We start from the raw sequence: 68,787 nt of genomic DNA, 5'->3' as shown, positions 1-68,787 counted from the left end.
TGGGTAAATAGCTGATGTCTAAATATAGACCTAGGAGTGATAGAAATTGTGTTTGAAATATATGTTGAGCTGCTGAAAAATGAGATCCTCCTATGTAACAACACTGAGTTAACCTATCAGGCGTAGCGGAGACAGACCCGTGATGATACGGGAGCTCGGCTCATGTGGATGTAATTATTGTAAAGTATACGGGAGACAGATACAATTAGGTAGATGTGGATCACCCAGATGAAGTGATACAAAGGTACGTGAGGGAGGGGTGGCATCACCAGCGTGGAGGAGCCTCGGCTGAGTGAGACACGGAGTCTGTCAGACAGGCTTATCGCAACCGCTGCTCTTGTCTGGGTCGAGCTGCTTTCCTGGGGAGACACAACTGAAGGATAAAGCTCGGGCTTCCCTCCCACCCCCCCACCCCCCAAAAAAAAAAAAAAAATTGTTATTCTGTCAAGCTGTTACTGTTTTACAGAAATATCTCACTTCCAGGGCCAGGGTTGCAAGAAAGATTTCTGGAGGCCGGGTTGGGGTTGATTGAGGAAGAAGACCCAGCCTGCAGCATGCTTTGCGGAGCAGAATATCCCAGGTTACAATTTAAAAAAAAGCATCATTTTAGCCTGGATCAGATGCGCCCACATCCCATGCAGATATCCCTCCTCGCCAGCTCCCCTCCTGCGTGTCCCACGGCGTCTGTCAGAGCCTCCCTGGGGAGCTGAGGAATTGCTCCTCAGCTAGGTGAAAGAAAACCATGGGGAAAAACCTATTCTGCCATATTTCAGCTTCATCTTTGAGGTTACATCTGGTAAAACCTGGCGCAGCTCCACTGGCTTGAGAGGAAATGCATCACTTTAAACAGCTAGTGATGGAGACTTCTATCTGCCAAGGTCCTAACCGCTTCCTCGCGCTGCCTCAGGTTGGGAGAGAAACACAGAAATTAAAATTCCTCAGCTGATGAGTCACGGCTTAAAAGACACCTTGGGGGAGTGCTGGGCCACATCACCGCTGGGACCGGCCCTCCTGACGGACATTTAATCTGATTTCAGTCCTCCTGACCTGCTCCTTCCAAGGGAGGACTCTTCTCCTCCTGGATTTTTCCACCTCCCTATGAGTCGCTGTCGACATGGATCTCTGCAGCGCCCGGTTCAGCAGCACCGGTGCGTTTTGCAGCGAGTTCTGGCACCGGGAAAAGGGAACACATCACCTGAAACCAGCCCTGGAGAAAAACACACTTTGTCGGGCTGTTGGAAGCTCCCCCCAGGCCCAGGCTCGATTAAGAGTGCTCTGCCTGCGCTTATATATATGTGTATGAATAATTAAGGTGCCAGATGGCCCTTGAGCCCCCGGCCTAGATATAAACATCTAATTACATTTGGTGTCCATGGGAGTTGGGTATCCAGGTCCCTCTGCGGAGCTGGGCTCATCCCGGAGGATACTTGGGTGTTGCAAAACCGAAAGAAACTTGCTGTTTTCCTGCAAAACCCTTTCTCTAGGGGTTTAACTGTGCATCGTCTTTTCAAAACCTGGCTGGAGATGACCGCAGAGAAACAGCTCAGTCTGGTGGAGGAGGAGAAGCAAAGAGGGCTCCCTGGCAGGATCCCAAAGCCCCCGCTCTGAGCCCCGCTGATCGACACGGGCAGAAGACTCGTGAGCATCTCGACTGGGGAGGCGGTTTGCTTGTTTGCAGTTTTGCATTCAGATGAGCTGCCTTTCTTCCTGGAGATGCGCTTGTATCCCAGCTGGCCATTAGAGACGTCGAAATACATTAGCTTCACTTAGGCCAGGCCACAAGAGCCCTCCTGGGACCGGAGCTGCCAGCCCAGAAGTGAGCTGTCGCGCGCTTTGACCCGGAGAGGAGGCGAAAGCTTCCCCTGAACGGTCGCTGCAGTTCTCGCGACGATCTCCGCAGCGGCCCAGACCTTGCCTTCGCCAGCAGAAAAAAAAAAACCCAAAACACAAACTGGAGAATATCCACCCTGCGGGATGTCGGTGAGGTTTGGCAGCGAACCACAAGGCAGCTCCCAAGTACCTTGAGGAAAGCCGGGAGAGAGCGGATTTCTTCCTGCAGCCGGGAAAGCGGTGTCCGGCACTTGCGGGGAGGCAGCGTGGGGACGGGGTCAAACTCAAGACCCCTCACCCTGCCCTGGAGTTATCCACTGCCTAAAGCCCGGCTGCCTTCACCCCGCTTCAGCCCTGCTCAGCACCATCCCCGAGGGCTTTGGGGATGGATTTTGCAGCATCAGGCTGGTCCCCGCGCCCCGTCCAGCCCGTCGACCTCCTCGGAGCATCCTCGCTCTCCACCAGCAGCCCCGGGCACCCCGCTGCCCCCCAGCCCCGGGCCCCCCGGGCCCCCCAGGCAGCCCCTGCCCGTCCCGCTGCCGGCAGAGGGCAACGGCAGCCCAGGAATTGCCGGGGCCTGATCCGGTCCCGCTGCCGCAGCCCTGCCCGGGGCTGGGCCCTCTGCCCTAGCACAGCCCCCACTCCCTTTTCATCTCCATTTCATCTCTTTTCCTCCGTTGCGCAGGGAGTGCTGGAGTTTAATAAGTAATGAAGGAATTTATGGAGCCATTAGCGCTGTAATTGTTCGCTTTCCACCTAATATTCGGAGATTAATGGAGAGGGGAAAAACAACCCCCCAAAGTACAGAGAGGATTAAGGCAGGATTGGGGATCCAGGATCACATTGCAGGGTCACATCCTTCACCAAAGCCCTGTGTCCCGAGGATGGCTGGTGCATGGACATGAATCTATAATTACAAAGATTTGAGCACCCAGGGACCCTCCGTGCTCCCGGCCTCCTGCCCTTTCCAGTCCCCAGCTGCTCTCCCCGAGGACGGCCCCGCTCAGGACAGCGATGTCCGTACAGGATGGAGGCACCCGATTTCGGGTGCCCACCCCTGGTGCACTCTTGGCAGGGCCCCGCGGCTCCTCCTGCGGGGAGCAGCCCGAGGAAGCCAAGCAGCACCCTGGGAAGCTGCGTACATCCACAGGCTTCAGGTGGTTTGGCTCACGTCCGTCTCCGGTCCATCTGCCCCCTGCAAGCTGGTGCCTTTGCCTTCCAATCACTACCTGTGCTCAGAGGAGCCCAATTTTACATCCTGCTCCGCTCAGAGACCCTTCCACCGAGAGGCAGCAATCTGGTCCATCATCCCTTTGTGCTTCGGGTCCTCTCTCTGAGAGCAGGGAGGAAAACGAAGCCGTCCTCCTGGGGAGGAGCAGCACAGCCCAGAACGACTCGCGCCGAGCGGAGACGAGACTCGCCGTGATCCCAGCAGGCAGGCGCCTTTAAACGCTGGAGCCTCCGCTCGAGCCATTGCCATGTCCCCGCACGGTGACATGCTGCCATGGCCAGGACATGACGAGCGAGTGCCGCAGCAGCCTCACATGAGCTGAGTCTTGCCGGGCAGACGGCAAACAGGTGGCAGCTCCAGAGGAGGGGACCTCACATAACCACGGGGCCCCAAAACAACCCAAACACCTGAGATGTGCCTTGGTCTCAGCCAGGGCTCTTGGGTGCCTTTGATGGAGGAGGATTCTTCTTGGATAGGGATAGAGGGGGAATATGGGGGGAGACCCCCCCCATCCCTGCTCTGAGCTATAACGTCACCGCTCAGTGTGACGTGTTTGCAGGATGAGTGGCACTTGCTCCGGGAGGGATAGGCAGTGCTGAGGGATGCTGTGAAGAGACAGCCGGTGGCACCAGTGCCCGGCTCCCAGCAGCTGAGACCTGCAGCTGGGAAGGGAGAAGCTGGGCAGGAGCTCGCTGGGAGCCCAGCGCTCACACGGGGGGATCAAGGAGATGGCCCCATGCACCAACCGGCTCCCAGGCACCTTGCGCCTCTCTTCCATCCCCCTGAGGATAGGTACCTCGCTCTGGCTGTGCCAAAGGCTGTCACAAAAATGCAAAAGGCCCCCACCTCCCTTTAGTCTTCAAGGTGGCGTTTGTCACGTCTCGCAGCTCTTCCCTGTGACATGCTCCAGCCGCGGTGGGAGCAGAGAGCATCATGCCGAGCAGCACGTCCTCTCCTGTCCCATCAGGGCATCTTTGCCTGCAGCCCTAGAGGAGAAAAGACAGAGACTTCACATCTTATCTCCCTTCTGACACTTTCCCAAGCAAAAAAGGTGTTGTGCTGATATGCATCACCCCGTGTGGCAGGCAAGGAGCCCAGAAGCAGCCAGGGACCCCTCTGCTCCGAGGACACACATGCTTGACCACAAAACTCTGGGGTTTTTTTCCTAGTTATCCCCCTTCCCCACCCTACCTCTCCCTGCCACGCACGGGCAGCCTGATGCTGGTTTCTCTTCCCTGTCACCCGTGCAGAAATTCCCACATCCTCCTAACCAGCTCCAGTGCCTCAGTTTCCCCATGCCATGGGTTTTCAGAGAGGGGTTTTTCTGTGCCAGGCAGGTGGGGATGAACGATGCCCCCACCAAGCACCAAATGGCCCCCAGCATCTCCCAGCTCAGGTACTCCATCACACCTTCGTCATGTCTTCGTCACTAGCGGGAGGGAAAGATGGCAATTAAAATAAATCAGAGGCTGGCAGCTCCGTTTGTCATCTGGAGGGCAGCAGTTACAATCTGGGTGGGGTGGGAACTCGGGCAGGAGACAATCAATTAAGCCCACAGGTCTGTAAGGAGACACCCACCAACCTTCAGTCGAGGCCCCAAAGTCAAAACCCCGCCTGACTTTGCTGTCAGAGCAACTCTGGGCTGGAGGAAGCAACGTGCAAGTGAAATTCCCCAGAGCTCTTGGGTTTCCAAACCGACAGCCCTGGGCAAGGCTTTGCTGCTCAAGGAGACCCTTCTCTGTGGCGTAACGGGATCCTCTGCACCACAGAGGAACGGTGAATAATTCATGGGCTCTGGCTGATCACGCAGCTCCTGGGGCAGACCTGGGAGCTGGGCAGCGAGGGCTGCTCTCCAGACGGGGTCTTTAAGCCCAGGATGCTCCTAGGAACAAGTGGATCTTCTTACTCCTAAAGGACCGGGAGCTGGAAAACACTTTGGGATCTCAATCCCAATGGGCCAGCTGGGGTGTGGTGCCACACTTGGCCATCCCGGTGCTTCACACCCACCAACCATCATCGCCATGGTGGCTTCATACTCTTCCTCCCATGGGACTGTACCTACCACTCGTGTCTCCTCATGGGCGTTGCATTATGGGTTTAACACCATGCCTTTCCATCCCTCTAGCTGGTCCATCAGCAGTTCACTTCCAGAAGGGCTGGGCTCAGTCCAACACCTCCTCGTCCGCTCCCAGCCTTCATGGGGACAAGGACGCAAGCTGTCCTCACTCAGGCGGGTTACTCCCGAGGGAGTAAAAGCACGATAGATGGGATGGTGGCACCACAAACCTGCCACATCCAGGTTTGGTGAGAGCCCACGGGGTCTCCAAGGGTTGTGTCGCCAGCGCTACCCCATCAGTGGGAGCACTGGATTTGGCCTGCTGGCAGACTTTGGTGGAAAAGGACCTTTTTTAGAGACCCAAAAGGCTCGACATGTGGCTTTATGCAGCATGGGGGCAGTCCACGGGCACGGGATGGTGGCTGAGAGCAACCCTGCAGCCTCCTGCCCTGGGCACGGTGTGGGATCTCCCCCATCACCATCCCACAAACCTCCTTCCCCTCTAAGCTGTGCTAGATCCCATGGGTCTTTTATCAAAAACCACTCTGTACATTTGGTGCCTGGAGCTCCCTCAGCCATGGACTATGAATTCTTGCTAAATATATATTTAAGGGAGTCATGGGGATATTTTTAAATGACCCCTGAAGCTATTTCTGCTTAATTTCCCTCACTTTTTCTCCATGTCTCTCCCTGATCTTCTCCACAGAGGACGAGAGCTCATTTTCATCTCTCCTGTCTGGGAGATGGGGTGCCTGGCTGGATGAAGACAAAACACAGTCCAAAAAAGAGCAGACATGACTGAGCAAGAATAGCAGCCGGGGCTGGCCCAGGGCAGAGCACGGCAGGGTCCATCCCCCCTCCTGCTTCAGGGTGCTGCTAATCACCAGCCAAGAGCAACCAGGGTGAAATATTCCCCTCTGCAGCCATGCCCAGGCACCCGAAAGGGCTTTTAGCCCTTCTGTAGTCTTAAATAAGATTAAACCTACGTGATCAGGACAAGATCTGCTCACAGTCCTGATGCTTTGGGCCAGTCTTTAGTCCAGGCTCAAAAGCAAAGGCACATCCCCACTGAACTCAGCTTGCTGCAAGAAAACAGCAGGTCCATCCATAGCACCTAAAAACCATCTTACTTTCCACCCCGGACCAAGCCATTTCACTGCTTTACATCTCAATTTTCCCATCTGACACCTGTGGATAATCACCCATCCCTGGAGCTAATAAGGCTCCGGTGCCTCCTGGCCACAAGCCACGCACAGACCCTGCAGATGGAAGAGGTTATTTTCCAAGGCAGCCCTCAGGGGAAGGGCAACATGTATGTGTACACACATGTGGGTTTATTGCACCTAAACACTGCCAGGAGAGAACTACAAACCAGTGGAAAACCCAAGTCTTTGCTGCTGATGAGAAAGCAGTTTGTTAGGTTAACCCTTTCATCTCCGCCATGGTCTCCTGCCCCATCCTCTTCCCGCTGGTGCCCTTGAGAAGTCAGCATCATTCATCTTGGGCAATCGGCTCATCCGTCTCATCCGTCTTCCCTGCAGGTGTGATTTGCCCTTCAGGCTCTGCCCCTCGCCCTTACCATCCGTCCCTTTCACAGACAATTAACTTCCCAGCACTGAGCTCCATCCCGCCTGCCAGCAGCCGTCTCCCCCCGCAGCAGACTCCCCCTCATCCTGACTGCTTCGGTTTGGGCATTTCTTAGGTGGTCACAGGGATTTTGTCCGGCTCCTTTGGGTGGGCTGATGAGTGGGAAGCAGCAGGATTGCCTGCTGGCTTCCAGCAGAAAAGGGGGGAATGCTCCTTGCTTATCCTCCATGGCTTTCCATCCCTGCCTTCCCTCTCAAATTTCCTCACCTGCAACCCACCTTTAGCTTTTTCTTTTTTTTTTTTGGGCACTTCCCCAGCTGCTCAGACACCTCCAACCCTTGTGAAGTGCTGGCTCACCAGGATCCCTCAGAAAATACAGATAAGAACCTGTAGTACACCAGAAAATGGGGATCCCAGGGAGAGAATGGATCCCTGCCGAGGTCCTGCCTCCTGGGGAGCTCCCCCAGCCCCTCTGCCCCAGGGCAGGATTTTTACCTGTGTCTGCACCGTCCTGGGTGGGCAGCCCCAGGATTTCACCGGTGAGATTTAACCATCAGGGTCCAGCCTGGATTTCCCACCCAGGCTCCTCCAAACTGTCCCAAAGGCAGGTTGAGGAGCACAGGTACAGGAGCAAACACAGCTCAGAGCCTGAGGACACTTAGAGCTTCAGTTTTGGTCCAAATCTCTCCAGAAAAAGCTTTAAGAGACTCCAGTTGCTTTTTCCTGGTGCTTAATGACCCCAAGGTAAAGGCTGCCAGTAATCAGGTTACCATCGCTCCGCTGAGATGCAATAAGCGCCGCTGACACTCTCGGTGCATTCACAACAAATTAAATTGTGTGAACTGGTGCAGCCCATTCCTCCCTGGGTGCTTGCTACACATTTGGGGTTTGGCACCGAGATAGTTTCTCACACCTCCATCAAATGCAGGCTGGAGCTGCTGTGAATATTTGTCTGCTTGTTGGAAAAAATCTCCCCAAGTTCTGGCTGGGAGATGGGACAAAGGAGCTGAGGACAGGGGAAACTGGGTGGCTTACTGTAAAACTCCTTCGCAGCCAAGGTCCTTTGAAAGTCCTGTTGCACATTCAGTCCTGAAGATGCTCCATCAACTCCTGCATCCATAATTCAGCACAGGACGGATCTGGGATCCCTCTTTCTTAGTAGCTCAGCAGCACCCACATGCTACAACCTGATAAACACAATGAGACCAAGCACAGATCACAGAATCATTAAGGTTAGAAAAGACCTGTAAGATCATCAAGTCCAACCATCAATGGGGCGAGATGCCCTGAAATGCCTCTAAGAGGGGGAACCTGACCCCAGGAGACCACCCAGACTTGAAGGGGAGACCCTACAGCTTCAGAAAACATTACACCAAGGGAGAAAAGTTGAGTGCTGCAACCCGCACACTGGATCTAACCACCTTCCTCACCACCCCCAAGAGCTTTTGTTAGCCACAAAGCCCCCAGTGCTCCTTCTGTGGCCGGGACAGCCCTGGACTGTGCCCTCGGACCAGCCGGGCCGGCTGCCAAGAGCTTCTGCAAAGGCGAATTATTTGCAGATGCTCTTGGTGCATGTCCAGGACACCCCGAGCTGCTGCAAGCCAGACTCGGGCACGCAGCACAGAGCAGACCCACACTGCCCGCTCCTGGCTCCCGCTGTGCTTAAAGCAACGCGGCTGCAGGAGGGATGTGAGAGGCCAATGAACAGAGAGGCAGAGAGAGAAAAATGGCCAGAGAAATGGTCTCATTCACTGTTTACTCAGTTTTAACCGAGGGACAGCAGTCGTCCTTTGCATTTCAGTGGATCTGGAGTGGTCAGAGCTGGTGGCTACCATTGCACAGCAGGACAGATGTGGTCTGCGAGGGCAGACTCGGGGAGCTGGAGACACAGACTCAGCTGGGACAATGTGGAGCTGGGAGGTTCTTCCCTTGAGTACCAGCACCCACCCCGCTCCTGGGTCCCCAGGGGAGCCCAAGTGCATGGGTTGGGGTTTTGCCAGTGACAAGACAACACAGTGCTTTGAGCCCCTAATGCCCCCTCTACCTCCTGTTGCTTTTTCTTCTCACAAGCTTCTCTCACCCCAATCCTTTCCCCCAGCACCGATGGTCTCCCACCACTTCCCCTAGCAAACCATGGCCTCCCAGCCCTTCCCTTTCAGTGCTCCCCACTCCTGCAAAGGGCCCCTAAAGGGTGCTGGTGGCAGAGGGTGGCTTACAATGAACTGTGTCCAGCCACCCAGCATGTCCCTGGTGCAACCCTGGGGACCCACCCAAATAGAGACCGCACAACTCATTGCAGCGATGACAAGAGCCAGGTCTCAGCAAGCAGCTGGCAATGAGCACCAAGAACCCGTGACCAACAGCTATATAGAGAGGGGGGCTATTTTTGGGGTGCTGGCACAGCATCGGGCACTGCATGGATGGTAAGGTGGCAGTTGTGTGTGTTGCTAAGTGGTGACACTGCCACAGGAGACCAACCAGCATGGCAGGAGTGGAGGGGACCAAGTAAAGCTGAATCCACTGCCAGAGCCCAGCAGCCCACGATGGGGGTCCCCAGCTGGGACCCCACAGCGGGGTTTGAGACTGGCTCCGAGCTGCCCAAAGGGAAGAGGGTCCCCCTGCCTCGATTGTGGGAGCTCACCCAGAGCAGGCTCCACCTCTGAAGACATCCTTGGGAGACCAGGAAGGTGTTTCAAGCTAAACAACATGGGGAAAAGGTCCTCCCCTCAGCCACCAGATCAGTACGCATCTCCCCTCTTTGCAGGCGCCACTTGCAAAGGCAGAAATCAAGCAAAATCCCACCCCAGGCTAATCCAGGTCCCGCTTCAGCCCCGGGCTGCTGTTCCCCATGGCAGCTCCAGACCCTCCGTTGCGGTGCACAGCATCCCTTCCTTTCTCTGACCCGCAGCATCATGGCAAGAGCTCTTATCACTCGAGCAGGCGCTGCTGCCCGGAAAAGGATTCCCAAGGACACGAGCCGAGGAAGGTCACGCCACGCTTGGCTTGATTAGATGGATTAGAGATTAGTTCCTAACCCTCCTCCAAGGTCAGTGGAGCAGGGCTGGGATCTTCCCAGGTGACCTGCTCCGGTTTGCCTGGGGCTGATCTCTGGGATGCAGAAAGGAAGATGACACCCACCTCTGTGGGAGCCACATTTTCCCCAGGTCCAAGGCCAGGGGTGCAGCCCTGCAGCACTCACCCTCTCCCCCTGCTCCTCTAGCCACTGTCCCCACAGGGAGACAGGCAGCAGCTGAGATAACTTACCATTTAATGTGGGCAGATGGCTTAATATAAGCAAAATCAGAGAGGAGGGAAGCCAGGCTGTGAATGTCTTGATGAGTTCAGCCTGTTCTCCTGTCTCTCCCCGTCCCTGCACTGCCCTTCTCCAACAGCAGGTAAGGTCCTCACGCTGCCCAGGGCACAGCAGCACCCTGCTGAATCTGGCCCCAAAGGCTCCTCAGGTCCTTCCATCCTTTCTTCTCCCTAAGCTTCACGGTGCGGGAGGCAGAAAATAATATCCAGGTGCAGTGAAAATGCCAGCCTCCCCCAAGCCCCTTTGCAGCTCAGTTTGGTCTACAGAAGCTCTTGAGGTCTTCACCTGGGCAGGCTGGGTTGACCGATGCCAGGTATTGGCATGGTTAGAGGTGGTGGCATGGTCACCCAGCAGTGCTGTGCCCCCAGGACTGAAGGGGCAGAGGCTGTCCTGCCAGCGATGCAGAGAAGGGGGCTGAGGTGGGCAGAGTTAAGGGGAAACCTGCTGGGATGGGAGCTGGGGGTGGGGAAGCTGCTGAGCAGAAGGAGGGAGGGATAAAGACCAAAGGGATTGCAGCTTCTATGCTGTACCAGGCTAAATCCCTTCCTCCTCCTGTCCTGCTCCTTGGGGATGTCCCAGCTATCATGGTGCCCATTAATCCCTTCCTAAACTCCCCTCCGAGCTGTGCTCCCCAGACTCTGTGCCTCCACCCAAGACTTCATCATGCTTCCAGCTCTTCCCCATCTCAAGGTCTTCCTCCAATCTCAGGGCACCTCCTGGCTCTTGCCTTTCACCCAAAACCAAAGTCTGCTCAGGCTTTAGCCACCCAGGAGCCATTTTATGCCCATCAAGCCCCTCGCACAGCGAGGTCCTGCCCAGGCTGGAGCTTCCAGTGCCAGAAAACACCAGTGCCCTCTTGGCCATGCTGCTTAGCAGGGGTGGAGGAGGCAGATCTGAGCCGAAACTATCACCAGTGCCTGGTGGTGAACGCAGAGTATGATCAGGCAAAGGTACGATCAAGCATTCAGCACTGCTGTTTCTTACCAGGAATTAACCCAGCACGGCTCCCTGTGCTCACAAGGAGAGCCAGGCAGCCAGCCCTGGTCCGGGCAGGCATCGCAGAAGCAAACACAGCGCCTTGGGTTGACAACCACCACCATCGCTGCCTGCATGAGCAAAGCAACCCTGAGATGGGGGGGAAAAGCACCTACAACAACTGCTCCGACCCCCCTAATTTCCAGAACAAACACGGCAGGGGCTCATCTGTCAAGAGACAGTGATTTTCCTCTAATTACCCACATCCCCTATGCACGTAACAAATCCATCGTGGTTATGCAGAGAGTTTTCATAACAGGTTGCATGGCCGTAGGTGATTGCTTTAAAAAGCTCCCCACCCATGGAGCTGCACTTTCCGTGCCTGTTCCCTCCGCAGTAATAAACGCTAATAATAAGGCTTAATACCACGCAGCATTTTATGGCCTGTCTAATGCAGGAAGTCAAAGTTACTGAACACAATGGTCTCTTCTAGACACAAAAATAAGCATAATCCAAGGAAAAAGACAAAGCAGCCTTTTGGAAGCGACGGAGCACGCTGGCAGCCTTGATTTGGGATATCAAAGCTGAGTCTGGGAGTTAAGCGATGTGCCCAAGGCTAAAAAGTGCATCGGTGGCAAAACCCACAGCTGGCAATTTGCTCCTCTCCCACCCGTGTCCATGAGCCTGCCTTGGATGCAATGGGCTTGTGCCAAATGCAGCTGGATTATTCCCATCTCCCAGCAGCAATTTTCTGCCCCATTAGACCCCACCCCACCCCAGCGGGTTGCCCTCCTTCCCAGCCTGATTTCGTGGCTCTGCCAAGGCTGGGGGGTTTTGGGGAGCTGCTCGGTGCTGCGCATCAGCGCAAAGCAGCTGCTTTGCTGCTGCTGGGGGCAGTGATTAGCAGGGCTGATCACCAGCCAGGAGACACTGATCCGAATTTCAATCAGGCCAGGCAAAACCCATCCACCTGCATCCTCCACAGGGGAAATTTCAGGGGAGAAACCCGGAAAATGCTTCTTCCTGTGTGTTGGGAAGACACTGATCCCATGGAAATGCAGGCAGCAATGGGGTGTTGAGGTGGGACACGGGGTGGGTGCCTGCTGGGGTGGCAGGGTGGAGGGCAGCTGAGGAGGGAATGGTTTTGTCCTGCAGGCTGGAAACCCGGAGGGTAAAAGCAGCAAGGAAACATGGGGAGAGGAGCCAGGAGCAAAGGTGATGGGGCTCACTAAGAAACCTCTTTTTGTCCTTTCTCCTGGTAAGGTTTTGAGAAGGATGGGCACAGACCGTGGCCACGAGAGGCAGGTGACCTTCCCTCAGCAGCACAGGCAGCTCCTTGCCCACTGTGGAACTTGGGGATCGCCCATTGCACCTCTTTTAGGATCACCCAGCAGCAATAAGGGACCCAAGCGCCTCGGGGACACATGAGCCATCCTGATTTACACCTGCACCCCAGACCCCCCCTGCATGCCCTTCGCTCCTGCCCAGCCCATCACCCTCAGCCTGCCGGGGCGGTGCCGTCTCTGCAGCAGAGACAACGGGATTAGCATCGATTTGCCAAGAGCAGCATCCTCGGCGCGGGCTCCGCACACTTCCTTGAGTAGCCGAGAGCACCCACCACCCCCGTGGCTCCCTCCAGCCTCCATATCCACACCTCTTCCCCTCCCAGCAGATCCTTTCGCAGAGCGTCTCAGCCCAATATTGCCCCAAACACCACCCATCAGAGGGTGGAAAAGTGGGTTCTGACTCAAATATACTGTGCAGCTTTGAGAGCTGAGCTCCGATGTGTGCCTCGCCTCACCTCCCTGCCGCTGGCGTGGATTTCTGGGTAAGGCTGTTGTAGGACAAAGCTGTTTTCTTATACAAGAGGGAGAGAAAAGCATCCCCAGGACAAAAGCAGGCTGTTTTATCCCCAAACAGCTCGCTGGCTCCGGTAACATCTGTGCAACTCCAGAGAGAAATGGGGAGAGGGGATGAACGTGCAAGCAAGACAATCCCTGGTGCATGTGCTGCATTTTGGGATGGGGAGATGCCTGCAGCCTGGAGAGCTGCTGCATTTAAATTGCTTTTCACTGAAGCCCGGTCCCCGTTGCGGTACCTGGGGGCTGGCGTGGAGGGGAAACGGCAGCACGGCCGCTGGGAGCGGAACGAGGCGGCTCTGCCGTGCAGCCACCGGCTCCCCCCTGCCATGCCAAGGCCGTGCAATCGCCAGCGATTTCAAAGAAGTGCTGGGGAACGGAGGCACTTGAACGTTTTTAATGATGCTTGTTCCCCGTCAGCTCTGCACTGAATGGGAAGCCTTTAAAGTCAGGCTCCCTTTGATTAGACAATGGACATGGAGAGAGAAATGCTTCCCCTCCTCCTTCTCCCCCATCCACCTTCCTCCATACCCCTCCTGCCCCAAAAAGGCTAAATTTAGAAGAAAAAACCTAATGAATTACAAGTATGGGACGGTGGATGCTGCCCGAGAGCGGAGCAGCAGCCCCACAACCAGGCACATTTAGGCCACGGTGTCTCCTGATGGGTTGTAGCAAAGGATGGAGGACACCAAGGGGGCTTTCTCACCATCCACCCCCAGTTTATACCCATCATTTTCTGGCATACAGGACCTCTCGTTCTGCCACACAGAGCCAACACGTTTCCCCCCATCACAGCCACAACCAAGATCCAAGAGGAGAATCCGCACCTCTCCCAGCTTCTCCCTAATCGCCTCCCAAGTGCTGCTCTGGAGGGGTTGTTTCAGTTCAGCCCCAGCCTCCTAAAAGGCCATTTCTCACCACAAAACCCAGCCCTGCCAAGCTCGTCAGCTCACACTGGCTTTCAACGCGCCAGTCAGCACCAGGGACACGTTTAAACTAGTTACAGGACTGTGACGTCCTTCTCCGAGAGGGACAAGAGCTCGGGAAGCACGAAGAACCCCCAGCTCCAGCTGACTCCCAATTATTCCGCTTAGAAATTACTCTGTGGTATTTTTTTTTGAGTCATTAACATCCCATTAAAAGTGTCCTGTTAAGCAGAGCTGGCTGGCAGGGAGCTGGGCAGATGCAAGGCTGGAAGGAATCACAGCTCTCCCCTTATGGTAAGTTTTCCAAAACCCACTAGTTATGTCCCTAAATAGTTTCCTTCCACAAACAGCAAGATGGTGTCAGCTGCTTTTTTTAAATGAACAGCAGAAAATAACAAAAGAGCTGGAAACGGCAGCTATAAATGCAAAGCAGAGGCTGGAGTGTGGGGGTCCAACAGAGAGGGACCGGGGGGTTTGCAGGGAGAAGGGGAACACGTTCCAAGGGGATGATACCGCTGCAGCCTGGCAAAGCTGCTCGGACACGGCTGACCTTCCCATTGCTTGCAAACCAGAGGGAAATGGTATTTACTCCAGCTGGAAGCAACCAGAGCATCCTTACTGCAAGCTGCTCTTGGGGCTTCTCCCTTTTTTCCCCGGCCAAGCCTCCCGCGGTCTCCATGCACGAGGGAGGGCACGATGCTCTGCTGCAAACAGGGCAACGTTTCCCTCCAGGGCTTAAATGCAACAGGTTTATAATATACGTCCCCCGCTCTCCATGCACTGCCCACCCCTGCTTCCCATCGGTGCTGGGAACGAAGCTGCACAAGTCATCCTCGCCCAAAGGAGGGCCACAGGGTCCCACGGAGAATTTAACCAGGTTACTGACATGAAGTCAATAGATAATCTGGAGTGCTGCAATTTGGTTTGGGTTTTTTGGGTTCTTTGTTTGGTTTTGCTTTGTTTTTTTCTGCAGGCTGTTCCACAAATATTATTTTCTGTGAGCAGAAAGCAAAGATGAAGACTAGCTCACCCGGGGAAGAAACAAAAGGCTGATGATGGAGCAGCCCGGGCAGCCGGCAGCGATAAGAGGCAATTCATTTGCATGTGTTTCATGCAGCCTCCAATACACACGTGAAAAAAGCCCCTTGTTACCAACAGACATCTGGCAGGATTAAGAGTCTGGCCTCAGCACATGGTCCCCAAGCCCAGGGACACAGGGGACTCCCTGGGACACTCCTGCCGTGGTGTAACGCCGTACCCAGGTAACCCACCGGGTTGCATCTTGCATCCCAGCTGAATGGGTGCCCCCAAATCCAGCAGCATCGTGGGTGCTGGGGTGTTAGTCCTCTACTAATGCAGGCCAAACATTGGCCAAAGCCAAGATCCAAGAGCCAAACCATGAACCTCAGACACAAAAGTCCCTCTAGCAGCACCCCCTTGACTCCATGGGGAGAGAGACAATTTCCAAGACTCCACGAAAACAAGGAGCTGGGCTGAAATATGACTTTTTCCCCTTTTATTACCCAGAACAGAGAAAATAGACCATTTTCTGAATGCAGCCTGAATAGGAACAGGTCTGCCTAAATTCACCATGAACACAGATAAAAGCCCATCGTGTCGGCTGTTTCCAATCCTGGAAAATAAGCCGTTGGATAGGAGCCTTTCAGGCACACTGAGTGCAGGCTAGGGATGAGAGAACAGCTATTGATGAAAGTGGAAGTGGTTTTCAATTAAAAAAAGCCAATGACAACATTTTTTAGATCAAAAGAAGTCTTTTCACAGAAAGTATTCTGCTTGGGCAAAAATATTCATCAATCAGGCTGAAAAATGCTGCAGTAAAAAAATCGTTTTGTTTGGTACAAGTTCTCAACTTGGGTTTTGCTTGGAGGACATGGGGTTTTAAACATCCCTTTCTCTTTTAATGAAAATGCTTTTGAGAAACCAAAGAAGTTTTTCTGCTGATGGGATTTCATTTTTTTTCCCCTCTTAGGTGAAGGATGGGAAAGCACAAACCCTGCTTTGAAAACTGAGTAGATTTGTTCAACTGTGGCTGTTCTTGACTGGTTTGAAAAAAATCAAAATACCACAGCACATTGCAGAGAATGTGACCTCAAGGTATCTGATTGCATCAGGGGGTCGGTGGCTCATGTCTGTCTGTGGTCTTCTTGCAAAATCTCCGCTCCACCTCTCCACAAAGCCCACCTGCCCTCAGATCCTGCTGTAGGACGAGATCTCACCAGGAGCTCTGGATGTAGGGAGCCCTTCTGCTCCCAGAAGCAGCTCATCCCTCCGGAAATGATCCATCCCAGCCCCACCCAGACATTGCACCATGTTACACATCACCCATGGATCTGTCCCTGCAGATCCAGCAGCCCCATGCCAGGAGGCGGTGATGGGGCTGGCCGCTCCAAGAGCTGGCCTTTGCTTTGTGCTTTATATCATCGTGCTTCACTGCTTGGTTTCAGCCTCCGTTGGGGCAGCTACAAGCGGTGCCAGGCTGGGTTTTCTAGGTTTCTACATGCTGGATCACCACGTGGAAAAGTCCCATCATAGTAAAGGGAAAGCAACCAGGAGGAAATGCCTTGGCTCCAGCTTGGACCTCAGTGGGTTCAAGGATGGGGCTTGCTTGGAAAACTCATGACCAAGGCAGGACCCCACTGCCAGGGGCCATATGAACAGAGACCAGCTCCTGGGGTTCAACACACCACCCATGTCCACATCCCCATCAAAACAGTATCTGCAAGGGTGCCACCGAACGAGTCCACAGACCAACCATCTTGCAGTTATTGGGACAAGCAAATGATCGTCTCATTGCTGCAGACCAGCCAGCCCCGGGTCTCTCTTGCTAAATCTTCTCCAGTGCCAAACTGGGAGCACTGAGTTTTCAGCACACTGATCCACTTTGCCACCTAACACTGTCACCACACCAACTGAGATGAGTCCTAAGCACAGCACTGGGGACAGGCAGGAGAAATTATATAAATGTCTAGCAAGAACTAATATTTTTCTTTTTTTCCTCCAAATTTCCAAGATAGATGCAGCAGGAGGGGGAGAAGGGGAGATTTGCTGAGCTAGAAAATAAAAGAGAACAGTAATGTTTCAGTCTCTTCTCCATGGGAGACTCTTGTAGCTGACATCTCTACGTTGGCCAACAGGCAAACAAAGACAGGATGGTTCTGCAGTGTGATCCTAAGCAATTATCTTTATCCTCATGTCCTTATCTTCATCCTCATAGCCTCTTAGAGTGTTTCTGCTCCCATGCTCTGGGCTGGAGACAACCTGCCCCTGGCAAGGCCCCTTCAGAGGTGCCTCAAGGCAGAAGAGGACACAGCCCCAACATGGGCAAGAGGATCTGCTGATTTAACTCATTTAATTCCTGGAGATGGGGGGCAAATTCCTGGTTCCACCATTCCAGGAGAGAAAACCATCTTCTCCTCAGCACCACGTCACTCCTTTTCACCGCAGCAAGGCACCAAGACCTCCCACCAGCCTCCACCACTACCCAGAAAGCACATCCAACCCCAAAAAAACCCACCAAAGGAGTATGGGATGGGACGAGCAACCCAGCTTGCACCCAACCACCTTTTAACGGCCTTTCAAAACCTAACGTCCACATCTCTGCTTCCACGCCTGCATCCCGGGTGAGGAAGGACCGGGATTTATAGCCACCATTCTCCTTCTGGAGCTTGGCCATCCCTTGCACCCGCTCCCTACCTGCTGCTTTTTATTTTTTTTTGCAAGGAAAACGGGTTGCCCTGGAGCTGGGTCTCCATGGAAACTTGGGTTTTTCAGACACTCAATGGAAAATGCTGGCACGGAGAGGCTTGTGCAGGAATACTGATTCAGCCCCAGCGTCTGTAACACTGACTGCATTTTAATCCCGCTCCGCTACCCAGCGAGCTAAAAATACTCCACGCGCTGTCGCCTCCTGAACTCGCGTAAACAGCTTAAAGCAACACAGCGATGCCGGAGCAGAAATTTCATGAATCAGCTAAAAAAATAAAGGGATGGGGGAGGTAATGGTGGGGTCTCAGCCCCTGTCACAGCGCGGGGAGCACCAGCTTGGTGGGGAAGGGTACATCCCTCCTCCAGGGATGGAGGAGAAGGAGCAACTGGAGATGTGCACCGCACGAGTCCTTGGGTTTTTTGTTTCACCTCTCCAAGATTCCCTTTTCCAGGTGTAAAAGCAAGAAAACAAGATTTGTCTCGGTCCCCAGCCAGCTGGGAGGAGCGGTGTGTTCATTGGCATGCCAAGTTCAACACGTAGCATTAACGTGGGCTGGGGGAAGGAGCCAACTGTCTCCAGCAAGGAGTTTGGGGACAATCTGGGGATGGGGTGACCTTGGCTGCCCGCCGGCAAGCCGTGACCTGGCACGGTGCTTTCCCTCCCCACTCATATCATCTCTTTGAGAAAAAGACATCAGGGTCCAGCAAATGGTTACCTCCAGGACACTGGACATCGGGGCTGTCTGTGCTGCCAGCCCTCGCTGTGCTCACAGCCGTGTGTCAGCCCGGCGTTACTGGGACCGTAATAGGCAAATAAGATCATGCTCTCCTCTCTCCAATTAGCCAGGACTGTCCTCAGCTGACTCCCAGAGCTTCCTTTTACAGAATACATAAACACCTCCTTTTTTTAAAGGCTTTCTCCCAGCAGCACACCCTTCCCTGGGAAGGAACACCCAGATAGGGAAACTGAGGCACAAGCCTGCTTGCTCAAGACCGGTCTACATGCTGGGAGCGAATCCAGGTTTCCCAGCTCCCCCAGCCGTGCCAGGAGCTGCAGTCAGGCATTGCCTTCACCTCCAAAGCACTGCAGCCTGCATACCCCTGCACCCCTCACAGAAGCTCTCCTATCCCCAATTAGCACTGCCTCCTAATTAAAAGACTCTCAAAAGCCCAGGGCAGGGGGATGAGCCCACATCCAAGTAGTTTTGAGGAGGCTTATCCAACCCAGCAGCTGGCTGGAGAGTTGGGGTTGATTTTTCCAGGGAAATTCTGCATTTGCACATTTGCTTTCATCCCAGCTCTGGAGGGAATAGCCAGCATTCCCGGGATGCTGCTTTAAACCTTTACTTCCACTGGGAACTGGAGAAATGCCATTCCCAGCTCACAACAGGAGGATTCAGGGTGGGTCATAAACAGGGGTTTGCAGTGGAAAAGTCCCCCCTGCCCAAAGCAGAAAAAGTTGATTTCCCAGTAAAAACCATTTCAGGTGAATTTTTTTCTAGGCTGAGGACAGGAGAACTTGTTACAGGGTCTCTCACTGTTGACTCAGGCAGAGGAATGTGCACCCTGGAGCCCCTCTGCCATCCCCAGCACCCCAGGGATCCCCTCCCAAGCATCTCCCCTGCCAACCTGGCTTTCTCAGCACATTACAATATTGCAAAGTAGGGAGATGGAAAAAAAAGAATATTTTGGGTCACTTTTTATGGGCTTTAAGAGCTTCCTCCAGCAATGGTAGGATTAAGGCCATTGGTTCTGAATAGCCAGAGCGGTAAAATAAATCCATGCAAGGCTCGCGTGGCCCAGCCAAAAATGGGCTGCAAGTCTCATTCCTTGATGGTAAAGAAGCGCCATTCTAAGCTCGAGTTATTTATTAGATTTCATCACATTAAATGAGGAACTGGACATAATCGACGCCACCATCCCCAGCCCTCTGTGCCAAAATCCTCAGCACCAGTCTATTAAACTAAGAGCTGAACCGTCACCGATGGGGAGGGGACGTGCAGAGATGCGGCAGCCGGGCACCACTGCCCAGCTCAGCGGCTCTAGATCTCCATGGGGGTGGGAAGAGGGGGGGTTCATCCATCCCAGCCCCACGTTTGGCTCAGCACCCTGTGCGTACAGCAGTGGTTTGCCGGGCAGAGCCATGCCGGGGTGCTGGAACAGACCCTGGTGAGCTCACTGGGCACTGAAACACCTCTTGGGAGAAGTCCTGAACCCCTCTTCCCAGCAGCAAACTGGTTCCAGTTGCTTTGGAGCGGAGCAATGCTCTGGTAGAAATAGGGATGGGGGAAATAAAGCTGTCAGGAAGCTGGAGAGAGACTGGGCTGCAAAGGGTTTCTCGAGTGATTGCACCGAGCTTGGGGAGAAGGTTTCCACCCGAGGAGGCTGGGGCTCTGCCGTGCTGCAGCGGGGCTCGGCAGGACGAAGGGGCTTCATAGGGTCCCACCGGTCCCAAACAGAGCGAGGTAGCCCCTTGCATCGCTTGTCTTACCTTCACCATCCCCACTCCAAGGCCATGACCAGCAACATCAACTGTAGCAGAGACACAGGTATCCTCCAGAGCTGCTCTGGGGTGGGTTTATAACCTCCCCAGTTCTCCCAGCTCCACCTCCCGCAGCCCACAGGCTCCTCAGGCAGTGGCAAGCACAGGTATCCTCAATTAAGAGCCAGGATTAGGGCAGGGAAGGAACCGCCTCATCTTTCCACAGGTATTCAGTAGGAAGGAGGAGGTACACCTGGCTCCCAGGGAGCCTCCCTCTTCCAAAATACCCCCAGGTGATGCCACAACCTCCTACCACAGCCCCAAAGATGAGCGTGGTATGAGGCCACAACGACGGGAAGGGAAGGGAAGGGACGGGACCCACTGCTTGTGGGTGTTTAAGAGGGGGAATACAGCAAGCATCACTGTCGGGCTCGTATGCACCTGATGGGGACATGAGCTGGTCCCAGTGTTTTGGGGTTTCACAAAATCATTAAGGTTGGAAAAGACCTGTAAGATCATCAGGTCCAACCACCAACCCAACCCCACCATGCCCACTAAACCATGTCCCGCAGTGCCACGTCCACACGTTCCTTGAACACCTCCAGGGATGGTGACTCCACCACCTCCCTGGGCAGCCTCTGCCAGTGCTTCACCACTCTCAGTAAAGACATTTTTCCTAATATCCAGTCTAAACCTCCCCTGGTGCAACTTGAGGCCGTTTCCTCTTGTCCTGTCGCTTGTCAGTTGGGAGAAGAGACCAACACTCACCTCACCACAACCCCCTTTCAGGTAGTTGGAGAGAGCGATGAGGTCTCCCCTCAGCCTCCTCTTCTCCAGACTGAACAACCCCAGCTCCCTCAGCCGCTCCTCATCAGACTTGTGCTCCAGACCCCTCACCAGCTCTGTCGCCCTTCTCTGGACACGCTCCAGCACCTCGATGTCCTTTTGTTTCCCGAATCTCAGTGCCTGCGTAGCGATCAGAGAGCTGCCACCCTGCTCTGGTCACTGCAAGAGAAACACGGGGGCAGTGGGGAGAGCTCTTCCCCCCTGGGCTCAGGGTAACGCTGATTTTAGCAGGCGACTTCCAGCCGGCTGAGAAGCACACACGGGTCTGCTCACGTCGAGCTGTCTCCCCGCTCGAAATCCCTTAAAGAAGAGCTGCCTGCTGCTGGATTACAGCGATTGCCTGGTTCGGACGGGCCTGACGGGCAGACTGATGCTCAGCGGACGCAGCTCCAGCTGCTCCCATCCCAAGGATGGAGATGCAGCATGAAGCTCTGGAAATCCATCCTCGCCCGGAGCTGGCTCAGCCCTGGCTGTCTGCTCACGGCAGGGATGCTCAGCTCCCGCTGCCCTTCTCCCGGGCTTTGCTCCGGGCTTGTCCTACGGCCCGTTGCTGCCTTCACCCAGCACCCTGCAAACAGTCCCTCTTTTTATACTCCCACCCAGCAAATCTGCCTGCCTTTAAGGGGCGATTAAGCGTCTTCACTTTGGAAAGGGGAAACTGAGGCACGGGAGAACAGTCCCCGAGCAAACCGGCTGCAGAGAAACCCAACATCCCCATGCAATGACCAGACCACCCATCCCTTTCCCTACTACCTCCCCATGCAACGGCACCCCAAAGGGTGGCCTGGCTCTGGGTGGGAAGCCCCTCTCCCCGCCTGGATCCGGCCCCTCGGTTATCCCTGGCATGGATGCAGCTCCCCGTCTGCTGTTCCCCTCCCGGCAGCTACTTTCCTAGATTAAAAATCATGCGCTCATCGCCTTGGCGCGGCGCCACGGAGCCTCTCGCTTGTTTTTATTGACAGCACCATCTTTCGCTGATTAAAATTCCTTTAAGTGCACCCGCTGGCTAATCCCAGCCCGGAGGCCAGGGGTGCTGTCACCGTCCCCTCCCCTATATCGGATCTTTCTGCCCATGTTCCCTCTCCACTGCATGTCCCTGGGTGCCGTGTTTGCCTCCCTCCCCGCTTGGTCTTTCATTGGCTCCAGAAACAAAGGAAAAGAGTCAAAAATGCTCCTGGAGATGGGGGAAAGGGTGATTTTTATTTGGGAAAATAAATTGGGAGGTGTAAGGGTGTGCCAGGCTCCATCCCTGTCCCTTGTCCCCCTCCTCCTGCTTGGCTGATGCTGGATTTATACCTAGAGGAATGGTGAGCCAAGGATCGCGGGCCAGGAGGGGAGCCGTGCCAAAAGCGCCCAAATCCAAGCCTTGCAGCTCCAAATGAGCAGCGGCACTAACGACATCCCCACCGGCCCCGGGCTGGGGCTGCCGGAGCTCTGGGGCTCAGCCGGGATTGCCTGGTCCCAGGGATGGGCTGCTCCGTGGGAATATGGGGAACATCGGGAGCATCCCGCTGCCCGCTGGGGAGCCGGATGCCTGGGTCCACAAATGGTTTGAATTCCTTGTGGGGTTGGCCGAAGCGGCACATGGTGGTGGTCCCCGGGGCAGGACCGCAAGCAGCACCAATAACCCCCCCTTTCTGCTCCCCTTCAGGCTCTCTCTCCCTCCGGGAGCTGTTGCTCCTCTGTAGAGGGTCCCAGCGCTCCCCCAAGAGGGTTTTGCCCCCCTCAGGGGTCCAGACCCTCCCATCTCTGTCCCCCCACCCGCCACAACCCTCCTGTGTCTCTGGGGTCTGTCGGGAAGTCGGGGTGCCCACAGCCATGCCCAGCAGCTCAGCGCACAGCCCCAGCCCTGCATGATGGAGCATCCGGAGCGAGAGCTAAGGAAGCCTTGCACCAGCTGCGGGGTTGGGATGGGGGCTCGCCCCCCACCCCTGCACTCGGACACTCCCGGCGTGTCCTGGGGTGAAGGACCTTACCTGGCTGATGGCTTGCGTCCACCTTCGTGCAGGTTCAGAACGGCTTGGCAACGCTTCACACCCATCTCCCCGCCCCAAATCTAGGCTGGGGGTGTGATACACTCACCCTCCAGCCCCAGAGTCGGGCGTAGAGGGACTGACCTCTCTCCCTGAGCCAAGAGCCAAAGAGGGAGGAGGAAGGCGAGGGACACCCTGGAGAGGCGGGGGTTCCCTGGGGACACACTCGCTCCCTGAGCCACTGTTTTGTTACTCCTGATTAATTTTTTGCCCAGGGGTCAGTGGGGAACAGGTTGCAAACGGCCGATGTGGTAGAGAACGGTGATGGGAAGAGGCTTTGTCCAGGATGGAGAAGGGACCTTGTCCTGCTGCTGGGGGACACTACAGGGGACATCTCCAGCCAGCTTTGGACCAACCCCCCCACAACGGGACCACCCTTTCCCTAAACCCACCTCCCAAAGAGTCAGGCGGTCCCCTTGAGGTCACCCTCAGGCAGCCTGGCAGGTCCTGAGCACCGCCGAGATGCTCCGAGCACTCCCGGTCCCCAAACGCTGCGTGAGCAGGACCCTGGGGGGATGCAGGTACCCAGCATCACCTGAACAAGCATCCCTCATCAGCCAACCCAAGCACTCGGAGTTGATCCGATGATCAATCCGTGACCACGGCTGTGTCGGAGAAGAGCCACGGCATTTAGTATCCCTAGGGACCCAGTGGCACGGCGGGGCTCTCGCAAGGGCTCTCTGCAGCCACAGCGGGAAGCGGAGCATCTCGCTCCCGCCCTCGGAGGAAGGCTCTCGCTTTAATTGCTCTTTGGCCCCCGGCCACCGATTGCTCACATTTGTGACTGCTTTCTTTTCAGTTCCGTGGCAGCTTTTCGGTTTCCCCCCTGGTTTTAACTCTTCTGGCCTCTCCCTGCATCGTCCATCTCAAATAAAAGACCTCGTGCCCCTGGGGCGGGTTGTCAACGGGTAGAGCCCCAAAATCTCCACCCTGGAGGTGTCAGCTGAGGCCCCTCCAACTCACTGCAGCAGTGATCAGAGTCGTGCCAGGTCTCTCCGGCTCTCTGGAGGCTCACACTGTGCCTCTGGGGGTGCAGGGGGTCAAAAGGTGACACCGGGAGCACCCCAGCCCCAAAGGGTGTGAAATATTCAGCCCTAAACTCATGAATCAGCTTAGTGCCGTCTGCTTGGCTCTGCGGCCAGGCTGCCCAGCCAGCTCAGGGAGGACCAGCCTGTTCACCTCAATGCAGTGTTCACTCTGAAACCTAAGGATGGCACTGCTGTGGCCATAACGCTGATTATTGCATCTCTGATAGCCAGAGCGGGCAGAGCCAATGTATTTGTCAGCTCTGCAGTGCCTTTCCTTCAACAAATGAATATGGCGTGGATGTTGAAACCAGTCTGCCGTGGGCTTTCCAGTGGGCTCTCATCCAAGCCGTGTGGGAAAGCAAAGAGCTTGGCCACAACATCCAGGCAGCGCTGCTGCTGAAATCACCGTCCTCGCTGCCAGGGACACCCAGGGTCGGGACAGGGCTTTGTGGGCAGGCAGGCAGCCGGCGGCGAGGAAATACTGAGGCAGGACAGGTACGGGAGCTGACTCAGCTCATGGATGTCTTTATTCGAACTCTAGTACGGTTGGACAGGTAGAGGCATGCGTACAGGACGGACGGAAATGGGAGTAGTATTGCCTTGATCACAGAGATATGTAACAGCGTTAGAAAGACACTGACCCTTCCAGGCCAGCCGGGTTCACCCCACCTCATTCACCTATTGCTTCCCGTCCCCGTCCCTGCGCCCGAACCAACCCGCTTGTCCCCCCCTCCCTCCGCTCAGGGTCTGCACCCTGGGGTAAGCACCCATGAGAGGGGAGCCATGGTGCAGCGACCCGCTCGCGGTACCTCGACTGGAGCCTTCGACACCCCGGAGAAGGGTCCCCAGCGGCCGTTTGACGATGGAGGTGGTCAGAACACGGATGGAGCCGCGGGCGGCGATGTCTCGGGTGAGCAGCTGGCGAGTCTCCGGAGGCGGAGGGGCGAGGTGCATCCGAAAGCATGGGCGAGGGGAGGGGGACAGCCCAGGGATGCGCTGGGGAGCCGGGCAGCGTGTACATGGCGGGGCTGGCGGCAGGCAGGGGAGCAGGGCCACCCCTGGCACCCCAACTTCCCCTCCCGGCCCCGCTGCCCTGTGGCACCTCTCTGGGGGGGGGGGAACCTGGCTGCCAACCCCCCCGGCCACGGAGCTGGCAGCCAGAGCTTTGGGCTGCTGCGGTGGGCAAGCAAAGCTCCTTGGGGAGAGCATCCCTTGGCCTCGGGGAGAGCATCCCTGGGGGAATGCGTGTCCCAGCCTTGGGGACAGCATCCCTGGGCTTTGGGAGAGCATCCCTCAGCCTCGGGGAGAGCATCTCCCTTGGGGAATGCAACCCTTGGCCTCGGGGAGAGCCTCCCCGCGCTTTGGGGAGAGCATCCCTGGGGCAATGCATCGCTCAGCCTTAGGAAGAGCATCCCTTGGCCTCAGGGAGAGCATCCCTGAGCCTTGGGGAGAGCATCCCTCGGCATCGGGGAATGCGTCCCTTGGGGAAAGCATCCCTTAGCCTCAGGGACAGCATCCCTCCACCTTGGGGAAAGCATCCCTTGGGGCACACATCCCTCCGCCTCGGAGAAGGCATCCCTCAGGGCGAGCTTCCCTTGGGGAAGGCATTCCTTGGGGAGAGCATCCCTCGGGGAAGGCATCCCTCGCCGGGGCGCTGCCTGCATCCAGCCTGGGCTCAGGAGAAGGTGACCACCTCACCCTGGGGGTAACTGGAAGAGAGGACGTCCTGGCAGGTGTCTGCAATTAAAGACACAAGTATTAAACACGCTGTTAGATACTGCTTTCATCGGCTCTTTGCAGAGAAACAGGAGAGGGAGAGAGAGACGGAACTTCAAGGGGACCCAAACTTTGCAGGGTGCAGAAAACGGGGTAACTATAAAGTGAAATGGCCTTCTCCAGAGGGATAAAATGCTGCTGTTCCATCAGTAAATCAGGAAAAAATGTTTTTAAAAAGCCTCAGAATGGACCCAGAGATGGAGACTCGGGAAACGATTCTCCGGGAGAAACCAGACGTGGAGTTGGGGCGATTTTGAGGGTAGAAATGAAGAGCAGAGGAAAGAAGTCATCCCTGCTGCAGCTCTCTCCTCCTAGGAAGCTGCTCTGGACCAGAACTTCCCAAGCCAACCCCAAGCCAGATGTCCCAAAGCCAAGCCTGCTGCATTAATATCCCGCAGTGTTTTTTCTTGTCTCTCTCTCCCTCTCATTCGTTATCATTGAATTAATTAACATTGATTGGAGCTCTGAGTCACAACACCGCCTCTACCCATGTGCCAGGACCCGGTTTCCAGGCGAGGGACCGTCAGACGGGGAGACAGTGCCTGATCCACCTGATAAGCCACGGAGCTGCCCTTTCCGCCCAGGGATTTTGCTGCAAAACCCAACACCAGCTCCTGACCGTGGGTTTGACTTGGCTTTCCCCCAGCAGACCCAACACAGCTCCAAAAGCATCTCATTTTCCCCAAAATAAAGGTCTCATCCTCCGTTGAGCATCACTGCGCAGCTTGGGCGAACAGTGCCCGGGCACGGAGGCTTTTCAGAGCCCCCCATCCCAGAAAAACCCTTGGGATGAAAGTCCCTAAATCCCAGGGCTTGCAGGAGAGGTCCCCACCTCCCGAGCTGCCACGACGGACCCATTCAGGGGACCCAGCATCGTCCCCCAGCAGCAATTCGGGGACCAGCGCTGGCTGTGCCCGAAGCGGTTGCTGAAAAATATCACCGCTCCTGGTTCAATCACTCTTGCAAGCAGCTAAAAGCTCTCGGCAGGGCTCGTGGCCTGCTAGAAACGTTCCCCGTCAGGTCGATTGATTTACCAGGGACACGACTCGGCTTTTAACTCCCATCTCCTCCTCCCTGTTCAAAGCCATTTTATGCGCTAGCTCGAGACCTGCCGCCCGCATCCTCCAGGGACCTGCCTTGGAAAGCAGCTTCCCAGCCTCGGAAAAAAATTAGCACGACTAAAAATAAATAACAACAGACGAGATTTTTTTTGTTGTTGTTTTTGTTTAATCGCTGTCCCCCCCAGACAAAGCTGCCACGAGAAAACCACCCTCCTGCCTCGCCTGATCGTTACCGGCTCCATTCCACACCGCCGGCGGGTCCCAGCCCCTCTCGCCCTCGCAGCCCCTCGGCAGCGTACGGCTCCTTCCTCCACCTCTGTTTGGGTGCAGATCTGCCGCCCAACGGCAGCGGGGTGATGCCCCGCCACCCCCTCCTTGGGCAAGGCAGGAGGCTTGGCACAGCCTGGCTGTGACCCCCCAAAATCCCCAGGGTTTGCTGCGGTGCTGCTAGGACCACCCCCCAATAAATTTCCAGGGATGGTGAGTTCACACAGTCCCGCTTCCCCCCTGGAAGCATCTTCCCGAACACCCTTCAGCGCTGCCTCCATGGGCTGCCAGCCTCCAGCTGCTCCAGCACAATGTTTGGGTAGGTCCTACACTAACTCTGCTTTGGTTTACATGTGGGCTTCCTTTTTTTCTTTTTTCTTCTTTTTTTTCCCCCCTTTTTTTTCTTCCCCATTGAAAATCCGTTTGCAGCCAAGAGGCTCAGGAGGTGCTGAACAAGAAACCACCAAAAGCCAAAACATTCCCACAGGGACGGCTCCTCGGGGCGGATTTCATGATGATGGAGCAAAAGCCGGTGGCCACCTCCATCTCCCACGCCGCGAGGACCAGAGGCACTACCCCGGGGGGTACAAGAAGAGCATGACCCACTCCCCCGCAGTTTGTAAAATACTTTCTGAGCCTCCATTTACCTTTTCATGGGGGAAAAGCGTAAGGATCGATTGCCCGGGCGGAGGTAACGAAGAAACAGACTGGGAGCTGGGAGGCACCTATTTATAAGCTCAACTGCATCTTATTTTGCATCAGCCTCTGCTCTCCCCGTTCCTCGTCAGCATGGGCAAGGGATGGCGTTGCTATTTATTTTACTTTCTTTTTATTGTTATCAAATGAGCACTGAGGATTTTTCCTGGCAGTGCTGGGGAAGCCAGAAACAGGCTGCTTCTGGGTAGAGCAATTACTCTTTCGACATCTTAACCTCCTGCCCGGCTGCCTGACGGGCCTTTGTATTTTCCTCAGCTCTTTCAGGCACCTCCCGAAAAACAGAGCGGTTGTTGCAAAAATAACAATTAATACTTTGCACGCAACCCGGGCCGGCAGCACAGCCTCCGCGCGGCCCTGGACGGCGAGCCGAGTATCCCAGGAGGAAGAGAGAGGGAAGAAGCTGCTGCTGGATGACGGAGGGGGGAACTGCTCCCAAAACCCCCTGGATCCGAAGGATGAGGCCACTCTGGTTTTGCTCCTCGCATGGCTGCTTTCTGCACCGGGCGCGAGTGGTCACAGGGGTTCGATCCCCGTCCCAAAGTGCTGCCGGTCCCAGCAGACAGACGCACAGACAGACGGATGCAAGGACTCGAGCATCAGGGCAGCTCGACGCTACGCAGCATCCCTGATCCCATTCCCGCTGTTGAGCATCACATGCGTCTGCACGCGACGAGGACAGGAGCACGGGGCACTAAAGCCGCCTGTGGTGCCACGCTGCCGGGCATCACGCTATACATGGGCAAGGGGCATGTATACATGGTATACACAGTGCTTCATCTATACGTTCCTGCTCAATCACACCATCCCGCCGGGAACAGGAGAGCAGCTCAGACCCGACACGCTCACCCCATCCCATGGGAAACTCTCCTTTCCAGGCTGGGATGCGGGCAGCGAGCTCCCTGCCCTGACAGTCGCTGCACACCAGTTGATTTTTTTTTTTTTTTTTTTAAATGCCATTTTAGGACTTGGGCAGAGGCAGCCGGACTCCTATTGATTTATTCAGCTCATCAAGAATAAATCAAACAACCTTGCTTTCTCCCGCTGCTTTTCGCCTTGGCTGGAACGTGCGCTCCTCGCCACATCCCTAAACATAGATAAGCGGCTGGGAGGATATTCGGGGGAAGTATCGTATATTCTTGCTCTATTCTTATCCTATTCTCTAGGCAGCCAATTTTGGCCACTGTTTGAGATAAAACCCTGGGTTACAGAGATATTTAGTGGTCTGCTCTTCTGAGCCCCTACAGCTCCTCTTACAACCTTATCCAGGGGATTAACCCCTGCTAACTCACTCCCAAAACCAACCCAGACCCCACCTAAAAATAACAACAAGCTGTTTTCCCCCTCCTGCATCCCCCAAATCACTTGTTCAGAAGAAGGCGGGGAGGAAGAGGGAGAAGATGCGATGGGTTTTTCAACAGTTTGGTGCCTCCCACTGAAATCCCTCCGTCTCCCCTTCGGGGCTCGGTTGTTTTAGAGGAGCTTTTTGCACATTAGTCATCCCTTCTCCCGAGTTGCATAACGCCACTGCTAAAAATTGCATCGTGCCGGCTCCATGTCAGCTCTCATACTCAACCCTCGTTGCTCTGATGGGGATGAGATTTTTTTGGGGGGTCCACCAAGGTTTTTCAACACCGGGCATCCGGCTCCGGTGTTTGGATGAGCTGATTTGGGAGCCTGGTGGGGGGAAAGGAGAGGATGGGATCTCTCGGGATCTGTGGCTGCGTCTGCTGCGGGGTTAATCCTCTGCTTTCGAGAGACTCACACCCCAAAGTTTGAGTCTCTTGATCTGCTTCTGCGAGAGACAGGGCAGCAGAGCTGGTTTCTCATGCCTGGCTCGTCCCCAAAGTCAGCGCGTGACCTTGGTTGAATCATTTACGATTCAGAGACCACTGAAATCATGGAGGCTGACCTTCCCTCTTGCACGGGCTGGGGATATTCCAGCTCCTCCTGCTTCCAGAGGAGCCAGCTCCAAAGGGGAGGATGCGCCAAAGAAGCACCGGTACGGTGCTGCCATACTCGCCCCTTCGCCCAGCTCACGGGGGTTTTGGGTGATTCCCGAACATGCCGAGGGACCCTGACCGTTTGGCACAGGAATACACTTTAATTACAGAAATCCAAGGAATGCAGCTACACCACCAACACACGGTGAAGTCGGGTGCTGCTGGTGAGGGGGGAATCACCGCCGCGGCACAGGGGTCGGAAACCACTACGGGACAACCTGGGCAGAGGAGGGATGCGGCTCATCCTAATTTCTCTCCAAATCCAGAGAAATTCCAGCTCCAGCACCAGGTCTATGTGGTGCTCAGCTCCTGCTGTCAAGCCCCAGGATCCAGCTCACGGCACCAAGTTTTTTCCCCCTCTTTTCTGCTTCCCTTCGACTCTCGCCGCTCTGCTCGCGCGTCTGGAGCAGGGGAAGGCAGGAAGGAAAGAAGAAAAGCGAAATAAAAGGCAAGAGCTTCTTGTCGGCCCCGTGTAGGTCTTGGAGGGGGTTGTTTTGGAGACACGGTGACTGGCTCCTCCTGTCAGCTCCTTCAACTCAGTGGGGAGGAAAAAAAATAAGCCAGACAAGGCATTTAACACTTCTTCTTCCTTACGTAGCATCTCTTCCACTGTGGCAGCAAGGAGTTTTACTGCAGGAGCCTCTCAGTGTTAACCCTTCTCTACACTGAGGGAAACTGAGGCACGGGGAGCTTGGGAAGGAGCAGGAGGGTCCCGGCTGCGGGATCTTCCAAACTTCAGCCCTTTGGGGTACGGGGACCAGCCTTGCACCAGGGGGATCATCTCTCTGCATCATGCCCTGAGCACCAGCTCCAGTTTGGCCGTGATGGAGGGGAAGGGCCTGACCCCCAAAAAACTCTTGGAGCTTTTTTCTTTTTCTAAACACACCCAAAGCTAAGCTTTGCCCCCCATCCTCCAGCTAAAAGCCCCCAGGCTCCAGCCCGACTGAGCTGGACTTGCTCAGAGTAAGGAAAGAGGCCGAGAGAGTACCAGGATGAGAGTCGAGACCAGGGGCGCACCCACCAAACCAGCCCCTTTCAGCCACCCAAGACCCCGACGCCTGCGGGGAGGCAGAGCCGGGGCGACGGAGCCAGAAATGAGCCAGAAGTCAGGAGAGCGAAGGTTTTGTTCTAGTTCGGGAAGACACCCGAGATCATTCAAAAATCATCCCAAAAAACGAATATACGTGAGCAAAAACCAGCAGTGCGAGAGGGAGTTTGGCACTCCAACCTCATCCTCCCAAGGCTGGGGGAGGACCTGGTTCAAACCCAGCTCCCATCCCCATGGGGATGCTCTGCCCCACCACCCTGCGTCCATCTCAGAAGAGGATTCATCCCCCCCATCCATTCCGGCATCATTTTGTCTCAAATCCCTCACTCCCCCACAATCCAACAGCAGCAGCAGCTTTCCCAGTTGCTCCCAGGGACCCACACTCCTTCCCCTCCCCACCACCTCCCAGCTCTTCATGGGAACACCCATACACCTATTTTGCCAACACTTTATCCCAGCTCCGCGTGCTCCCCGCACCCAGCCCGGGGCCCTACGGCCTCCCACCTCCCCGGGACCTCGGGGCTGGTTTTCAAGGCTGCCGAAGCCTCGCTCAGCCGCAGGACCATCCCCGAGGTTGGATGGAGAAGCAGACACAAGCGGGGAAGGAGAGAGTGTGATTTAGGCAGAAAAAGGCACAAAACAAGAGGGGAACCGCTGCTGGGCAGGGAATAGAGGTTTATTAATCTGTTGCCTCCAGAAACTTGAGGCTTTTTTTTAAAAAAAAAAAAAAAAAAAAAAGACCTAAAATTATATGAACTCAGCCATTTCCAGCACAATGATATATAATTTTATGAGTCAACATGTCCTCCCTGCATTTCCACCACCCTTTAGCCCAAGTGCAAACAGCCCACGGGAAGGAGGGCTCGACACCAGAGGGAATCGCATGGCTTGGCCCGATTTATTTCAGATGAATAAGGTTTCAAGCAGAAAAAAAAAAAAAATACCAAACCACTGAGCAAACCCTCAAGCCACTCCCGGGAGCGTCCCAAACACACGGACACGAGACAAGTTCAATGGAGACGTTACACGTCCTGCAAACCGGGCAGGGGGAGCACGGCGGCAGCGCTGGGCTGGAGAAGATCGGAACCCGCTTCTCAGCGATGGCGATGTCCCAGCTCGGTCTCGTCCGGGCACAGGCACCGCCGCGGAGACACGGCGTCACGGGGAAGAGGGGGGGGGAACAGAGCGACACGACACGACAAAGCGGGATCCGGGCGGCGTTTTAGAGGATGGAAGGGACGGGAGAGCAGGGACGCCGCAGAGGACAGGGAGAGCTGTAGCGGGACGCGAGGGGAGCCAAGCCCACCGTGGATCCTGCCACACCATCTATGCTGCTTAGGCTTCGGGATTTTCCATAGCCTTGGTGAAGAAAACGGACAGGTTAGAGCCGAGCAGCCTCCTTCCCAAGGCTCGGAAAGCAAAGAGCACCAGGGTGAGCATCGCCCAGCCCCACACCCCAATTCAACCCCCTAAAAAAAAATTCAGCAAGGGCTTTTTGAGGGCAACCAAAGTCCTGCAGATCCTCCAGACCTCCCCTCCCTTCCCCTCGGCTCCCCGGGCAGTCGAGCAGCGCCAGCCGAATCCAGGACTCGAGTGTCATTGATGTTGGGAGACCAAATTGGTCCTGGGGGGTGTTGGGTTTTGTTTCCCAAATTGCTCTGAATGAGGAATGAGTCTGGGGATTTCGTGGGCTGAGGCAAACGGGGAAAAGCAGCAGAACTCAAACAAATATGAGATTTGGAAGGAGTTATTCCCCCGGCTCTGGTTTTTAAGCCGGCTGTAGCAGCAAGCTGCTGCTGACACCTTTCTGTATGGAGAGGATCAGGTAGACGTGCTCATTATTTTCCGTAAGAAATTGCATTAAAGAGCAAATATTTCTATTGCTGTAAGCATGGGAACCCTTCACACTCCCCCAAAGAGCCAGAAATTGCTCCAGCTTTTTTTGAAAAGCAACAGCCAGAACAAACGCTCTCACAGGGCAAAAGCCACTTTTCTTTCTGGAAAGAAACAAGGTATTTGCACTGAAAATTGGATTTTTAGGTCCAAACAGCACCCCTGTTCAAACATGAGCCCCAAGATCTGCTCTCCGGATCAGTGCACCTTGCAGGGACAGCTCTGCTGCCAAAATATGGAAAATTAAGGATGTTCCCAACCGCGATGAGCCCAACTGCCCTGTGCCATGCCACACTCGCTGCGTCTTCCCCGACAGCGCCCGGGCGAGGAAATCCAGCCTCGCCTTTGCCTTCCCTGCAAGCACCAGCCAGCGCCGGGGAAAGCAAGCGCGTGCAAGCGAGCGCGTGTGCGTACGCAGCGGGGAGCGGAGCGAGGCGGCTCCCTGACAGCAGAAAAACAAGGTGATGGATGGCCCCTTCGGCAGTGCCAAGCTCAGAAACTGTCCCCATGTCCCCCCCCCGGGGAGTTAATGGTGCGTCTTTGGGTTCTGCTTTGATGCAAAGGCACCGATGGCGGGTGCTGGCCCGGCACAGGCTGGTTTGGGTTTGGATCAGGGCTGACTGCTCACTCCGGAGCGATCGCAGCATCACCTCCTCGCACACCCAAGGAGGATGATGCTGAGACACGAGCATCCTCTGGTAAAGGCTTCAGAGCGCTACCTCTTTAAACCTCATTTTTATCCCCTTTTTATACCTTTTTCCTACTCATTTCCCAACCACAGCAGCCAGCAGGGAGGTACGGGAGTCTTCAACCTCTTCGCATAACTCAGCCCCCCCAGAAGACACGGCTCCTCCAGCTTCGAAGCAGAGAAGGGGCTGGGGGACAGAGGACCGCCTGCCTAAACCTATTGCTGACTTCAGCAAAGCTTTTCCAGTTCCCGCAGCGGAGGCGAGAGCAGAATCAGGCCCCAAAGAGACGAGCAATTTCCTTATTTACTTTTTGGCGTGAATCCACGCAGCGAGCGAGGAGGGAAGCGAGCGCAGCCCAGAGCCGGGGGGGAGCCCCATCCCGAGCCGGGGATGTTTCCCACCTACAGCAGCCGGTGCAAAGACCCCCTGCTCCCCCCCCCAAAAAAAACCCCAACCACTGCATCGGGCTCATCCTTATGGAAACCTTGCTCTTTTCCCGGGAGCGCTGAGGCTCTTTGAAGAGCTCACGCTTTTCCCTGCCACCCTGAGCCACGCGTGTGGGAAGCAATCGTGCCGAGATGCAACCAGTCCCTGAAAGCTTGGGGTCACCGATGGATCCAGCACCCAAACAACATCAATTTGGCAGAGAGGTGTTATGGGGTGGGGGCTTGCTGGAAGCCACCTTGGCGATGTGAGGACCCGCTGATGCGGTTGAGCACTTTATAGGGATGCGCTTTGCCCTCTTGCTCAGACCAGTGAATAGAAAAGGGTGGAAATGGGCAGAGGAACAGGGCCAAAATCACGCTGCCAGTTTTGATTAAGTCTCAAGCATCACAGTTTGGGGCAGCACTTCATAAAGATGCTTGGTTGCTCCAAGGCCCCCCTGCAACGGGACTCCGAGGGCAAACCTGTCCTGAGCCCAACACTTCATTTTCTCCATCAATTAATTCCCAATGCACATAAAGCCGCGCTCACAGGAACACCTGAGAAGGAGCTCAGGACTCCATCCCTCAAGGCCATCGTGGGTTTCCAGCAAGCTCAGGGCCAGCTGCCACCACGGAGTCAAGCTGCAAAGCGCCGGAGGGTTGTGCTCTGCTAATTGCCACCGGTGCTGTTCATTAACGGAGCCGGTATCCCAGCAACTCGCATAGGTGCTAACTGAGGTCGCGGGGATTGCTTTAAAAATGGGTTTGTTGCCAAGGAACTGTATGGAGGCATCTTATAAACACAGCGGTGGGGCAGCAGGTAACCCCCAGGGGCTCTTCCCCGGGACCTGGCAATGCCACGCTCCCCACGTGCAAACGCTCGCAGCTCCCGAGCGCACGTGCATGCTCGCACATGCTTTGAGCCAGCAACAGATGGGGACGGGGTAATGCAAGCAGGCAGCATTGCCCAGGAATGCCTGTGCTTGTTTATAACGGCGGCCTGGCGCTCATCTGCGTGTTGCACGCACTCGCACGCGTGTCCCCATGCAAACGTGGGCTTGTCCTTGCTCTCACCCCAGCCAAGCATCACCAGTGGATGCTCACGTGAGCATCCCCACGCTTGACCCCACACCGCTCAAGCCACATGCCAGTCATGGCCCTGCACTAATAGCAAGCAACGGAGTAAAAATCAGCTGCGTGATGCTCTGGCTTCTGGCAACCAAGCCAAAAATTGCCGCTTTCAATGCCAGTGTGCGTCAAAGGGTAAATCCCCTTCCCTCCGTTTAGCCCCATTCCCTGTGGCTCCTCTTGAAATCCCACTCTGGTTTCAATCACTACCTTTTCCTAGACCATCATAACCAATCTCGCTGGCATGGGGGATGCTGGACTCATCCTGCCTCCATATCACTCCATCCAAGCAGAAGACGGGGGTTCACGTGCCAAGACAGACCCAGGCCAACGTGTCTGGGCCCCAGCAGGACATATTTTGGGGAACTGCTGAGCAGGACCTGAGTGCTGGAGGGAGGTAAGGGGTCCAGAGCCATCCCCGGCAGCAGAGGAGCGAGGTAACACCACTGGAAGCAGCAACAGCGACAAGAAACACATGCCACATGGCAACCCACTGCAATCCAGCTCAGTCTTCTCCAGGGCCCAGGTCCAAGGGGTGGTGGGCAGGGGTAGCTCTTCTCTTTGAGCTGCCCCAACGAGACCAACCGCTGGAATCAGGTTCGAACCAGGATGGATGCTGAGATCTGCAGCATATTCCTGAACCAGCTCCATCTCCTGATTTCCACAGCTTGTACAGACATCAGTACCTGTCCCAGGATCTGACAGATGGCCATCAGCAAGTTGGGCTCAGAACCAAGCTCATCTCAATTTGCAGAGCTGCCAACATCCCAGTACCAGAACAAACAGCCTCAGCAGGAGATAAATCAGGGCCGAGGGAAGAGGTGCCTCTGCGGCTCCCAACGGCTTTTGGCTGGAGCACAGGAGGCTGCTTTGCCCCCCGATCATCTCTGGTCACCACTAACCCTGACCACGCTGGAGCATTTCACCAGAGGAGACATCAGCCCTGACCTCCTGGGACAGCATCCCACCGGTCCGTTCCCAACAGCCCAAGCAGGACGCAGATATTGAGCGGTCCCTCTTTCCAAAAGGTCTCACGCATCTCTCAAGCCCCTCTGGATGCCAGATCCACCTTTCCCCAGGTGCAAGACCATTTCAGCAAGGTGGGGGTAAGTGACCCACGTACACGTCTATTTTTAATTGTATAAAGCACCTCTGACATTTGCGGGAAGGACACCAGAACAAACCAATGAAGTTCACCAAAGTGCCTTTTCGAATAGCTGTTGCTGCCACCATGCATGAAATAAATCTCCTGTCTCCTGCAACCAAGTATTGTGATTTGGGAGCCCAGAGGGAGCAGCACAGGATCCTCAGCTATTAGATCTCCTCTAGCTCTCCTGGCTTCAGTGGGACCAAGCTCAAATGCTTCCGTAGAAGAGATGCCTGACTTGAGCGACTTGTAAGGATGAAGATCAGCACTGGCTTTCATCCCTCTCCTTCATCCCATCCAGTTCAGCATCCCCCCCAGTCTGGGGCAGGACTAGAGCCCCCTCACTTCTCCTCATTAGCAGGCATTAAGAAAAGAGACGAACTTCACAGAAAAAGGCACTTCCAAGAAAAACCTGAGGCTTTTCAAGCAAATATTTGTATAGTACCCTTCTGCCCAAAGATGAGCAAAGCTTTTCATCTTTTTCCTCTTTCTAAGGGACGATGCTGAGCAGGAACACCAAAGGGAATCCTTGATTTCCCAGGAGGAAGCAACCAATTAGCTTCTACTAATGTAATAAATGTGATTGCCCCAAACACCTCCCCTCGCTCCAGGGGCTGTTGGAAAGCCTGGCCCAGGCCAGCCTGGGATGAACCGGGCTGCCTCGCACATGAAAACAGGCGACTCCCCAGTGTAAAAGACGCCAGGAGGGTGTGAGATGAACCTGAGCACCAGGGCTGGAGGTCACAGACCCAAAGCTGAGGTCCTCCCTGTGTCCCAAGCCCATCCAGTCTTTTCCAACCCAAGCAGAGCTACAGCAACAAACCCTTGAAGGCCTCCAAAGCACCAACACCACGAGCCAACAGGTCTCAGTGTGCCACTCAGAGACGTAGCACATCATCTTTTCTCCTGCCTGGTGCCAGCTCGCATGCACCATTCCCTGTGAGTAACTGGGATTAGATGGAACCAAGGAGGCAGAGGTAGGTCAGCTCTGCAGCTACATCATCCCACACCGCCCTGGACACACAAGAAAAACTGCAGAACTGAAAAACTGAGCCGTGTCCTAAGAATTACCCCAGCAATCAAGGGTGCAGCTGGATTTTGTGGCTCAAGGTAGGCACTGGATATACCCTCCCAGGGACTGGGGTGCTGGGAGATGGGCACAGGGAACGCTCGCTGGTGGAGCGGAGAAGGCTGGAAGACGGTGTGAAGGCACCAGGCTGAAGAGGACTGTTGTTTTGTCATGGGAACTAGAGTTTTGTGTTTTCCTGACTCACCTCCTCCACAGTTTCCCATAGAAAACCTCAACACTTAGCAAAGCTCACTTTCCAAACCCAGAGGAGACAGCCTTTCTGGCAGCCCGGTGCTTTTGGCAAGGCACGTCGCGGCTCCCCATGCTCGAACCCACCAAAAGACATCAGAAGGGGAGAGAAACGGAAAAGCCTGTGGATTTTTCTCCCTACTGAAAACCTTTCAACCACCTTCAGTCACAACCACAGGACCTCCCCAGGAGACATGTCCCCCTTGCACCACCCTGAGACAGGTGACTGAAGCCCAGGGAGAAGAGCTGGAGGGACAGGAGAAGCTGGAGCACTGGGGAGCGAAGGGACAGACCTGTCCCCATGGAGGGCAGTGCAGCCAGCGTGGGGTCACAGACCCCAAGTGGTGGCAATCAGGGGAGAAGAACTTGGGGGAGGAGGAGGAAACAAAAAAGGTAGAGCTAGCACAGGGAGACGTGGTGGACGGAGATGAAGCAGATGGAGAGGCAGGAGGACAAGTGGATTTGGGGAGCAGAGAACAACAGCCAGGCAGGCAGATGGAGATGAACCACCATCTCGGACAGATGGAATAAACCTCTACCTCACTCCTCCCTCTCGCCCTCCCCAGCCCACGGGCCAGCTCACACCTCCAGCATCAGCCATACCTTTCTGGATGCCTCCATCTGCTGCACAGGAGAAGTCACCCGTGGCCAGCAGGAAGCACGTGGAGGATTTCTTGTTCTTATCCCGGGTGCTGGAGCGCCGCATGGGTCGCTTCTCCTCATCGGTCGGTGACAGCGGCTGCTCCTCGTCTGACAGCACCACGTTGGCCTCACCGTTCTGCTTAGAGTCTGCAAGAAGGTGGCAGAGACCTGTCAGCAGTCGACAAAGCCACAGGACGAGGTGCTTGGGGTGGCCAGAAGGGTTTGCTTAGACCACGCAAGGAAGCAGAAGACCAAATTGCCCAGAGCAACACCCACAAATTCAGGTACCGATCCCAACCGGGACATGCTAACTTAGAGTGACCAGGGGAGCAGGACCATGCCAGATTTCAATCCCAAGCAGCAAAGAGCAGCTTGTACTCCTGCCGAGGGTTTTATACTCTGCGTAAAGCCAAGCAGGGTTTGCCAGGGAAGAAACACCCCTGGGTCTTTGAGATCCACCCACCGAATTGGTGGGAATTAGCTCTCCAAAATTCAGACCACTGAGGTACGGGGTGCTCAGGTTAGCGGTGAAGTGCTAATTTATGTCATCTGACCCTGGTTCGTTAGCTGAGAGGATGCTATGCCAGGTGAGGGTCCAGCCTGAGCTCCTGGATCAGTGTTGGGGTGAAGCGGGGAGGTTGACCTGCTCCTCCAGAGCAGGACAGCTACTCTCACTGCTCCCCGCTGCCAGGGCTCCTGGGGCAGACGGGATGCGCAGACACGTGGAAAAGGGAGATTTATAAAGGAAAACACGTAGCTGGGGCATTTGGAGCTCCCTGTGTCCCCACAGATTAAGGACCATCACTGTTAAACACGTGGCCAAGTTTGCGGCTGCTCAGGGCTGACCTCAGCGAATGCCACGTCGGTGCAGGACACAACCCCACCGTGGTACCTTTGGTTTCCGCACTGCAAAGCCGGCTGCTCCGGAGGTGCCGCTGGCAGCAAACCAAGATGAAAAGGGCAAAGCAGCCTCCATGGCCAGCTACGATACCGTGGCGAGGCTCTCGCAGTGCCCCAAGCTCAGCCCAAGCGATGCTGCCCACCAACGACTGCCCACAGCTGGGGACATGCCCTCTCCCGACCCGAAGGAAAGACTGGCCAAACCCCAAACTTCAGCTCAGTGCATGAGACCAAATAATAAATGCACATAATAAATGATTTTGCTCCTGCCTGAGCACAGGATTTGGAGCAGCGTTGACCTTGCCGTGCAGGGATGCTACATCTACTGGAAGATGAATGGGGAGTGGGGTCAAGCCCCAGGGAATATCCATGGATTTAACCATTTTGGTAAAGCTTGCTCTGATTTATGGTGGGAAGAAGCAAAAGAAAATCTACCCCAAGGGCACTGCCAGGCTAAGATGGGAATCGGGCAAATGGTCTTACCTCTGTCAGCGTGAGGAAGAGGTGGGTTAGGTAGGGACACCTTGAATCACACCATGGTGACTTGATCCATGCCATTAGGAGAGCAGGATATGGCCTGGGGTTCCCACTGGATCCCCCTCCTGCTTGGAGGGGGATCTTTGTCTGCAGCGTTCTGGTCCACCAGGACGGCACCCAATACCCGAACACCCAAGGGCCCCAGTGCTTTCTGCACCACGTTCTCACCAACCCAAGAGCTGGGGGGCACATCCTGCAACAAGGCAGTCCCCAAGGACTCTGGGACACAGGGGACCAAAAACGCTGCCTTGGGGGCTCCCGGAGGTCTCCCCCTCCCTCTGCCCCACCTTTGGGGTCTCACCTGACCGTTTCCGCTCAGCCGCCCCCTCCTCTACCGCCAACGGGCAAGTGTCGCTCTGGGTGCTGTTACGGGGGGAGTTTTCCTCGGATTTGCAGTAGGTAGGGGAGTCCAGTGGGGCCGGACGGGGTATATGCTTTTTCTTCTTCTTTGGCAGCTTCTGCTTGGCCATGGCCAACGAATAGTACATCCCAAAGTTATTGACAATGACGGGCACGGGCATGGCGATGGTGAGCACCCCAGCCAACGCGCAGAGAGCCCCCACCACCATGCCCGACCAGGTCTTGGGGTACATGTCGCCGTAGCCCAGGGTCGTCATCGTGACCACAGCCCACCAGAACCCAATGGGGATGTTCTTAAAGTGAGTGTGGTCGCTCCCGCGGGGGTCGGACGTCTTGGCTCCGATCCGCTCAGCGTAGTAGATCATAGTGGCAAAAATCAAGACCCCCAAGGCGAGGAAGATGATGAGGAGCAGGAATTCATTGGTGCTGGCCCGGAGCGTGTGGCCCAGCACCCGGAGACCCACAAAGTGCCGTGTCAGCTTGAAGATCCGGAGGATCCGGACGAAACGGACCACCCGTAGGAAGCCCAGTACGTCCCGGGCAGCTTTGGAGGACAGGCCACTGAGACCTACCTCCAGGTAGAAGGGCAAGATGGCCACAAAGTCAATGATGTTGAGCAGGTTTTTAATGAAGAGAAGCTTATCTGGACAGCAGATTATGCGAACCAGGAACTCGAGGGTGAACCACAGGACACAGACCCCTTCGATGTAGGTGAGGATGGGCTCCGTCTCCACTTTATGCGTCAGCAGGATCGTCGTCGTGTTGCCAACCACGAGGGTCTCCGTCACGTTGACATCGATGTTGAAGGCCTCGTGCGTCTCCAGGCAGAAGGTTGTGATGGACACCAGGATGAAGAAGAGTGAGGCGAAAGCAACTACCTGCAAAAGTAGAAATTACCCAGGCCATTAGCTGATTTGGGTCAACTGGTGGAGGAAAGCAGCAATTTTATGAACCACCATGACAACAACTTTGGGGCAGCCTGAGGCACACTTCTGGTGTCACCTGCCTTTGGTACACCTCTTCTAATCCCTGATAGTCAATAGCAATATCAGGGATGGGAGAAGTCCTCATTCAACAAAAATGAGTGCAACAGGCTCAAAACACCCCAGGAGCTATGCTGCCATCACCCACTTCCCCAAGACCAAGGACGGAGAACGAGGAAGGTTCCCTGGACCTGTCCCATGAGTTGACAGCAAACCTCAGTGTCTGGGGCCAGGACTCCAGGACCTTTCTCCAAGTGCTACAATACGTACAGGAGAAGGTGTGGTGGGCTCCAGCTGCGGCTGGAGATGTGCCAGAAATGACAGTGATGGGGATGAAGGGAGACCTGGGTTTGGAGCAAGCCTCCACTGGGAATACACATGAAAAGGGAACTTTGGGAGGACTAAGTCAAAGAGGTTTCCCGCACATTCATCCCAACCCCCCCCAGATGAGACGTTCGCACCATTCACAACTGTGAGGTTTGGGGTCTGGATGTATCAGAGATGTCCTTTTGCTCCCTCCCTGCTCCCTAAGGGTCAGTGGTGGACGATGTGCCCACGAATGGCCCCAGGACTGAGAGGGCAAGACAAGGAGGAGAGGAGCAGGCAGAGCTCAGCGTCCTGCTGATGCCTGGACCTGGTGACACCCAGGTGCTCCCATTTCTCCCCGCTGCCCAACCGGTGAGACCTTTGTCCCCTCCGTGCCACCTCCTCCCTGTGGCACGCTGCCGCTTCGCCTCGGATGTGAGCGAGGAGGGACCGGCAGCACGCGGTGGAAATCGCAGGCTGTGTCAGAAAGAAAACCCGTTGTCGTCCCCCCATCAATCCTGCTCAGCCCTCCTCCCCGGCAGGATGAGCTCATGATGAGTCCATTACCCAGAGCATCTGTTTCCACGAGCCCCCGAAAACAAAGCCTCCGAGCAGAAAAGCTCTTCTACCTTCCTCCAACACAAAGGCACAGAGGGTTTGGCTTCCTGGGAGCAGATCCTGCTAGAGCACCCTTTGCTGCTAACCCACCCTACCCGCACCGAGCAGGATGCGACCTTTGGCTGTCAAACCCACCCGACCGGCTGTGTTCAGCAGGCAGCCGTGCCGCGAGCCTGCTCGAGATGACAGCCCGGGTCCTCGGCTGGAGTGAATCAGCAGCAGAGACAGTCTGAGTCACGCTTGAGAAAAACCCGGCCCCGGCCACCAGCGGTAACGTGCCGGCAGCCCTGAGCCTGCCAAGAGCATCCTTGAGGAGTGTCCCCAAGGGCAAACCCATGAGGGTCCAGCACAGAGAGCATCAGCCCTCCAAAAGTTAGGTGTGAAGTTTAAGCCAGGCTTTCATTGATGGAGAAACCTCTGGAAGACGATTCTCCCCACCACCGCAAGCGATAGACACGTGCTCGGGGACGGGCTGAGATGCTCCGTACCCCTCCGCTCAGACCACGCTGGACCACGCGCCGTGATGCTGCTCTGCTGGCGGCACCTCCGAAGGCAGCCCTCACCGATCAGCCATGCACAATTCGGGAAGCAGACCCAACAAAAAAGTGGGATCTTAAAGCAAGGCCAGTTTCACTGGACAAGCGTGTCTATACAGCAGTGGCCCGGCCAAAATAACACGCTTTTCAGCTGAGGGCTGAGTAATATTCCTGAGTTTCACTGTACGGGGAATCTCAGGAAAACTTGAAGAGTAAAAACTTAGATTCAAAGCAAAGTAGGAAGAAAAAAAAATACCAAGGAAGAGAGTGAGACCCTGAAAACACTCAGGCAATGAAACAGCTCTGCTGTATGAGCCGTGTAGGTGAGATCTGATTTAGCCCCAGGAGCAAAAGCAACATCTAAAAATAGAAGCGTCAGGTTCACAGCCGGTGCCAACCATCGTCCTCCCCCCAAAGTCAATAGCGCTGCTCCAGTTTTGTGTCAGCTGAAGATCTGACCTGAGACGTCTTATCTCAGCTTTGGCCTCTGCTCCGAACTCAAGTTTTTTTCCAAAAACATCTTAAAAAGAAAATAAAATCTATGTATATACCCAGCGGCCACCAATACAGCACCAAAAGCCCCACCAACCACGTCCTCCAGAACCTGCCGATGAGCCGCGCGATCTCAACATGAGCTCAACAGCTTGGGATGGGTGTTCCCCAAAAAACCATGACCTTACTGGGGGGCACAAGCCTGGAAGTCCCAATGGAAGTGAGGTCAGGACCCCACAAGTTGGGCTGCAGAGGGAAAAAACTGAGTGAGGAGCTATCAGTGAGCAGAGTTTGGAAGCAGAGGTAAAATCACGACCAGGGCAGTTTCCCGTGGGGAGAAGAAGAGTTTTACACTCCAGCTGGGATAGCAGCTACACGGGGACCAATTTTACTGAGACCAATTTATGGGGACCAATTTTACTAGACAGAGGAGCCAGTGATCCCGTGAGCATCAATGCTACAAGGAAAAGAGGCTAAAAAATCCGGGGGGGAGAATTTCTAACCGCACACTCACACAGTTGCCAGCTCAGGAGGTGCTGGGAAGAGAGAAGTGCTGGAAGCAGGGAAAGATGGCAATAGCCAGGAGCCAAGTGAGCCAGGGCCCGAGGGGCTGCTCCGTGGGCGAGGAGGAGCAAGAACCGGAGAAATTCAGCCCCCGAGACCCTTAGACACTGCTGTCGCACCGTCGAGGGAGAAGGTTTTACGCACACAACCTGGGACCACTCTCCTTCCCGCTGCTGCCAAGGTTTGGTAGGACGCGCCGGACCGGCTGCTCCAGGGCGTCCCCAGGCCATACGCCGCGGCCGGCAGCACCCCTTTCCCTCTGAAAAGGAAGGGGGAGACTCCGAAACGGGGCAGGATTAAAGAAATCCCACTCCAGCCACCCCAAAAGGCCTGGGCAGCACCACAAACGTTACACCCGCAGAGATGCTCACGGGTCCTGGAGCATCCTAGTGCTGGACGGTGACTCCAAACCGGTAACGGTTCCCTGCATTAACTGGGTGCACTGGGCAGGTTGCGGTCAGTGAGGTTGGTTGCACTGCCCCGTGCCTCAGTTTCCCCTTCTGCCAAAGCAGTTCTCCTAAGCCATTGCAAAACCATACTAATATTTTAGAGTGGCAAATAGGACCCAGAAGAGCCTGTGAGCGTTGTTGCTGGAAGGTGACCGTCCCAGTCGGGGTGCCAAGCTGGTCCTTTATCTTAGGGCAGTAAGAAGGGAGCGAGGAGCTCCCAGTGCAGACTGGTCCCACTCCAACCCCAGTCAGGGCTCACATCACAGCCATCTCTGCTCCCTCCGACACACTCCTCCTGCTAAAGTGAATGCCTTTCCGAGAGCAGCTCAGCACACAGGAAAAGCAGAACCAAATAATAATGTGAAAAATCTGAGTTGAATTATTCTACTTGGGTTTATATTTTTTTTCTTTAATTTTTTTATTTGGAGCTTTGCACCACTCGCAGCATTTCTCAGAGGCAACGAGACCTCGGAGATGGGCAAAGGATGGGGTACCTCTTTTAAAATGAGTAAAGCCCTTGCTGCCCAAGCATCCTCTGCGTGCGTGTGTGCTGCTCTTACGTTAGCTGCAAAAACACCGCCTTGACAAATTGACCCCCTGCCCCGCACGCTGCTGGTGGGTGTGAAATGCCTGCAGGATTTCTTACCATTGATGGGTTTTTTTACACCTCTAAATGCATCCAGAATTCATTTAGATCCCAAATATCTATATGTGTGTGTGCGGCAGATTTATAAGCTGGGCGTGACGGGGGACACACGGGATGGGACCGGATGGGTATGGAATGGTGTAGGTGGGTGTCTGGGGGTCGGTGGGCAGCGCTTTGGGGATGATCTAAGAGTAGCTGGGAGAGGAGACACGTGCGCAGAATAGTGCCCGCGCCGGGCTGGGAGCCCAAAGATGCGCCTGGTTATGGGGGATAGGTCCTGGGCATGTCGGTGTCGGTGGGTAGGGATCATCTGCGTGTGCGAGGGGGGTCGTGGGGGGACGTTAGCGTGCGTACGAGCTCACAGGTGTGTGTACGAGCTCACGGGTGTGTGTCCATGGGGTACCAGGTCCCCAGGGAGATGCATGGATGAAGGGGGTTGGGAGGGGGGCGGGTGCGTTTGTGTGTTAACCGCGGCTGAGAGCCTGCGCTCGCACGTGCTGATGGGGACCATATGCTGCGCGTGGGCAGCATCGACGCGGCGACGGTGAGGGACAGGGGTGCGGGGACGAGGGCGCTTGCGGGGCGCAGGGAGGGGTGCTAGCACAGACATACGGGGTGTCCTTTGGGGCTGCTGCTGTAGGAAAGGAGCACGAGCTCCTTGGGGACAACCATGAGGATCCCACTTGCTTCAGGACCTGATTTGGGTGCCAGCAGGCACCAGCCCTGTCACCCCGCTCCACACCTGGGCCATTAAACATGGGTTTTGGTGTGGGCATGCATACAACCCAGCGAGAGGAACCCAAGCAATCCTTCCTAGGGCACCCTGAAACTCTGCCAGGACTCAGCCCTACCAAGGGCTCTCCTTGACAATCCCTCATCTCCGTGTGCCCAGGAGGGGCTCGGGCAGCACCCGAGGGTGCGAAGGGGGCAGGGAGTGGGCTTGCCCCCAGTTTCAGCCCAGCTCCCCAAGATGCGATGTGTTGGGAGGGGACGGGGAGATGATGGAACAGACTTCCCGTAGGATGGGAGATGGCCAACGTGCCCCACGGTAGGAGGGGGATGGCTACGGGGGGGCCCCACGTAACCCACCAGGACAGTCCATGTCACCCACGGGGATGAGGAGACGAAGACACCATCCCAGCACAGCCCCATCCCACCTCCCCGCCGGCATGTTTCGGGAGCTTACCCTTGCCGCCTTGGAGGAGTAGGGATCCTCAAAGAGCGCCCACATCCTGGGCTGCCAATTCCGACAGCAGCCACCCCCTCCGGCAGCCCCCGCCGCCCCCGGCGGCCTGTCATCCATGCCCAGGCGTTGAAGGGCCATCTCCCTACCCCCTTCCTCTTCAGGCTCCTCTCCACCGGCCCCTCCGCCGGGCTCGGGACTCTCGAAGATGTCCAGGGCCTCTTCGGCATCGCGATGCTGGCGGTAGGTCATCCAGCAACAGGGCTCCACGTCCGTCTCATCGATGCCCCAGTAGGTCAGCTCCTCCTCGAAGAGGGGTCCGCAGATGTCCGCGGGGCAGTGCAGCTTGCCGGTACGGTAGTAGTTGAGCACGTAGGAGAAGATCCCGGGGTGACGGTCGAAGAAGAACTCATTGCTTTTACCATCAAAGTCAAAGTTGCTTTGGGCATCGGGGTCGGCGAGCCAGGCCAGGCGGGTGCCCGGCAAAGTCCGTAGGGTGCTTTTGTAGGTCTCATGCCGGGTGCCGCCTACATTGATGGTGATCTTGTCCGACTCTTCCCCTTTGCCCATCTCTTCCTTCAGGCATGTTTTGGAGGGTGGTTTGTTCCCAGACTTGCGTCCACGGTAGGAGGAGACACACACCGAGCTGATCATAGATTTCGGTGGATGGGAGATGCACGCTACGCGCACCCTTCCTCCGGGCGAGGAGCTGGGGGTCGGCGGAGGCGGGAGAGGGGGGCAGAGATGGGACTGGGGAGGGGAAAAGGGGGGGCTCAGGCTTGGCTCTGGCCTCGGGGGGGGGGGAGCAGGCTGGAGCCGAGCCGGACACCGCTGCTGGCTGCTGGGGGATGGCAGGGGAGGCTGCAACCTCCACCCCCTCCAAAACCACCCCCCCCCGAATAAAACCGCCCTAAACCAGGAGCCGGCCCAGCCCCACCGGGCAGCAACAAGTGCAGGCAGGAGGGGGCCGCGGGGAGGGCTCGGGGGGGGCCCCGGCTGCGCCGCGGGGGGCTGCGGGCCCGGCTGGGGGGGGTGCTGCCGCCGCCAAGACCGGGGGGGGGGGGGGGGGGGGGGGGCGAGCCCTGAGCCCCACCGGGCTGCGTGTGTCGTGTGTGTCCCCCCCCGGTACCTGCAGCGCCAGGCGCGGGGGGGGGCCCCGCCGCCCGCCCCTCCCGCTCCGGCGGCTCCGCGCTCCCTCCCCCCCCCCCGGGGCTCGGGGCGGGGGGCGGCGGCCGGGGGGCACCTCCCCGCTTCCCGGTGGGGCGGGGGTGGGGTGGATGCGCCCCCTCCACCTCCCCTCCCAGCCGGGCCCTGCCCTCCCCGGGGGGGCTGCGGCACCGGGGCGCGGGGGGGGGGGGCCCTGTTGCGCCCCGGCCGTTGCCTCCCGCCTGGGCTGGGCGCCGGGGAGGGGGGGGGGGGGGGGCGGCGAGGGCTGCGCCGGGGCTCGGCGGGGGGAAGCGGGAGCTTTTATAGGGCTGGGAGCGAGCGGCGGGGTTACGGGAGCCGGCGCCGCCCCGCCGGGGGGCCGGGGACCCCCCCCCCGCCCGCCCCAGCCCCACAGCCCCCCGCCGGCGCCCCCCCCCCTCCCAACCACCCTCCTCCATCCCCGCATCCCTCCCTCCATCCTCCCATCCCTCCCTCCAGCCAGGCAGCCCCTCCACCCCCGGCCCCCCCCCCCCGCACCCCCAGGCACCGGCTCACCTCCCCGCGGGGCCCGACGTGCCGGTGAGGCTGTCGGGGGGTGGGTGTCAGCGAGGAGTGAACCCCGGACACCCCAGCTCCGCTTCGCGCCGGAGGGGAAATGCAGCCCAGAGCTGCCTGCGGATCTGGAGCCAGCTCTTGGCAGAGGCTCCAGCAGATCCCATCCCTCCCTGGCTCGCAATCCCTCGCTCACCGAGAGGTCAGGAGAGACCGACCCCGAGGCCGGGGCCGGTGGGGAGCTGGGGGGGCTGCAGGCTGACCTGGCCCTCCTTCCCTCCCGCCACCCTCCCCGAGCATCCCGCTGGCCTGGCTGGGCTCCTGCGGGAAAGATGCCCCTTCCCCGGAGCTGCACCCATGGGCGCCCAGGCTGGGAGTCAGGGTACCCAACCATCCCGGCCCCAGGGGCCCTGCCACTAAACCCCGCTCCCTGGGGGGGCCTTGCACCCCCCAGGGTGCTGGTGATGCTCAGCCCCATCTCCTCGGGCTGGGGAGGAGGTGAATTGCTGCGGTGCCCCAGGGGACAAGGCTGTCACCAAGGCGAAGACCCGAGGGACCCGCTCCTGCCAGTGCTGTTTACTCCTGCCGGGGTGGGAGGGGGGGGTGCAGGGGGGTGCTTTGGGGTCACAGGTGGGCTCCAAGGCCAGCACAGGCCTGTTAGTGGGGTGGGGGGCTGAGCCGGCGGGTCAGCACTTGGATAAGGGGGTCCTTGGTGCAGGCGAGGGGACAGTGAGCGGGGGATGCTGCCCCACTCCAGCATCCCCCTCTGCACCTCCCCAGGCTCTGTGGTGGGTCCCCCCCAGGGCCCCAGGTCCCCTCCTCACCCCCTGCCCAGGTTTGTCCCCTCGGTGACATGCTCACCCCCCTTACCGGGGGGCACTGGGGGTGGCGGGGGCAAACGCTCCACCCAAAAAGCCACGAGGCACGAGAGCCACGCTTAAAATCTTACCACCAAGAAAGCCCTGCTCCAACTGTAACTGCAACTCGACAGCTTCCAGGGCCGGATCCTGAGCGGGTGGAGGCTGGCGGTGCTCCACACCCAAACCACCCGGGGCTGCACCAGCGGGAGAGCGTGGAGCCCGAGGGAAAACCGTGCTGGAAAAATCGAGCCTTGCATCACCGGCCAGGCATCGCAGCTCAGCTCCTCATCATCGGTAATGCGAGTTTGGCCAGGAGGAAGGAATGCTGCGACCTGATGCTAATATTTTACCCGACGACTTTCATCCCAGGGAGAGCTTCGTGCACCCGAGCGCGGCCGTTCCTGGGGTGGGAGGAGGTGGCCAGGCAGACAAATGGGTTGTATCTGGGGAAGGAAGAGATCTTTTAGCCAGCAACACCCGCCCAAAGCTGTCTGCTCTCTAAATATGCCTTCAGATTTTTAATGTCCATGAAAAAAAAGAAAAAAGAGAGAGAGAGAGAAAATAGAAAGAGCTTGATGAATAAGGGCCTTTTTGGAGCAAGAGGGAGTCACTTCTGCAGGGACCTCCTGCGAGGCTGAAGGCATCTCAGATAACATCCAGGTGAAGGGTGGAACGAAGAGCAGGACCTGGAAGATCTCAAGGAGGATCAGCTCCAACCTGGAAAGCCACAGCCCTTGGGTGGGTCCTGAGGACGCGGTGAGGGGTCTCTGGGTCCCCCCCACTGGTCTCTGCACTGTCTCTCCCCCTGACCCAGCACAGCACCCTGAGCCCTGCCCGTGCCCCGGCACATCGGGCGCATCCCCAGATCGGCGTGCCGAGACCAGCGCAACGGGACGTGGGATGCTCGGAGTGCTGCGTGGCCTGAAGGAGAGGTTGGGGAGATGCTGGGATCACGCAGCGTCTCCATCCACGGAGGGACGGAGGAGGAAGGTGGGCTGCAGCCCACTTTAGGGAGAGACGATCCTGTTTTGGGGTAAAGATGGACAAACCAACCTCTCCAGGTCCTTCCAGCCCAGGATTCTGCTAATAAAAAGAGACATTGACCTCAGCAACCCCTAGATGCTCCAGACAAGGCCTCTGCCCTCTTCCCTTCATGCTTTTCATGGGACAGGTCCGTCTCCGGGCTGTGGGTGGTGGCACCCACGCACCGCAGGGTGCTGATGCTGCGGAGCAGCTCCCCGAGGCACGAACCCCAAGCCACCTTTCAGGAGGCTCTCTTGGAGAAGCATCTTCCCGAAGAAGCTGTCGCGAGCCCCGGGCAAGGTTCATCTCTGCCGTCCACCTCTGCCGGGTGAATTTTTCAGCTAAAACTGCTCGTTGCCAGCCGAGCGCGGCTTTTTGGGCTGCGCAGGTCGCACGGACAGAGTTTGCAGCCCCGTCCCTCCACGAGCTCTGCCTGGAAGGGGAGCTAGCTCAGCCCCCCACCCCCGTGTAGGGCCTGCACCCCAGCTTTCTCCTGAGGGCGCGGGTGGCAGAGTCCCCATGCTGCTGTCACACAGTGCCATCTTGTGGGTCCTGCAACATAGACTGGAGCCAAGGCAAGGAAAAAAAACAAAAACCCGAATCTGGCTCCATCCACGCCATCGCTGATGCAATTTTGCTCCATAAAAGCAATTTGGGAGTGGGAGGAGGCTGGGCTGGAGCGGGGACGGTGGCGGTGATTGTCTGCCTTCGGAATGACCGGGAGCGGTTCGTGAGCTGGTGCTGTGCCTCAGTTTCCCCATCTTTAAGAGTCGGGATAACTGTCTCTGGTTTTCTTTCCGAGGTGCTCTGGGAACCACAGCAAGACGTTGCTGTTAGCAGCTCCACCGTGGGCCCGTACCCACTGTGTGTCCATACCCTGCTCCGGAGCTGTTTTGAGATGGGACACCCAAAAACCACTCCCCGATCCAATGGCACCAGCCTTCGCCTCTCACCAGGCTCTGAAGGTTCCCTGCCTCACTGTCACGGGAAATTCAATATTATTTTTTTAAAAGCATGTATTTGGCTTTAATTTTACATTTGGGCCCGTTTCTCTGTGTCTTTTTTCAAGCCCCCCAAGGGCCAGAATCACCCTTTTCAGTTTGTTGCGTTCATCTGGTTTGCAGTGAGCCCCTGGCACCGGGAGCTGGGGGTTTCTGGCCCCCCCAGACCCACTCTCAGCACCCTGCGGGGTGGATGGAGCCAAATCCTGCCCCACTCCCCTCCCCGGCCCAGGGTTTTTCCACGGCAGCAGCTCACCCAGCTGCTGCAATCCCAAAGATGCGGCAGAGCTGCTGCTTGGGGGTTTGGCAGGGTTTGCTTTTGCAGGCAGCTGCCCCATCTCCCTGCCTGCGAGAGGAAAAGGGGATAAAACAAAACGAGGCTCCTCCGCGCTGGGGAGTGGCCTGGGGACAAACCGGCATCGTGGCAGCCTGCCAGCGCCTTGTCCTCAGACGCAGTCCAGCAGTGGGGACTCGTGTCCCCTCCCTGGGTTCGGGGTCTGAGCCTCTTCCCAAGCCCAGAGCCACCCAGCACACGCAGCAGCGGGAGCACAGGGGTGGGCTGAGGCCAGACAGCTCATCACAGCAGTGAGCACCACAAGTGGGTACCGCAGAGTACCCACTTGATGCCCTGGGCATCACCCTTAGCCGGGCTCGATGGGTGCTGCATCCATAATCCTGCATCCCCCTCCGTGCTGCCTCACTGAGGATGAGCTGGGAGCATCTCCATCCCTGCTCCCACAGACTGGGGCTGCGCTGGGGTCAGAGCTGCGCTACACGTCCCGTTGTCCCGGTCATCGGCCCCCGGAGCCCGGTCCTGGAGGGACCTCAGGCAAAGACAACCCATGTGCCACCTCCTGCCTCCAGCGCGGGCAGTGCGGCCCCTCCAGCCCCCCTTGCAGACACCCCGGTCCTACAACAACATCTCCGGACGGTGCAGAGGTGCTCAGAAAGCCTGCCCTGCTCCTACGCGTCTGCCACCGCAGGGGGACGAGTTCAGTTCACGGCTGCAGCGGTACCCCAATGGCATCCCCACTGCTGGTGGATCTCATCTGGTCCCATCCATCCTGGGTTTTTCCCCCCCCCTTCCTCATGCTCCCCAGGGCTGGATCAGCCCCGGAGAAGCCAAGTGAGCTACAAAAGACAGGAGGGAAGGGAAGCAGCAGCCCTGCTCCCCACCGGGCCTGTTACTAAGCTAATATGTAGCAGCCAAAGTCATCTGGGGCTGCTGGAAATCACTGGTCCTTCTCCAGTGCTGGCCTCCAGCCTCCCAGTAACCCCAGTGCTGGCCTCCAGCCTCCCAGTAACCCCAGTGCTGGCCTCCAGCCTCCCAGTAACCCCAGTGCTCAGGATAAGCCACCAGCAATGTTAGCAGGGCATTACACAGAGGAGCGGACACTGCATCTTACCAGTCCGTGTGCCGTGTAAAGCCAGCGTGTACTGGTTGAACTGGTCCAGGATGGAAGATCACCTCCACGATGCTCCTGAAGCACCTGCGGGCAGCCGGGCCCTGAGCGAGCCCCTTGCTGGGGCTGATGCTGGATGGAGGAAGGGAATCCGAGGGTGAGAGGAGACAGAAGCACGATAGGGATGACAGGACAGGACAGGGAAGGACAGAGCCATCGACACCCATGGGTGCCGACAGCCCCAGTGCCCATTGCTTTAGCTGTCTGCAACCCCAAACCCCAGAGAGACCCCAAAGCCCACCCCAAGAAAGGAAACAGAGGCAGAGAAGAGACTTGCTGAGAAGAGATTTGGTAAGAAGAGACTTTTAATCGGACTCCGTTACAGCTGTTACAGGGTTTCTCTCGACTGCCGAGGAGTCCGGCCGGCACGGCACGCGTGGTAAATACACCGGCTACGAGGATACATGGGACGAGTTACTACGAGACCTGTGCTTTTACCTGTACAGGAGGGTTCTGCCAGCGCTGTGCTTGTCCGCAGGGAAAGCGGCCGCATCCTGCGTGCTGCCGTGGCTCTGCCTGGGCTGTGCCGTGTCCCCCCTGGCCACCCGGCTCTGCTCCCCGCTCCTGCCAGCGAGACCCAGGCTTGGGGAAGGATGGGGACAGGAGGGAGGCAGTGAGAGCTGCTCCAGGGAGGGGCTGGGGTTTAATGTGACCTGCCGGGGTCTGGGGTGGGGGCAGGAGGTGAAGCAGGGGCTGTTTTGGAGGGATCAAGGGGAAGGGGCCAAGGGACACCCGGGAAAGGTGCAAATCAGCAGAGTACAGCCAGCTCCAGCCGTCCCTTCTGCTTTGCACCGAGGTCACGGGCAGATCCAGCCCCTGCCTGCAGCACCAGCCACCGAGCCCGATGCTCCGGGATGGAGCATCCCAGCTCCAGCCCTCTGGGGACTGCACGCACCCTTGGACCCGCAGGACCGCTGTCACAGGGTGGACACCCTCCTGCAAAGCTCCTTTCTGCCCTCAGCACCGGCCATCCCCTCTCCAGTCCCGCTTAACCCCTCCCTGGCTCTGTCCCCAGGGAGGGGACAGGGGTTTGACCCCTCCTGATCTACCCAGCACCTCCTTGTCCTCAGCCAGGGACACCATCCTGCTCCAAGCAGCGGGATCCAGGCTGGGAACCGAATGGGAACCTGATGTGGGGGGACAGGAATATCGGCAGCGGTTCCCCCCCTCCTTCTCCCACCGCCCAGAGGAAAAGTGAAAAGTGCCTGTGCTCACAACTAGCAGCTATTCCCTGTGCCTCCGTGGAGAAAAAGAGGAAAAAAAGTGATTTCTAGGGCTAAAAGCCACCGGGGGTCGGCCCGATCTGCAGCCCAGGACCCCGAGAAGGTGCGTGGAAGGAGAGCCTGCCGCGGCGAGCGGGAGAAACCCCCAACGCAGGCTCCAAAAGTGACCGAGTACAGCGAGAAGTCAATCCTAAACAAAAGACACCCGCGCACACATACACGCGCACACCCCCACGCACGGCATCTACGGACGAACACACGCACGCTCACACGGCGACGACACGGATCACTTAAAATTTAAACACGCGCCCCCCCCCCCCCCCCCCGCCCCCCTGTGTCTAACACCGAGCGAATGCCACGAAGAAATACAGTATTTCCACAGATAAAAAGAAAGGTGTCATCCCTCCTCCTCCTCCTCTTCCTCTCTGCTGCATCCCCAGGGCAGCTGGACCCCCTGGGGCTGGGGAGGGGACAACCACCCACCACGTATGAGAAATAAAAAGGTAAAAATATGTCCCGATATACAATGAGAATTGATCTGTACAGCACTGGGAATGAAAATAGGTCACGGGCCACTTTGGAATATGTTTTGTCATTTAACAGCATTTACAGTGACATTTACAGAATAAATATACAATAGAAATAGAGAATCTCTAGGTTATTATTCCATCTCCTCTCTCTGTATATATTTTATATGTATATAATATAGCTTTTTGTTACCTTCTTACTGACTTTGCCTCTTATTGATGCTGCAAGAAGAGGGGAGGAAAGCGAACACCTCCCTGGCTGGTTTGGGAATGGCGATGGGACAGACGGAGGGCCGGATCCTTCCCCCCAGGGTTCGAGGAGCATCACGCCACGGGAGCGGATGGGACTAAGCGCTTTGGCTACAGGAGGTGTCCTGCTCCGTTAACTCCATGGGAGCTATGGTGGGAATCCGGCCCCCGGTCTCAGGGACATCGGGAAGGTGACATCGGGCAACGATTTGGCTCATCCTCTGTTTTGCTGGTCGGGTGGAGGAAACTGGGGACAGAGGGAGAAGTAAGAGACGGGAGGGAACATCTTGCCTAATGATGGGGAAATGCCACGGGGTTTTGTGCTTCTCCCATTCAGGGACGATGCGGTGGGGATATTTCTCTGTCCCTCCGCCCGGGCAGGGGAAGGAGAAAGACAGCGGAGGGGATGGTGGAGGGGGGACCGCTGGAGGAGAGGCACGTGCACGGCTGATCCTGACCACGTGGGGTTGGTGCTTCTCAGAGCCGGCAAAGACTGAGTGCTTTGGTTCAGTCCATGCCCCCATTTCCCCCCCTGGAAAAGTGGCTAACGAAGGGCCTGGGCTAATTGCCCAGGAAGAGTCGCCAGGTCACCAGCCAAGCCCATGGAGAAGGACTAGAAATAAAGGATCACAACCCACACAAGAAACGTCGTTGGGGGGGACCTCCTGGCCCCAGGGATGCTAAGAGAAGTCAAGGATGTAACAAATGGACCAGGTACTTTCTGCCTTCGCTTCCCAGCTGAAAGGAGAATTGAGGTGGAAGAAAACCCATTGATAGGAAAGCAAAGGAGAGAAGGGCTCGTGGGCAAGCACCCACACACGTGGCCTTCGGACTGGCTTGAAATACCACCCTGCATGACCTAAGCCCAGCAGGACCAAACATGAGGAGCTCCCTTGGCTTTTGGAGGCCGTAGCAACGTGCTGAGAGGGAAGGAGGCTGCAAGCAGGCTGCTGCACCCTTGTCCCCACGGGGAAAGGAGGAAGGAGGAAGATGCCACGTAATACTGGTACCCTTGACAGAAATGCTCGGCTACATGTGGGATTCGGGGAAATGACCCTCAGTCCCAGTGGGAGAGACTCTGAGCTGGGAGATTCCAACCTTTCCTAGAGAGCATGGGGAGAAACAACATAAGGTGACATTAATCTGGTCCCCAGGCAACACGGACGGGCACGATAGAGGCCCCTGCGCTCTACCACGGGCTCACCAGCCTGGATCGAGGGCTAGCGGGGACGCTGGGACCTGGCACTGCTGGTGCTCAGCAGAGCCCTGCTGTCCCCAAGAGCTGGTTACCCCCATCCGAAGGCTGGTGAGCCCCCGTGGAGATGCAGCAGGAAGCAACGCAGACCCCCTGGCTCGAAGCTATGAGAAACGAGGACGTATGTCCAGAGATAATCACTGCCCAGCTCACCTCAGCTGGTGGGTGCAAGGGAGGTAAGTCAGGGGGTGGTTTCCTGAGAGCTAAACCAGGACTGTGGTAGGACTGGATGCCCCACAGCTTCTCTGCTTGTCCCTCTGGGACATCTAAAAAGAGCGGCAAGAGGAGACGATCACCATGCCAGGGATTTTGGTTCAGCAGAGCACCCCACATGCCAGCAGTAATTCCAGGAGAGCGCTCCTGACCCCCATCATGGTAACCCTATCCAGACCCCATACGCACTCACACATCCAAATCACCCTCACTTCAGAGGTCCTTCTACCACTCAGCACGATAACTGCCTATCCATGGAGCATGCCGACCACATCGTCCCACGGCCGTGACATCTCCGTGTCGCAGAACAACCCACGGACGCTGTCCCTGTGCTGGTGGTAACAAAACAGGTACCAAGGACCCACCATCCACAGTCTCACACATTGCAACGTCTCAGCCGGCCCCACGCTGCTCCCTGCCAACCCTGGTCAAAATCTGGGGGTTATTTGGGTGCGTCCACAGCTATAAAAACCTACAGGAGATACAACAACAACAACGGTGACAACAACAGCACCTTTTTGTGCTATGAACATCGATGGTTAATTGTGCTCGTTGGAATAAGGCCATGACTCCTCCCGGCTAAAGGACAACAGACTGGGAGGGAAGAGCGCTGGGTAACAGGAGGAAGCGTGGTTGGCTTTCCGCCTGACGCCAGGTCCTTTTTCCAACCATCAGCTGCTTAGAAAAGAGAGATTCTTTGCTTCGGATTTGAGCTGCGTGAGAACAACTCGGAAAGATACTGCAGCGTCTCTTGTTCCTCCTCCCTTCCCCAAAGGCAAGCCCAGGGGATCCTGCCTTTCAGACAAGGCTTGTCGGAGGAGTCCTGCCCCTCCTGCAGTCCCTTCTTCCCGATGTCACCTTAGAAATGGCTGCTTTTGGTTACAATTTTAAGAGGGGGTTTCTTCTTCATCTTCCTTATTAATTAATTTTCCTGTTGCCTGGACAGCCAGGACCCACTCCCCAGTGACCTCCTCTCCCGGTGGGGGTGGTCGGCAGGCAACCATCACAGTTCGGATTCAGGGGTGCTGGCCAGTAGGTACCCACTGCCGTATCGTCCGTTGGGGGCACTGCTCATTTCCATGGGGGAGTTGCTCCCGGGACCCAGGTAGGAACGGTGCGTGGGCATGGGGGACGGGGTCTCGCTGGGCACTTTGCTCAGGATGAAGCGGGTCTCGTCGTTGTCTTCCAAATTGGAGATGTCCTTCATCATCCGTCCCTTCTTGTAGGTGACGGAGAGGGCATTGGAGCCGTCTGAGACGAGGTGGAACTGCCGGAGGATGAAGACCAGAGGCAGAGGGAGGGATGCCAGGATGATCAGAGAGATGAGAATAGCCATGGCCCAGGTCGGGTAGAAAAGGAACTTTTCTGCAGCCTGGAAGAGACAGATATTAGTGTCAGGGGGCTGTTACAGCAAAGGTGATGCACACCAGGTACAACGTCTCCTAAGTGCTAGGCAATTCCTGCTGCCTCCAGCCAGACTTCATCCTCAGGGGGACCACATGAAGCTATCAGAAGGTGGGTTCAAATCAGGGAAAAGGATGTGGTCCTGCACGCAGCGTGTAGCTGTGGAAGCAAACCAAAACCCAAGCTCAAACTTCAGCCCATGGTCGGAGCTGGCTGGAGACTTCTGGGCAGCGTGGACAAACCCGATTGACTACAGAGGATGAGTGGCCACCAGCAGGATGTCTCCCAGCAGGAAAGGGCCGGAGAAATGATCAGAGCTGGGAAGGGCAGGGTGGTCTGCAGCTCCCAGCTGCCCCCTGCTCAGCCTGGACCTGGGGTGGAGGTGGCCGCGGGGAAGGGAGCTGTGCTCACCTCCTCTCTGATCCATGCACTGTAGCCCGGGGGACTGACTCCCAGCTGGATGATGCTGGCAGTCATGAGCACGGCCATGCAGATGGGAGAGACGTACTTCCAGGTGTAGTAGTAGAACTGATAGGGCCGGAAACCCAGCATTTCCGTCAGCTCCTGCATGAACCTGCCGAGAAGAAGAGATGGAGCCATGCCGTTCCCCACCTCCAGGTGAGAAACTCCCTCCCAGGAGCCCCCGTTGTGAATTATACTCGAGACAGAGCCTGAAGAAGAGCCCAGCTGATCCAGGCAAGCATCTATGTGTCCCTCAAGCCTGTAGGACTGGTTGGGAACCTCCTAAGGAAAAGGCCATTTGAGCATTAGCCAGAACCTCCCTTGCTCTGGCCAACTCATGACCAACAAGAACAGACACTGCGGGGAACAAGGTCTCCTTCCAGAAGGACCTGGAAACCTCAGACAAAGGGTAATCACAAGTGACAGAGCACCATAACCAACACTAGATACCCACTAGAAGGACCTGCTCTTGGGGCTGGGTTACATCCAGGGCAGAGCGGGGGATTAAGGTGAACTGAGCTCCTGCCTCTATAAGGTAGCTGCCCCCGGGATATTTGCTCCATCAGAGCTGGCCTCCTGGGGGAAAAGTCATATGGAAAAGGGCTGGAAGGAGGGGTTTTTTTACCCAGGAGTTATTCTTTTTGTTGTACAAACGCCTTACTTCTTGGTGCCGTAAATCCAGGCCACAGCGATGTTCTCCAGGATGACCACGACTGTGAGCGGCAGCGTGGCTGAGTAATCATCAAACATGGTGACAAAGTAATTCCCAGAGCGCTGCACAAAGATCAGTCCCACCATGAAGGCGAAGATGCAGCAACCAACTGTGGGGAGCAAACAGGCAAGGTCAGCAGAGCACCCCAAGGAGAATCAAGACCTCCATCATGCAGGCTGTTCCCTGCATTAGCAGGACGCAGTACACGTCCACGCTCTTGTGGACTGACTCCCCAGGGCAATGGGGACCCTCCACCCCTTCCCCAGGAGGATGCCGGAGAAAAGACCTCACCTGTGAACACTTCCTTCCGCACCTTGAAGGTGTCGATGATGGGTGTAGTGATGCCTGACATGGTCCCGATCATGCTCCCCAGCCCCAGGTTTATCAGCATCAGGAAGAACATGACGGACCAAAACGGTGAGGCTGGGAAGTGGGTCATGGCTTCTGTGAAGGCAATGAAGGCCAGGCCAGTTCCTTGTACCGACTGTTCAGGGGGAGAGAGGACCAAAAGATGAGGAGAAACACACCAGGGACACAGCCTACAAGCCCCTGCATGCCTCAGAGCTCTCCTGTTGCACTAAACCACTCTTCAAGGAAAGAAAATTCCAGTCTGGTACCCCAGCCTGGAAGCGGTGATGACCCTACTAGACTTGCTATGGGCAGACCTTTTCCCCACCTCGGGAAGGGCCACTGCGTGCTGGGGAAGACCACAGGGACAGGGAATCCCCATCCGTGGAAGGTCTCTAAAAATAGTCTTTCCAGATCCATGTGCCGGGAGTGACACAAGTAGAGCAGCTCCTATGAGGGAGAGGCAGTGGGGTAGATGACCTCCTGGTCCTACCAGGAATGCCACCAGGTACCTTGTTGAGTTCATCCTCCAACAGGCAGGCATCCAAGCCCAGCTCTTTGAAGTGCCCCTCTTTCACCGTCATGATCACCCTGTACATCTCATTGTAGTCCTTGGCGGTGAGGTGGGAGAAGTTCACGTGGGGTGGGATGAGGTCGTGGCTCAGCACGTTGGTGTTCAGGTAGCCCAAGATCTTCTCAGCGTTCCTAAGGGAGAGCAGAGCCTGGTCACCCAGAGATGTCCCCTTCCTCCCACAGTGGAGGATGGGCCCTGACCATGGAAGCCCTGTGCACCAGGCAGGATGAACCTCCCTGGGTCTCGTCACTCAGGTCCCAGTCAGAGGACCTCTTTGCAGTTTCCCAAGGTGTAAGTAAACATTGCATTAGGCCACATGACAGAGGATGGGGGACCACCAGGGAATGGGCTCTGTGCACCTCCTTTTCAGCCACGTGCTGCTGTGGCTTCTCTCCTGCTCTGGGACTCCACGCTGCATGGCCAGGATTTTTATGGATTCAGCTCACTGTCTCAAGATAATACTAGGTGCACAAACTCACCTTCCTCCAGCTGCTTCTGGGGTGCAGCACAGCACAAGTGGACCCTATGCTGAGTCAAAACTGGGGGAAACCTAGGTGATGTGACCAGACGTGTTGGATTTAGCCTCAATTTGCAGACTAAAAAAACAGCTTAAAGCTGGATCTTAGGTTGGAGGAGCTGAATACCCAACTGCCTCAGCTACAGTGGGACATCTCTGGAGATCTGGGTCTTGACCATCAGGAACTTGGGTCCACCAAAAGACAGTATCGCCCAGCTCCAGAGCACTTACTCTATTGCCTCCAGACTCACCCCACAACCAGCAGCAGCAAAGATCCGCCCACCCCGAACAGAGAAAAAGCAAATCTTACTCCACCACACATTTCTCGTTCATGATGTTGGCCTTGAAGCCCAGCACAGCAAACACAACCAGGGTGGCCAGGACAGACGTGAAGAAGTTGATGAAGGAAACAAGTGTGGCATCGAAGTGGCAGTTGTTGTCCTGTTTGTTGTAGCTAGAGAAGGCGATGACCCCCCCAAAGCCCAGGCCTAAGGCGAAGAAAACCTGTGTAGCTGCCTCCCGCCACACCTGGGGGTCCAGCATCTTGTCCAGCTTGGAGGGGAGACAGAAGAAGAAGTTGCGTGGTTTGGTGGCCCCACAACTCATCCCAGTGGAGCCAGAGCTAAATAAAAAGGCTGCTGTGCCTACAACCTGGGCTGGTCTTGGAGCAGCCATGGGCACGCTTTGATCTACCACAATCGGGTCTTGCACTACCCAGCGCTTACAGGCCCCTTTTTCTCTTTCCCATAGAGGGGGAAACCGAGGCACGGAGAAGGGCAGGTGAAGGTTTGGCCTGGCCATGTCTCTGGGTGCTCCAACTGCCCCAGAGCCCAAGCTGGGTGCCTGATCTCCCAGTGCAAAGCCCTACAGCTTCCCAGTGGCTCACCCAGCTCCCCTGGGGAGCCAGCGTCCCCAGCCCCTCACCCAAGGGAGCCACGTGCTGCCCAGCCATGGATCTCCATCCTCCCCCAGCCATCTCCTGCCTCCGGAGCACCTGGAGCACTTGAAATCGAACGTCTCAGCTGGCGGGTTTGTTTAACCTCCTGTTCCCCCAACCACATCCCCGCTCTCCTGCGAGCCAGAGCTGCAGGCTGGAGGCCTCCGAGCATCATTCATCAAGAGATCATCGTTAATATCTTCTAACAGCCTCGCCGGCTGAGCTGATTCATCTACATCTCTGCTTAATTAATTATTAGCTGCTTAATTAACGGATGCATACCACCAGCAGAGGTTTTGCTGCCAGCCAGCATCTTCCCATGAAGTCTTTAAACATATCTCCTCGGGCACCCCACTCCCCCACCCTGGTGTCTGGGCACCTAAAGGTGATGGGAGTGATGCTAAGACTCAAAGCAGCTCCAGGGCGGTGAGTTTGCGAGGCTCTTGGCTGTCCCGGCCGCACCCGGTATTTAGGGGCTGCTGGCACGTCCTGATGGTATATCAGGATCTCTGAGGTAGTTTGGGGTTGGTACCCTGGTTTTTGGGGTGGGGAGCATAAGGGAAAATAGGGTGTGACCCGCTGGGAGGAGAACCTGCTCGGAGTCTTCTGGGCTTGGATGCTCTCACCTTGGGTGTGAACATGTGCATGATCCCATCGACCGCCCCGCGCAGCAGAAGTCCCCGCACCAAGAAGCAAACCAGCACCACGTAGGGGAAGAGGGAGCTGAAGTACATCACCTAGGGCAAGAGGGATGCAACACGGGCACGATCTCATTTACTGCCCGCAGAGCTCAGCCACCTCCCCATCCAACCCAAGGACATCTCAACAGGGGTGAGAAGGGAGGGTTACCCTCCCCAAAATGAGGTCTGCTCCTCAGGCAGGGCAGGGTGAAGCTGTGGGACTCCTCGGTGCAGGATGTTACGAGTGCTGAAGCTCAGGTGGATTTGCAAAGTGCTTGGGCACAATGGTACTGCTGCTGAATGTGAAGATGCTGGTGTTGGCTCAGAAAACCCCTAAAACACAAACTGCTGGTGCCCGGGGAGCCCGAGGGAAGGAGGGCTCTGCAACCCCCCATCCCCTTCCCCAGCATCTGCCCAGGGCTGCAGGCAGCCCCAGCTGGTTCCTGGCATGGGGCACGTTTCCAGTGCCCCGATGAGCAGATGCAGACAGACTTCATCCTGGGCAGGGGAGACCTGCTGCTGTGGTCCTGCTCCCGCAGCAAACTCCCACCCCCCTGCTCTCGGGGCCGTGGGGCAGGGGTCTCATCGCCCTGTGCTACCTGCTAATGCACCAGAGGTTTTGCAGAGCACATCTGGAGACAGGGATGTTCAAGTGTCCCAGGAGACCATATCCTTCTCCATCTGACCCCGCTGCTTACAGAGCCTTGCTTGAAATGTCAACAGCCTCTGCAAGCTAATGGCATCCCTCTGCCAAAGCTTTCTGTTCCTCCCTGCCCCGCTTCTCCTGCGCACAGTCCCAGTGCTCCCGCCGTGAAGGAGGGCTCAGCTCTCACCATAATCCTACGAGCATCCATCGAGATGGCGTGCATCAGTGGATCGGAGAGCTGATGGCCCCCAAATGCAGGGGCTGGGCAGGCGATTTGGCTAGCCTGATGTGGCTGAGCCCTGGGCCACTGCTGCGGGTGTCGGTTGGACTAAATCTCTTCCCTACACCTTCTTTTGATCTTATTCTGGATCCCCCCAGAGATGGCCCCAACTCTGGAGTGGGTGTGAGCATCCCAGGGGACACAGCATGCTCCAGCCACCCTGGATCAGGGCAGGAGAGCGTGGTCCAGGCAGGAGGTTTCTGCCTCGAGGACAAGACCCCCAGCCAGGCTCAGGTGGCCACCGATACCCACCTTCCCCGAGGACTGGATGCCTTTGATCATGGCCAAGCCAACAAGGCTCCAGGCCACCAGCAGACACAGAGTCATCTTCCAGTTGAGCCCTCCGCTCTCCGAGATGGAGTTGGAGATGTCCAGGGCCTCCCGGTACCAGAAGTAGGTGGTGGCTGAGCTCCTCTCACATTCGGTCTCCACAACTGAAACGGAGCAGAGGCAGGAGAGCGTGAGGGGGCTGCGGGAGAGTCACCCACCATCTCTTAGGGGATGAACATCAGTTAATGTCAAAGACCTGCCGGAGCTGGCCAGGGAAGGCAGGCACCCCTGGAAACTAAGGGACAGGAATTAGTGGGGCTCATTTTTAGCAAGAAAAAGAAGAGACAGGACATAAAGTCATTGTCAGGTGAAAATAAGATGTTAAATTTGCATTTGCTGTAAAACCTCCTAGAGTGTCCCAAGGAGATGCTCAGACGCTATTAAATACCATTAGCCCCATCAGCGTCTCAGTCAGGCACTGACGGAGCAGCCAGGTAAGCCCTGCTCAGCTCTCGCTGCCTCCCTCCATGGTCCTGGGTCAGGTCCTGGCCCCGAGCACCGAGGCAGCCCGGAGACCCAACCTCTGCATCCCCAAACTGGCATCAAATCCCATCAGTGGGGACAGACCCCAAGGACAGAGCATGGGAGAGACTCGTCCAACCCAAGGGAAACATCTCCCTATGATCAAGGCAGCTGGACCAGACAGGACCCAGTGCCCCAGGAGACACCCCAACCTCTGGTGTTCCCAACCGACAGTAGCTACAGATGTTGGGGGTCCCCAGTGTCCCACAGCCCCAATTCCCCGGGAAGTGCTCCCTCCCAGCCAAGCCTCCCCCAGCGCCGGCGGCCATCCCTTGGCGGCCATCCCTTACCGGCCACCGAGCCGTTTTTCACGATGGGACACTCGCTCCAGGGAAGAGGGTACTGGAAGGACTTGAAGAAGTAAAAGATGCTCCAGCCAATGATGACATTGTAATAGAGACCGACGAAAAAACAGACCTGGGGGGAGGAGGGAGGACACGGTATTAAATCGCAGGGCGGTGACGCTGTCCCCAACACACCTCCCACTGGGCAGGGACCCAGGCGGGGAGCAGGGCTACTGGGATCAGGGCACGGGCCCATTCCCCACCCAGCCCTAGACCCATGGGTGGAGCTGGAAAAACTCCCCTTGACCTCTCAAACCTCCGCGTGGGGCCCCTCGAGGTCTGCTTCCAGGCCACCCCCTTTTGCAGCTTGCAAAGCCGTCCCATGCACCCCAATGCGGGGGCCCGAGGGGACCCATGGGTGCACTCACAAGGCAGCTGGCGTAGCCGATGCCCCCCAGGCGAGGACAGATGTAATTCCAGACGCCGATGCTGCCCCGGCGGATCCGCTGCCCCACCGCCAGCTCCAGGAAGAAGAGGGGGAGCCCGATGATGATGAGCAGGACCAGGTATGGGACCAGGTAGGCACCTGGCAGAGGAGAGAAAGCTCATCATGGACCCGTCTCTGCCGGCTCTCATGCAGCTAAGGATGGACGGGCAGGGATGGACACGCAGGGCAGAGCTGGGACAGGCACTGTCTGGTCCACCGGTTCATTTGCAATGGATCTGGGAATGGAGATCAGTGCTTGGGCAGCAGAGAAGACAGCCGTGGAGAGGAGCGAACACACGTGCGTGGAAGGGAAGCGTGCAACAACCCCTGCCAGCGTGGGTACACGTGCGATAGACCCCAACGCACCCGCCCAGGCGCGAGGAGACACTTCCGTAAGGTCACCCCATGGGGACACGCACGGGTTCCCGGCCATCTCAGACACACGGGCAGGCAGGAGCCCTCCTGTTCACCCAGGTCCTGCCTGCACACGCCTGTCTGAGCACAACCCAGCCCCCCGCACCGACACGCACCCCCCGCGCGCACCCGCATCCCCGACGGCAGCATTCACACCACATGCTGCCCAGCGCGGAGCGAGGTCCTCTGGTAGGGGTAGAAACAGCTCCAATTAGAAACTCAGTTAATCTCTGCCTAATTGAGGAGGTCGGAGAGAAATTAGCAGTTCCCGAAGCATAACCAAATGACCGTAAAGGATGCGATGACTCACGCTGCAGCGCCCGACTGATGAATTACTCCAGCCTCCTGCCAGGGGCTGAGGAGGGGGCTCAGGACCATGTAGCTCGCTCCCGCAGGGCAGCAGGCGATCCAAAGGCACCCGCCGGAGCCCGGTTGCATTGGGCAAATTCCCGGTTGGATTTACACCCCAGTGACAGCCACCACCGCCTGGCCCCGGGCAGGACCTGTGGTAGCTGATGCTGCTCCGAGCAGCGGCGCTGCAAAGCGGTTCAGCCCGCAATAGTGTCCCGGGCTGAGAGCCCCGGCAGCGGGTTGGGGATCAATGCGTTACAAACGCAGGTGGGGAGATAAATTAAGATGCAGCGGCCCAGGGTGATTAGGAGGATGAAAGGAGAGACAAAGAGCAGGGCAGAGCTGGAACCCAGCGTAATTTGGGAAGGACCACGAGCATCCCATCCCTGCGACGCCCTCCTGGGCATCCGCACCTCGACCTGCGGATGGACGGAGATGAGACAGATGGACAGATTCAGATGCAAATTTGTCCAATATTGGAGATTTTCTTCCTGCGATCTCTGGAAAGATGGGCACCAGCTCATGCCCGTGCATCACCATGCTCGGCAGCACTGGCGTGGAAGCACAGTGGGCAGCGCTGCCAGCCCATGCCGGCTCCCGGCACACCGAGTCCTGGAAATTTGGCTCTATCCCATCTTGCTACCAGCACGCAGCCATTCTCCCCAGCAGACGCCCGCTTGGGGAGCAGCAGAGAAAGCAGCAGCCGCCACCACATCCCGGGGCGGCTCAGCACACCCAGAAGTGGTCTGTCCATCACTCCCCGGCTCCCACATCCGTCTGTCTGGCACCAGCCTCACAGCCCGGGGGGAATGCCAGCTGGCAGCCGAGAGGGTTAAACATGGAAGAAAAGGCAGAAAACCAGTGTCTGCCCTATGGGACAGGGGAGATGATGCCACTTGGCCGACGGAAAAAGTGCAGGAAAGCTCAGCAATCTTCTGCTCAAGCCAGATCCCAACTCCGTGCCTCAGTTTCCCCATCAGTAAAACAGGGGCAACGGTTGGGGCAGGCTGTAAAGCCTTTCCTGAGACCTGCTGCAGGAAGACGTTACACAACAGCAAGGAGCTCCTAAAACCAGCTGCTTGTCCCGGTCCCTGTCTGGCTCAGCGCCCCTGTGTCCCACCGCAGGATGGGGCCGAGCCAGCGCGTTCAAAGCCAGCACGCCCGTCTCCTCCGCTGCAGCGGGTCTCAGGGCTGTTGTAGGTTCAATTCCCCATCCCCACGTCACATCCCATCTGGCCTTTTGTCTAAAAACACTTGCTTAATGCTCCCCACATACGGACAGCAAATTCAGCCCTGGATTTGCTAGGGAATACACCAGGATGAATCCCAGCCCAGGAACACAAGCGGCTCCTCCTGTTACCCAGCACCTCAGACAGCCGAGGCTAAAGCCCCCCAAACATACAGGACAGCAGAGAAATCAGCGTAAGTGGAGAAATTTCCATTCATTGCACTAATTACAGTTAGTTATTGACTGCTGTGCCAGTGGGGAAACTGAGGCACAGTTGGGTTCAGTGCTTACAGAGAAGCGGGACTTTGGATCTCCAACCTCTGGGTCTGAGCTGGTTCCCAGTCTCGTTTAACCGGGAAAACTTCTTGGAAGTCGGAGGCCAGATGCAGAGAGCTGTGTAATGAAGCCAGCAGGGCCATATCCATCTATCCCAGCCCTGAATTTAGCCCCGGCACTGCCTCCGACCTCCTTCAGTTCACGCTTACAACCCTCCCCGCTGCATCCGATGCACACGTGCACCAGCACATGCAATGCAGCTAACGCAGGCGTTCAAGCCCCGCAACGCCTGCGGATGCTCACTGCAACCCAAGACCACGCCGAGACGTCCCCATCGGCTTTGCAACGTGACGAACACGCCGTGCAAAGCCGTGCTGCACCGAAACCGAGCCTCGCCAGAACCCAAACTAGGGCACCCGGAGCTAAGCGTGCCAGCGGCTGGGGAGATGTTGGGATGCAGGAGACGGCCGCAGCGTGCTCCATCTCAACCGGGAGGGGAAGGCGATGGGGGTGCGAGCAGCCCCCGGGGTGGGAAGTGCTGACTGCACAGGTTTTCGTTCGGGAGAATGACTCATCGTGAAGATGACACCGGAGATGTTTTAATTATTGAGAGCACTGCAGGCTTGCCAGCTCGGGGGCTGGGGGCACGCCGAATGATGCAGCGCCGGGAAGAAGGCGAGTGCAAGGGGGAGAGGGGAAAGCTGGGCTGATCCTGCCTTCGTCCAAAGCCGCTCAGCAGGGGCTGCTTCCCATCCCCGCAAAGGTCAGGGCTGCGGCGGAGAGGCCTCGAGGGTTGGGTTTGGATTAATGATGACAACCTGCCCTCTCATCAGTGTCATGAAGGGTGTCGGGTCTCAGCAGGGCTGGAAGTGACCTGGCCCTCCTGGGCTGCTCCGGGAAGCCCAGGGAGGGGCATGGGGCGGGATGGAAGGATGGGCTGGCTGGAAGGAGGGTTTGGGAAGGGGCTGGAGCATACACAACGTGGCTTCGGGACCTAGGGAAATAGAGGGACTCTTTCTCCTTTTTTCCCCCCCCCTAGTTTCCAAATTGCCCCAACAGGAATTGGGGGCTGCAGTGAGAAATCCGGGCTCCCAGCCTGGGATTCACCTTGACTTTGGAGCAGACAGGAGGACACCCTTTAGGAAGAGGCTGTCCTGGAGGTTCCTGCATCTCTGCACTGATGCACACACAGCGGTGAGCAGCTCCTGGCTGCCCCTTTCCTCCTTCAGAGCCCAAATAACCCCCATCCTGCCCCGGGATCCACACCCCAATGGGAGCAGCCTGAGTGCAGCGGGGCAGGATTGGGCCATACCCCCTTCCCCAAGGGCTGAGCCCGTCCCTGCCCCATCTCTCACCTCCTCCATTCTTCTGGCAGAGGTAGGGGAAGCGCCAGACGTTGCCCAGCCCCACGGAGTAGCCGATCTGTGCCAGGATGTACTGCAGCTTGCTGTTCCACGCTGGCCGGTTCTCCGCATCCAGCTCCTCCTCTCCATCCTTCTGCTTGTCCCAGGTCTCCCCGGTCACGTTGAGGATGCTGCGTTTGTAGTCCACGGGCTCTTCGTGGGCCAGCAAGTCGGCCACCGACTCAGTGACATGCTCGCTGCTGTGCTCCCGCTGCGTCACCTTGCTGTTCTTCGGCATTGGGACGGCTCCGTGCGGCCCCGGGGGGCGGGATGGGGCGAGGGGAGAAGATGAGTGTCCCGCAGGGAACGGCGCTGGTGTCAGCTACAGCTCGGGCTTCACCTCCTCTTCATCAGCAGGACCTGGGCGGGGAAGGGGTCAGCGGAGGATGAGTTGGTTTTGCCTTACCCCGAGGGTGTCCTGGCGCTGGTGGGAGCGGCAGCACCAGGGGGAGAAGGGTCTCCACCACCCCCTGCCTTGGGACCTCCCTTTGGGCTGGGGGATGCTTAGGGCCCCCTTCTCCATCAGTGATGGACCAGAGCAACCCCCTGGTTCAGCATTCATGGAGAAGAGCCTCCGGCGACCCACAGGAGGGAATTTCCCTGGGCTGCAGGGGACGGTGACAAGCGATGGAGCTGGGCACATTGCCATGACACCTCTTTTCCCCTCTAACAACCCCGATCCCGCGAAGGCTGACACCGCATCCAGCGCCGCTGGCCGGGGCTCTGCCCTCCCTGCCCCGCTCCCTCCCCTCCTGGCCCCTCGGCAGAGTCCGGCCTCAGCCCCACGATGGCTCAAAAGCGCTGGGGGGACAGTGACACACGCCCGGGCTATCTCTCCATCCCTGGACATTACCAGGAGTGACTTAAAAGCCTGGGAGCCTGCAGCTAAATCTTCCCAGGAGCTTTACAACAGATAACTGCTGCAAAACAGCGGCAGCCGACGTAAAGCCATCAACCGGCCCCTCCACCTTCCCAGCCTTCACCGTGGGCCAGCATTGGCCGGGGAAAACCGTACCAGTCCCACAGCATCCACGTGGCTACACCAGTTACACCAGTTTGCCCCTGCCGCCTCACTCCCAAAACTGACGGCACCAGATCCCATGGGTGCGGGGCCGGGGTGGGCACCGGCAGGGTAATTTTTGGACCCACGGAGGGAGTGTGGGTGCGAGCGTGGGTTCACCGCCGGCGCAGTGATGAGTGGATATGCGTGGTGGGTCATGTTTGCAAACAAGCGGCCACGCTTTTGCACCGGGGACTCCTCCGGCTGCGGGACCGATCCTGCACAGAGGCCTTTCAGGGGGTGCCTGTGAGCCGGCTCAGCCCTGCAGTGCTCACCCCCACCTCAAAAAGCTTGGGGGCATCAAGGAAATCCACTCTGCTGGGCTGGGGCTCCCCAACCCGGGAAAGCACCATGTCCCTCCTCGCCATACTGGGAGAACTGGGGTCGGACTGGCAGCTCCCGCGCCGGCGGGGACCATGGAGTTTCACCAGCTGGGGAGAAGACCCAGAAAACCCACATGAAACCCCACGTCTTGGAAAAATGACTCTACCAAAGCGCCAGGCTTGCTTTTTTTTCCTCTCCGCTCCATCCCTGCTTCCCAGGGGACACCAGGCTGGTCACCAGCCCCTGGAAAAGCGACGGTGCTGTGCCCGAGGACCTCTCTCACCCCGGCCTGGCCGCAGCATCATCTCACCCTCACCCTGGGGGCTTTCTCGTTCAGTTTAAAGCTTGTACGAGACCCGGGTGGCATCTCACAGGTGACACTGCACAAATAACCCATCAGCGCAGTCCTCGGGGTGGCCAACCCTCAGCACGGGCGGCCGGTCTCTACCAGGATGGACG

At 56.9% G+C, this 68,787-nt stretch overlaps 2 protein-coding genes across 6 annotated transcripts; both read right to left on the bottom strand.

Annotated features, from left to right (window-relative positions):
• Window positions 1–31,983: 31,983 nt before the first annotated feature.
• KCNC4 (potassium voltage-gated channel subfamily C member 4) lies at window positions 31,984–48,392 on the bottom strand. Of its 4 annotated transcripts, XM_059831336.1 has the most exons (5): window positions 48,225–48,392; window positions 45,581–46,327; window positions 39,742–40,678; window positions 37,965–38,150; window positions 31,984–32,120 (listed from the first exon to the last, which is right to left on the bottom strand). In XM_059831336.1, the coding sequence occupies exons 1-5, from the start codon at window positions 48,390–48,392 to the stop codon at window positions 31,984–31,986; spliced, it is 2,175 nt and encodes a 724-aa protein (XP_059687319.1). The 4 variants fall into 4 exon arrangements, with proteins under 4 accessions (XP_059687319.1, XP_059687320.1, XP_059687321.1 ...); XM_059831337.1 differs by lacking the exon at window positions 48,225–48,392 and having other exon boundaries at window positions 37,965–38,106; window positions 39,683–40,678; window positions 45,581–46,231; XM_059831338.1 differs by lacking the exon at window positions 48,225–48,392 and having other exon boundaries at window positions 37,965–38,079; window positions 39,728–40,678; window positions 45,581–46,231.
• Window positions 48,393–56,092: 7,700 nt separating this feature from the next.
• Window positions 56,093–67,182, bottom strand: SLC6A17 (solute carrier family 6 member 17). Of its 2 annotated transcripts, none has more exons than XM_059831341.1 (11): window positions 66,897–67,182; window positions 63,214–63,371; window positions 62,792–62,918; window positions 61,902–62,083; window positions 60,670–60,780; window positions 59,417–59,658; window positions 58,521–58,720; window positions 57,959–58,141; window positions 57,617–57,776; window positions 56,905–57,067; window positions 56,093–56,461 (listed from the first exon to the last, which is right to left on the bottom strand). In XM_059831341.1, exons 1-11 carry the CDS (start codon window positions 67,180–67,182, stop codon window positions 56,093–56,095), a joined length of 2,181 nt encoding a protein of 726 aa, XP_059687324.1. The 2 variants fall into 2 exon arrangements, with proteins under 2 accessions (XP_059687324.1, XP_059687323.1); XM_059831340.1 differs by having other exon boundaries at window positions 57,959–58,151; window positions 58,528–58,720.
• Window positions 67,183–68,787: the final 1,605 nt, after the last annotated feature.

The sequence above is a fragment of the Gavia stellata genome, chromosome 30 (assembly GCF_030936135.1).
Source record: "Gavia stellata isolate bGavSte3 chromosome 30, bGavSte3.hap2, whole genome shotgun sequence".
NCBI lineage: Eukaryota > Metazoa > Chordata > Aves > Gaviiformes > Gaviidae > Gavia > Gavia stellata.
The sequence above is the reverse complement of the archived record's forward strand: the minus strand, read 5'-3'. Positions and strand labels throughout refer to the sequence as shown.

What these genes read in the sequence shown, in the direction of transcription:
- KCNC4 (XM_059831336.1), bottom strand. Translation starts at nt 48,392, where the DNA reads ATGCAAGGCTCGATTTTTCCAGCACGGTTTTCCCTCGGGCTCCACGCT. An exon ending in GGCTGAGCGGAAACGGTCAG is followed by an intron (nt 38,151 to 39,741) that starts GTGAGACCCCAA and finishes ACCTTCTTGCAG; the next exon opens with ACTCTAAGCAGAACGGTGAG. An exon ending in AGATGGAGGCATCCAGAAAG is followed by an intron (nt 32,121 to 37,964) that starts GTATGGCTGATG and finishes TTCTTCACCAAG; the next exon opens with GCTATGGAAAATCCCGAAGC.
- SLC6A17 (XM_059831340.1), bottom strand. Translation starts at nt 67,182, where the DNA reads ATGCCGAAGAACAGCAAGGTGACGCAGCGGGAGCACAGCAGCGAGCAT. An exon ending in TGCACATGTTCACACCCAAG is followed by an intron (nt 59,659 to 60,669) that starts GTGAGAGCATCC and finishes CTCCCCTCCAAG; the next exon opens with CTGGACAAGATGCTGGACCC. An exon ending in AACGAGAAATGTGTGGTGGA is followed by an intron (nt 58,721 to 59,416) that starts GTAAGATTTGCT and finishes GCTCTCCCTTAG; the next exon opens with GAACGCTGAGAAGATCTTGG.